Raw genomic sequence first — 72,089 nt, forward strand, 5'->3', positions numbered from 1 at the left:
GTTCTCCAGAAAAGGCATGTCACACAGCTCCTTCATTGGGTACAACAATCTCCAAGCATGACTCATGCAGGAATGTTTTGCATGATAAAACTCTTTTCTGAGAACTACAGTCATGTGAAAAAAGTAAGTACGCCCCATGGAAAGTTTTGCCTATTTCAACAAATTAGGACATGCAGCCATTTAATCTTCATTTAATCACTGCCTATATATAAAGGTGATATACTTGAACAAATGATACATCAAACTCACACTATGTAGTCCTTTTTATAATTTAAAGAAACAAAAATACAGATTTGTTACATGGAAAAAGTAAGTACACTGCTACATTTATCACAACTTCAAATGCACAAAGTTAGAATGAGGTGTACCAGATGAGAAGCCAGTGTCTAGAGCAGAACCTTTATCTACAGAAACTGTTTAAATGAAGACAAAAGTCTGTATGACCCAAGTTGCTGAAAAAGGCAAAATTTTCCATGGGGTATATTTACTTTGTCATGACTCTTTATGTATATATACTCTTTTTTTAAAAAAAAAAATATTAGTTCACAATAATAATAGTTTTGAAATGTTCGAAGGTAATCAGTTGTCAGAAAGTTTTGTTAAATCAAAAGAATCACTCCAGTTTTGTGACAACGTACTTTTTTAAAAAAAATCTTGGTAAATCAGTCTATGCAGATAACATAGATTAGATTCTTCAAACCTGTGCTTTTTTTATGATAAATTTAAACTTATTTGACACACCAATGTATTCCAGAGAAAACAACAAAAAAATAACTCTTTTAAAATGGACTTTATTGCTTTGTTTTTATATACCCTAACATGCCTTACATATTCATACCACCTTTACTATGTATACATTTCCAGTCCCACCTGCTGCTGCATGACACATCCAGTGCACACCCATTTAACCTGACTGATGAGCTGAAATGTCACTTCACTTCTTTTTTGCTTCATACCAGTTAGATACGTTTTCCTTTTGCAAACCATCAGGTAAGCATTTCTGTGCCATATGATGCTAGGAATAGATATTTGCAAGAGTCAAATGCATTATCGAGAAATCTTGTAACAACCTATTCTTGCTGATATTTTGTTCCAAACCAGGAGCTGAAGGATTACTAGGAGGTATGTGAAGTTCCATCAGAATCAAAGAGTTATTTTTACAAAGGAACAAAGACACACACACTTTCGGAACCGCTTGCCATACAGGGTCGTGGGGAACCAGAGCCTACCCGGCAACACAGGGAGTAAGGCCAGAGGGAGAGGGGACACACCCAGGACGGGACGCCAGTCCGTCACAAGGCACCCCAAGGGGGACTTGAACCCCAGACCTGCCGGAGAGCAGGACCCGGTCCAACCCACTGCGCCACCGCACCCCCCGTGGAACAAAGACACATAAATACAATTTTACATTTTATGGTTGAGTGTGGATATGTGCGCATAGTGAAACGGGTATGCATACACTCAAAGATTTATTATCATTATTGTCTTTTTCATTATTTGTAGAAAATAATATTAATTGAATTGCATATGGGGTGCGGTGGCGCAGTGGGTTGGACCGCAGTCCTACTCTCCGGTGGGTCTGGGGTTCGAGTCCCGCTTGGGGTGCCTTGTGACGGACTGGCGTCCCGTCCTGGGTGCGTCCCCTTCCCCCTCTGGCCTTACGCCCTGTGTTGCCGGGTAGGCTCCGGTTCCCCGTGACCCCGTAAGGGACGAGCGGTTCTGAAAATGTGTGTGTGTGTGTGTGTGAATTGCATATAATTTTGTAAATTGTGCACATTCCTAAAAAGTTTTTAGGGGGGTGTGTTTATTATACTGTAAAGATTAAATTTTGATTAAACTACAAATTTTCTTATTGTGCCTATTGATGAAACTAATGATTAAAAAAATATGGCAAATATATCAATTAAGTAATTTCCATGTATCTCGATTAGTTACACTTGTCAAAGCATGTGCGAAGAGCTTTAGAAAAAGTTAAAATTTAAATATTTATGCATGATCAAAAATGGGTTCTTCAATAATTCATATTGTTGAAAAGGCTATTTGGATTTCTAAAAGCTCTGATCAGAAAGATACTTTTATCATTGAAGCCTCAAGGTGCAATATAGCATGTGTGACAAACGTAAACAGACAGAATTTGTAAAAGAAATGAGCAAATCAAAAAAATGCAATGCATAAATTTCAATTTAACTCTGACTTTAACGCCACATAGGCAAGACTCTGAAGACACTGAAAACTGGCTGTCAAATGCAGACTTAAAAGTACAATTTGTTAATTTTTGTGTGCAAATGTTTGTATGAAGGGGGGGGAACGGTGGTGCAGTGGAGCAGTGGGTTGGACCGGGTCCTGCTCTGAGTCCCGCTTGGGGTGTCTTGCAAAGGACTGGCATCCCATCCTGGGTATGGCCCCTCCCCCTCCGGCCTTACGCCCTGAGTTGTTGGGTTAGGCTCCGGTTCCCCGCGACCCCGTATGGGACAAGCGGTTCAGAAAGTGTGTGTGTGTGTGTGTGTGTGTTTGTATGAATGTGTCGCCACCTAAAGGTTACTTTTATTGTGCCTCCTAAAACACAACAAGAGGGAGGCGTGGTTGCATAGCGGGTTTGGTTGCGTCCCACTGTGTGGCGGGTCAGGGATTCAAATCCTGCTTGGGGTGCCTTCCAGCAGACTGGCGTCCTGTCCAGGGTGTAGCCCCTCCTCCTCCTCCAGCCTTGCATCCTGTGTGGCCAGGTTATACTCCAGTTCGTCGTGACCCCAATTAGAAGAACTGGTTTCAGACAATGTGTGTGTGTGTGTAAAACACAACAAAAAAATGGAAAGTTTTTTTCTCTGAAGTAAACCTGCTCTCTAACCATTTAACAACTAATTAATTTAGAACTAAAATGTATAAAAAAAACCTCCAAAAATATTATAACATAATTAAATAGGTAGTTGTATTTGTAGCTGTATTTGTACACAAATATATAACAATACAATTTTAGCTTGCAAACACAACTGATATGAAAGCCTGTTTGTAAACACACACACACACACACACACACACACATTTTTAGAACCGCTCGTCCCATACGGGGTTGCGGGGAACCAGAACCTACCCTGCAGCACAGGGCGGAAGGCCAGAGGGGGATAGGGATACACCCAGAACGGGATGCCAGTCCATTGCAGGGCACCCCAAGTGGGACTCTAACCCCAGACCCACCGGAAAGCAGGACCCGGTCCAACCCACTGCGCCACCACACCCCCTCTGTAAACAAACAGATTGTTCATAAATCCAGTCACTTTTTTCCATTTACATTGAATAAATGTTTAATAATACAGGTGTCCCTTGAATTATGTTCAAGTTAGCTTCTGTTAAATTCTTACAAGTAACTGTAAGAAATTTTTAAAAACTATTTAAATATTTAAAATTATAATTAAGATGCTTTAAAGATGATATATTGACAAGATACATTAAAGAAAAAAGATACATTAAAAACTAAAGCCAATTTGAGATACTTATTTTTATTATCCATCCTCTCCACAAACAGCTATTGAATCTTGATTATTGACTGAATGGTTATATAACAGAGGGTGCGGTGGCGCAGTGGCGCAGTGGGTTGGACTGCAGTCCTGCTCTCCGGTGGGTCTGGGGTTTGAGTCCTGCTTGGGGTGCCTTGTGATGGACTGGTGTCCTGTCCTGGGTGTGTCCCCTCCCCCTCCAGCCTTGCGCCCTGAGTTATTGGGTTAAGTTCCAGTTCCCCATGACCCTGTATGGGACAAGAGGTTCAGAAAGTGTGTGTGATAACATAACAAGTCCATCATCTTATAATCAAGAGAACTTAGAAACACCTGGGACAAGCGGTACATGTTGCAGAAGCGAACTGATCTGATGTTTTATTTATTATCTTCTGGCTGGCCGCATAAGCATGGGTCACACTATTACTGAAAAATGCAAAACCAAAAATCCTTTCTTCTAAATTATGTATTTATTTTTTTGCACCTTGTTGTTCCACATGAGATGCTTCCCAACTTGAGGATGGGCAGCTGCTCTAACATCATGTGTTTCCTGGCACTGATGGTCATTGGAATTGGTGAGTTAAAACACAATGATCACGATAAGCTTAAAGCCTTTGATGTTTGTTGTTTTAATGATATGCTTACATTTTTTTTCTATTATTTGCACTAGGCTGTCTAACTTCTTCAGCCTTTGGACAGGTGTTTTTCATTTCTAGTCTCATTAGATTTCATAAACTTCCGTTATTGCTGTACTGAGTGTTTCCAATTTTCAAACCAAGAAATAAGTCCATTAACAACCCTTTTAACTTGTATTTTTACTAATCATAAATGTTTTTATTGCAGTTTACCACAACAAATGTAAATGGTAAGGTGGCAAACACAATTCTCTGCTTTTTATTTCAGTTTTACACATAATCAATGTAAGGATAAATTTGCACATAAATATATACTGTATACATTTATCAACCTTTATTTTTTTATTTCAGGAACAAACCAAGATGTTCTCAGAAAGGGGTGTGTATAACTTAATATTAAAACACTGATGCGCAGCTAGAGCATTTATTTCACCTGCTCTGTGTGTCAACAATATTTACTTAAATTCTACATGTATACCGTGATAATGTAATATTAAGTTAAACTTTTACTGCAGGGTTTTTCATCAAAACGTGACAGAAAGCAACACCTCTGTCACAACCTGTAATGCAGACATTGCAGATTATGCAAGTTCATGGGTAGGTCATGTGGCAGGCATTTGTTCATAGCAGGAAGAATCATTACTTATCACATAAATACACACACACACACACACATTTTCAGAACCGCTTGTCCCTTACGGGGTCACGGGGAACCGGAGCCTACCCGGCAACACAGGGCGTAAGGCCGGAGGGGGAAGGGGACGCACCCAGGACGGGACGCCAGTCCGTCACAAGGCACCCCAAGCGGGACTCGAACCCCAGACCCACCGGAGAGTAGGACTGCGGTCCAACCCACTGCGCCACCGCACCCCCCCATCACATAAATACACAGTAAAAATATTAATTCGTACTTTCATGCAGGATTCAGGAAAATTTCAATGATTTTGACAATTGGTCCACAGTATCCTGCCTTAGGCTGTACGATTGTCAAATAGGACCTTCTAATATCCAAACTGTTATGAATGAGCGAATGTATGGATGAATGAACAAACGAACAAACAAACAAATAATTATACTAACATGCATATCCTTGCTACAATTATAAAAAGTCAGAATTAACATGACCCACAATCACTTGAAACTAAAATATGTGATATGTTTTTTGCTGCTTCTGATAAACACTAACATTTAAAGTGCAATGAATCTACAGAGCAGCTTTTTATTCTTTTGCATGTAAATGTTTATTTAGGACAATATTTCTTTTTTCAGATTTTGAATGGTCTTGACAGCATTACCAGCTACATGATTTGTACAGCCTACATGAATGAAGGCTTCACAGGGGAAAAATTGTTGGTGCTGGAAAACTACTTAAGAGAAATTATGCAATCAACTCTGAACATCTATGAAAATCTGGTAGGATATATTTGTGCTAGAGTATATAATTAAAACAATCAGAAAATGGAAAATAAATAAAATACAGCTACAAATGTTGCAAGTTTAAAGGAAACAAGAGTATATATAATACGGTGACTGAAGTGAGGCAGTAAATGAAGCTGGTACCTCAAAGCTCTTGAAGTGCCTGCTGGGCCTGGGTTTTGAGTCCAAGAAAGGATGTGTTGAGTTTGCTTGTTTTTTCCTGTATTTGAAAGCCCCAGACATGCATGGAAAAAGGAACTGACAAATCACTTTTTTAATTTTTTTCAGAAACTCAACATAACCAACTCTGATATCATGAAATTATTTGGGACTTTAAACACCAGTCATGAAAACCTACAGAATGCTGCCTACATGAATTTATGGTTCCAAACAAGACTCAAGCCTCTCTTACAGTATATAAGTGAAGAGTACATACAATTCCTCAGTGCAAAAAACTTCAGCTGTCAGTCCTACCAAGTCATGTGAGGATATTATTATACCCAAAGACTTTCTGTTGAAACATTTTTCTAATAAAAACTACAAAATCAACCTTCAATAATGAGTACTTTTTTTCAAAATTACAGAGTGAAAGGCCTAAATGATCAGTTTGACACACTAAAGACAACAACACAAGACCTGATCTATGCTGACTTCATATATACCTTCTTATCAAGGAAAGACATGTCAGGTATTCTAAATATTACAAAAACGTGCAATTACTTGTGCTCTTGACAAAGACTATATCTAAAAACTATCTATAGTTTGATAAACAAATTTCACTGATTTAATCCACAGGATGTCTCTCAGAATCAAAGAACACTACAAATTGGTTGGAAAGAAATTTTGGAAAATTTTTAAAATATGGAACCATACAACACCTCCTGACAATAAATACAAATATGTCTCTGGTATGCATGTAGAGCAATTTTTCTTAATATATCGAAAAAAAAATTTTGAAAAAATAAAAGAAAAATATTTTCATATAGGGGATGCGGTGGCGCAGTGGGTTGGACCGCAGTCCTGCTCTTTGGTGGGTCTGGGGTTTGAGTCCCGCTTGGGGTGCCTTGCGACGGACTGGCGTCCCGTCCTGGGTGTGTCCCCTTCCCCCTCCGGCCTTACGCCCTGTGTTGCCGGGTAGGCTCCGGTTTCCCGTGACCCCGTGAGGGACAAGCGGTTCTGGAAATGTGTGTGTGTGTGTGTGTGTATTTTCATATATGGCTAATATTCTGATTTTTTTCAATAATTTTTCAGCTGGAAATTCTGAGCTCCCTCTCCCCAGGCCAAAAAGCACAACTATTACTGGATCCCAGCACCGGCGCCCTCGACAACGAGACCATCGTAACTGATGTTTTCCGCAGCTTCTCGACATCATCAGATGTGGGGCAACTCGACGAGTTCTTCTCAGCGTTTGTGCAGGCCGCACACAAGGTAGGTGCCCTCACCTGAGGGTTTCACGCCAGTTTCGCTTTAAGTTTGCACATTGTCCGCAGCTGTGCACGCACGGCTCTACAGGCAAATGTGAGCCATCGCCTACATGTAAACCCAGTCTTTTTCAGGCAAACCTGACACTCATCTCCAACTCAGCTGTGAGGGACACCATGCTAAACTTAACTCTGACAGCACTGGCACCTGCATTCAACCGCTTCACGCCAGAAAACTATGCGGTCTGGTTCCAAGTCAACCTAGTTGTCCTGATGGCCAGCATTAATCCCACCAGTCTGGATGCAATCCCCAGGAACATCAGCTGTGACTCGTACCGTGCCATGTACGTGACTTCGAGACTGCTTCTCAACGGGGCGCTAAATCGCTGAAAACAGCTCTTTCGTTTTGCATGTTATCGACAAGGAAATGTTGAATCCTTCTCATTCTGTCTTTTCCCAGTTTCATCGGGCTCGATCAAAGTCTGGCATCCCTTCCCACTGAACTCAGCCAAGGCGTTCGGTCAAGTAAGGCCCTGCTGATCCAGAGAGCTCCACAAAGTCGGTTACCCACAAGTAACTTTTGTCATTTCCAATTGCGCTTTTACCTCCTCCTTTCATTAACGGAGCACTGTTTTGTGAGGAATTCTCCCTACCACCCCCACGCCTTTTCTTCACTCACTTCATGTCGCTCAGAAAGACAGTGAAAACCTAATGACTCCGTGACTTGTCACTGATGTCGTCTTCCGCTGTTTTTTTCTCTTTCCTTTCCAAGGTTGTGCTACGCTTCCAGTCCTTGGCCGGGTTAGTTCTAATGAGGCTCTCAGAGACACAATTCTGAACGGGGCCTTGTGCACCACTATGACGTCAATGTACCCTTTTACTTATTCTTGTAACTAATTTATTTCTTCTTCACTTCCGCCAGTGCAACGTTGCGCCAGTCGATGGTGAGTCTGTGACAGGAAAACATACTCTCCGATTTCGTAATACACATATAATTATAGGACGTAATTTCTTCACGTTTTAAAACACAACCTCGTGTTCTCATTGTCTTGGCAGAGGTGAGCATCTGTTCCACACTGCAACGGTGGGTCTTTTTTCAGTCAGAACGAGACTTGCAGACCAACTTAGCAGCCGCCGAAGCATCTTGCAGTGAACTTTGGAAGTATCCCATTCACTGTTTTCTTTCCTTGCTTCACTTCACGTATTTCTCATCCGCAGAATTCCTTATGACCTGTTTGGGGCCCCTGAGAACACCTCCGGAGCACCCTGCAATTTCAGCATTGCGCACTACGCCTGTTCATCCGTACGTACCTCGTCCTCGCATCACGCAGCCGAATGCAGTGGATCGAATTGCATCGAGTTCATTTCCGTTTCTAAATTTTCAAGGACTGGACAAAGTTGCGCAAGTCTTTCCAGGGCCAGCCGATTTCCTAACGCTCCTTGTTCATGTGCCCTCTTCCTGCAGCAGCAGCAGCAATTTACCAAGGAAAATTTGGTCACTCTGTTCACGTGCGAAATGGCCAGCAACTTGAGTAACTCGGTTGCCACCTGGAAGCTTACGCTCACCAAAGCCTCCGCAGTCGTGGACGAAGCCCTGGACTCGTATTCGGCTCTGGTACCTTTCCCACTGAGCCTACTCCAGGCAGCGATATGTGACTTTCGCAATTTTGCTTGCAGTCGTAGCAGGGGTTTGATTTTTCTTCTCTTTTTCCTTCTTTCTTTCTTTTTCCTTTTCATTTTACCCTTTGTAGTCCCACCCCGTCGGCAGTTCCTTCATGAAGAAACCCTGGATCCTTGATGCCATTCAAGAGCTCAGAATTAATAACTTCACTGATGCACAGCTTCAAGATGTCGCCTTTATCAACCTGTGGTTCCAGAGGAGGCTCCAACCTTTCTTGCCATCTCTCTCTCAAGAGTTTCTGTCATGTCTCAGCACAAAGAACTTCAGCTGCGACACCTACCAGGCTGTGTACGTATGCGCACGGCTTTCTCTGCCACGCAAACTTTCAAAGCTGCCGCATTTCTCATTAACGACGATTCGGTCGGTCGCTGACTGGAAACGCTTTCTTTACCCGTTCACAGAATAAAAGCCATGAGTGAACAAATGCCATCGATGGGAGAGGCGCAGCAAAAGTCTGTTTACACTTATTTCATCCACCCGTTCCTGTCAAGGAAGAACTCCACAGGTATATAAACTGTCTCACTCAGCCTCACGTGGGTTTTGAGCCACGTCATTGCTCCACACAAACGCTCTTACCGACGTTTGACGCTCTCACACGTGCGGCCTTCTTTCCCCGCACTAAGTCCTCCGCTTGCGGATGCGCGAGGGAGACGGAGGAATTCACCTTCCTTTCTGTCCATTTCAGATGCAGGCTGTGTCTCCAACACCGGTGGGAGCTTAGACTGGCTTCAAAAGAACTTTGGAAACTTCTCTGCCTTTGCGCCACTGGAAGATTTAATGACGCTCAACGAAAATTTCTCCGCGGTAAGTCCCAGGAGAACCTGAATTGTGCCCGAGCCGAGCGCATCGCTTTCCATAACAACGATTCCAATGCGATGGCCACCGAATTCTTCTTCAACCTTCCTTTCTTTCTTTTGCAGTTCGACTCCTTGTCGCTGCAGACCCCAAGCCAAATAGCACAACTGACGCTGATCTCCGGAGCCCTGAACAACACAGACCAGATCACTGCCGTCTTCCAGCAACTGGAGAAAGGGGACTCTTTCCGGAATGTTGATGAATTTCTCACTCAATTGCTCGCACCATCAAAGGTAACTCGCACAAAAAGCAAATCCGCAAGACGCTCGCTCAGCTGATGATGCCCGCCATTTCTTACCTGCAAACCTGTGACCTGGATAAATGCAGCCAAGTGACGCTGTCAACGTAGAAAGAAGTCAGGTTCACGGGGCACTTATTTTGTGTTTTTTTTTTTTTTTTTTCTTTTCACTTCTTTCCCCTACAGTCTCCGGATGTCAGTCCTGCTGTAAGAGACATCATGATGAATCACACATTCAGCATCATCAGGAGCCATTTCCCCGTATTTAAGGCCCAGGACTGGGCCGCGTGGTTCGGTGTGAAGCTAAAGTATCTGCTTCCCAGTTTAAGTGCGGAGATGCTTACCATCGCAATCAACGGCACCAATTGCACCAATTACCAAATCGTGTAAGTTAGGAACTGCCTTTCTTGTAAAACACCCTTCAACGTGGCTAGAAAGGACAAGCACAAGGGTTTTCTTACAGACAATATCAATGTGACTGAACGATGGAAGTGAGTGGTGGACCGCAGTTTGCCAAATGTCCGGGCATCGAAGCTTTTCTGCTCCTCTTTTATTCGTATTTAAGATTTATCGATTGATTTACGTCTTTATTTTTTGCAGTCTTTCCGGAATTAATAGCGTGTTCGGGCAACTGACCTCACAGAGAGCACAGGAGCTCGGCGCGATTTTAGTGGCCCACCTCAAGCAGTCCATTGCACAAATCAATGACCCTGGTATGATTCAAACAGCTTCCGCCGCTGCACGCACAACACGGTTTTGCAACAAACGTGGTTTTCTCGTCTTTTCTTTTCCGCAGCGCAAATAGCACGGTGTTGTGGGATTTTCTTATTTTTTTCCCCTCTTGTAATACGCGTTCATATCATTGTGTTGTTACATTGCGTTTCGCACGTTGCTCAACTGACCCTGCTTTAATTCCACTTCTGTCTCTTTTTCTTTTTTAGGCTGTCGAAACAATATTCACAACAACTCCGAATGGCTCAGCATCAATTTAGGACATTTCTCTCAATATGCAAGTTACTCGGACCTGAAGGACTTCAACATTACAGGGGTACAGCTATCGTTTTTCTCCCATTTCTTCTTTCCGTTATGTTTGAAATGCACAAGCGTGCTTCTGTGCATTTCAGTTTAGTGGCCGCTGAACGTCTGGAATGTTATGCTGCAGTCACGGCAAACATCGCAACGCGCAAAACGTTCTCATTTCTCTGTCTGCCCTTCAGCTGGACCTTCTGAGCTCCCTCGCCCCAAGCCAAAAAGCACAACTATTACTGGATCCCAGCACCGGCGCCCTCGACAACGAGACCATCGTAACTGATGTTTTCCGCAGCTTCTCGACATCATCAGATGTGGGGCAACTCGACGAGTTCTTCTCAGCGTTTGTGCAGGCCGCACACAAGGTAGGTGCCCTCACCTGAGGGTTTCACGCCAGTTTCGCTTTAAGTTTGCACATTGTCCGCAGCTGTGCACGCACGGCTCTACAGGCAAATGTGAGCCATCGCCTACATGTAAACCCAGTCTTTTTCAGGCAAACCTGACACTCATCTCCAACTCAGCTGTGAGGGACACCATGCTAAACTTAACTCTGACAGCACTGGCACCTGCATTCAACCGCTTCACGCCAGAAAACTACGCGGTCTGGTTCCAATCGTATTTGCCCATTCTTTTACCAAGTATTAGTTCTGGCACCTTGGGTGTTATTCCAGGAAATATCAGCTGTGAGTCTTATCATTCAATGTAAGTGGCATATCAGCTTCTTTAAGATTTGCCTTAATTATTTTTCTCGGTTTTCATTGATTTCGTTAATTCATTATTTTTTGTTTTAATTGTCTATTTGCAGATTGCAAGGCTTTAACAAGATTTCTTCATTACTTTCTTTGGACCACTCTGTTATATTTTATCAATTTGCAATCCATTTTCTGATGGGTCAGTCAGAAGATGGTAAGCATATTATTATGTTTTTTTGTTTGTTTACGAGCTGTTTAACATCTTTTGTTTGTTTTTGCCACTATTTTAGTTTGAACTACTGAATCTCTCTGTACATATAATAAGTGTCTTATAACTGGCTTCTTACACAATGATCTTCTATGTGCTCAATAAAGTCTTGCGTTTAAACAATTTGTTTACTAACTGAAAAGCCTATATGCAGCTACTTGTGTAACGTATACCCGATTCTGTATACTGTATAATGTATACTGTGTAGTGGCAACAGTTTGACTGTTCAAGAATCCCATGTCTTATTTCTACTTTTTGTATTGTTCTCTGACATCTACATTGCTTTGGAGAAAAATGTTCACTAAATGAACAAATGTAAATGTAATCGTTTAATATTTGATCTATTTGTTGCAGGGTTCTCTTGCACCCTTGCTAATGAAAGTAGCAGAGATTGGCTTGTTAAAAATTTTGGACAATTTGGAACCTATGCATCATATCAAGATTTCATAAAACTGAATAAGAACTTCAATGGAGTAAGTCTTGTTGTGTCGATGGTGTTTACATGATTACATACTCAGTGTTTGCATATTGTATACCTGGGTAAATCATACAAATATTGCTTTCTAGTTTTTGTCCAGTCTTGGTCCAGGTTCTGTCTAACTGTTTTTTCCCCCCATCATCATGTTTTTGTACGTGTATGCTTCTGTAATATTATGTAAATTCCCCCTGGGATTAATGAAGTTTCATTCATTTGTTCCATTTTAACTGAACGATACAAACTGCGTTGGACAAAAATGTCAGCTTTTAACACTTATTTCTGTTATAAAACAATAACTTTGATATTTTTCCTCTAGGTGGATGTTGCTGGCCTTCTCAGTCAAACACAGATTATTCAGCTCTCAGCTACCCCTGGTCAACTGAAAAGACAAGAGGATGTGACAAAAATCATGACAGTCATGACTTCTTCCTCCCTAGCATCATTTTTTGACATAGTTTCTCCTGTTATTCAGGTATACAGATGTAAAAAAAAAAAAATCTAACCTGAAGTTAAGTGCACTTGGCTAGGTTTTGAAAAACTTCTTCTTATTTCAGAAAAATGAAGACAGTTACAATTATGAAGTAAAATCCACATTGCTCCAAGAAGTCCTTGATAAGGGAAATCTATCTGCTCCATCAATCCCTGAATCAGAAATTCTTTTATGGCTTAGAAATAGGCTAAGTCCCTTGTTGTCAAGTCTGACAGCACGTCAAGTGCCAGCTTTCTTTAACATTGTGATCAACAGAAACTGTAGCACAGTCCAAAAACTGTAAGTTTATGGTTTCATAAAGAATACATTTCTTAGGTAGTTTGGTATTTCTTTTTCCCTGTTTTGAAGCTCTATTGTTTTTCAGCATTGATGAACTGAGCAATATTCACTCCTTACTGGATAATGAAATCCAAAATGAAATCTACAACAACATAGTACATTCACTCAAAGGTACTGTCTGAAACTAGGGTAATAAAAACATGGATATGAATATCTATATTTTATTTTTACTTTTCATTCACTGTTGTGTTCATGATTTGTATCATTTCCACACAGAACCAACTGCAGTACGTTGCTATACAAATGGGAGTTTCTTTGTATTCCTGAGAAAATCCTTCCGTGACTTTGGGTTTCCTAATTTAACCACATTCCTTTCATTAATGCCAAATAATCGCCAACCTGAGGTAACTGATAAAAATAAAATTTATTTCTGTTCTGCTATTAGAAACATTCCTGTAGTTCAACATTTTAAGGCACTTATTTATGTGAAGAAGCTAGTGACTTCGACCTACTCACAACCATGTAATTTCTGCATTGCAGCTCATCAACTCAGTTCTTGTGCCCGAGCTTGGTGATTACTTTAGCCAAGCCAATGTCATTGACAACATCACAGATCTCTGTATTCTTCTCAGCCAGTACAGCATGGTGAATAGTTTTCTGGAAACTGTAAGTACAACTTAAGTTGCACTAGAAAGAAATGTTGTAGTGTACTTTTAATCCTCAGTTCACTTACAAATCTAAAAGTTACAAATCAAATAAAAAATTGTAATTTTCCAATGGAAAAATAAACTGAATACCTATCTGGTAAAATGCAAGTTTTCCATAAATATTTTAGCATAGGAAAATCATGGCTAAACAATTTAAATACACAACAATATACAGTATAACAAAAACACTTATTAGTGACATTAAACATGGTCCTTCAAAGAAAATACAACGAGTTCTTAATTTGTATGTAGTGAACTGTTTTTTCAGACAAAGACATGTACCTTCAATTAGTGCTTCCAGTTCTACTTCATAATAATTATTTTTATAATTATATTTTTTTCAGGTGAATGTTCCAGAATCCTTAGGAAAATCAGTCTTGCATTGTGTCTGGCCATTAGCCCTCAGCAATGAGAACCAAACAGATGTCAATGCATGGTTTCAGAAAAGTCTGAGGAAGTACATAAAATTCCTCACCAAGGATCTCATCAGTTTCTCAGAAATCCATGGTGCTAGCTGTCTAGCATTTAGGAGCCTGTAAGATATCAATTTGTTTGCTGTTATTTAAAGTTATACTAGTCAATAGACCATAAACAGTGGATTTCTATTGTCTTTAGGAATACATAGTCTTACCTAGAGATGTCATTCTGCATAACCAGGTAAAATACTTGCAATGCTCTGTATTTACAATTTGTATTCTTTCAGTGTGTCTGTTCTTGGAGAGAACGTCATCTATAACAACACAGATTTCACTCGGAAAGACGTGTACAATACCATTAGGTCTTACCTGAACACAGGTAAATTATCTTTTAATCATGTTTAATCATTTTAAAAACTAGATTTTTAAAAAATCTAGTAATTAAGATACACAAATTTCTGCAACTACCAGAATTTTCAAAGCAAACTATACATGATTGGTAAATACGGGGACAATGTTAGTATTATGCAAAACTTGCATTTGGTTATACAAAATTTCGTCCCCAACCTGTTTGTTTCACATCACTGTGTAAAACCTGCTGTAGGCAAAGTAGTACAGGTGAAAACAGCAGCCTATGAAGGAACACATGACATTCAGTTCTCACCTCTGATGGTGATGTTTACCTCAGTGCCAAAAAAAAGAGCAAGCAGATTAAATAAAACATTCTGGTAACTGATAATGCTTTTGTTACAAATTTATTTAGCTTTGGTGTGGTTTGCCCCAACAATATTTCTTACATTAGCCCAGTAATTTTTATGCAATTTTTAGTAACGTAATGTTTTACAAGAACACATCTGTTGCGTTACAGTAAAAACAACTGTAATTTTCATTGTGCATTTACATAGTTTACAGTTTAGGCAGTATTTTACATTAAGCATTAAAACTAACTGTAGTTACCTAGCTGCACTGTAGCAACTACTCATTTATAAAAATTTAAGTCCAAATATTAAAGACTGTAGGCCTGTAAGATGATTTTTGTTTTCTTTCAGGGACACCTCCGAAATGTTATAATGCCACTGATAGGCAACTGAATTCTACTGCTTGGTTTGTCAATTACATTGGTGTGTTCATCACCTTCATCACGCTGGATGACCTGAAGTCATTTGTCCCAAGTGATCAAGTATGCTCCATAAATATTTTTACTTACTAAAACAATAGAATTATTTCAGTAATTAAAAGAAATTGTCAGTTCTGAAGTATTTGAAAGCAGTAGCAAATACATGTTGGTCTTTATATATATAAACTTCTGGTATTTGGTAGTTGCGTATATATAGATACATGTTTTGTCTTGTGTTTTTTCACAATTCCCCAAATTATAAAGCATATATATTTTATGTATTTGTTTGTTCTAACAGATACAGTTATTCTTGGAGAATTATGAAAATATCCAACTCTTCAACAACACAGCCATACCTCAGGATGTCATTTCATATTACACCTTACAATTATACCCGTACAACCCCAACTTCAATCCTTTGCGGTAAATTGAGTTTCACATTTTTGTCATGTGCAAGATAGTATGCTGGGATTTAAAAAGAAAACATTGTAGGATTATTTGTAAGTGTTTTTACTCTGAACTTTGAAGGAGAGTGTTAGCCAAATTAATAAATGTACAAATAAATGTATTATTATTATCCAAATCTAAATTCTGTTTCTTCTGTTTTAGACTTCCAGGTCTCTTTCTTTGTTCAGTCCCATCCTATGCATATACTGGCTTGAGCCAGATGCAGAGTATAAGTATTCTAACAGAACTGAAGAATTTCTGCAATGGTACAAATAATTCAGTGGTGAGTGGTAAAAAGTAATGCATTTTAATCTTTTTTTATTTAAAGAATATTACAATTTGTTACAGCCACAGTTCCAAACCAATAACTAATTATTTCATTTATTTTTTCTCAGGTATTAGCAAATTTGGTTGAAAACATCTAAGTCTTAGATGCAAACACAATCCAAAGTTTGGGGCAGAATGCTGCAAAATTCACAATAGGACAGATTGCCTCAGCTTCATTTAATGTCCTTGTGTCATCTTTACCAACCATGAGTTCTGTAACTGGCTGGAACCTGGGTCAAGCCCTTGCAGTAGTACGATCCATAACTGCTGGGGACTTTCAGGTAAAGTCACTTCCATCATCTGGTCTAAATGACATATGTTGCTTGCCATTTTTCTCCTGTTTTAAAAAGTATAGCATTAGAGTTTTTAGCAGCCATGGCACATTAATGGCCTCTACCTGATAATTCATTCCTTCATGGATCTAAAGACATATATTTCATCAACAGATCAACAATTCTTCTGCCCTGATGTCACTGGGAACTCTAATAACTGGTGTTCCCTCAGCAGCAATCAACAGCATTTCTTCTTCTGAACTTCTTGCTGCCTCTAAAAGTCAGCAGTTTATCACCAATATAATACAAGCCCCAGAAATTGTGCAGCAGACTTTTGTCTCTAAGGTATATTCATTCTCAGCATCCTACAAACTGATTATGAGAAAAAACTGAACGCATATTCAATTTGCCTTTAAAATCCTAAAATCCCAGGAATTATTATTTCACAAAGCCATGAGACCTTAATTTGTTAGTGCTTGGCCTAACTTGCTTTTTGGCTTCTTTTCAAGATCATCTCACTCAACCAAGACCCTAATACAGTCATAGACAATGTGCCTGCTCAGTTGGCTGTTGAAATCCCACGGGTTCTGTTGAGTTTCTCTAAAGAATCTGTGCAAGTGGACACAATTAATAACAAAACATGGAGTCAAGAGCAGGTATTTTGGGGCTCAATTGCCATCAGCGGCCCATATCCACATAGTTATAGTGCTAAAGTGTATATTTAATTCTATATAATATTCTTTTACAGGCAGTTGTGTTCTTTGAGAATGTTGCAAGGGTTGCTGAAGATCCTGAAATGTAAGTTGGTTAAACTATAACAGTCTATATTTATTAATGCATAGCATGACATAATATGTGGTTAATGTTGTTAATGCATGTTAAGAGATGTGAAAATGTATGAAAAGTCATTGAAAAATGTGTGTGCATACAGATTATCACCATCTGTGCTCCAAGGATTTACTTGTAGCGGAGTGAGAAATTTCAATGTTTCAAAAGTCAAAAACATCATCAGAGCTTTCAGGCCAAGGCAAGGTCGCCCTACAGTGCCACTAACAGAGATGCAAGTAAGTGTGAAAACAAACCAAATTCAGTAGGATTAAGATTTTTTTTAAAACTATTTCAATTCAGTTCAATCCAATTTTATAGAGCGCTCTCACGCAGTGACACAGACCGCTTTAATTGTATTGTATTGATTATTTCTGCATAATCAGTACAACAGAGCTATGTAATAAACTGTCAGTACATGGTTGTAAGACTCAGAAAAGTCAGCAGAAGTACAGTGGACAGACAAATTGACAATATCAGCATTACATTTATTCATTTAACTGATGCTTTTCTCCAAAGCAGCTTACAACATTAATGTATTGCAATTACTTACCCATTTATACAGCTGGGTAATTTTTATTGGAGCAATTTAGAGTAAGTGCCTTGCTCAAGGGTACTATAGCTGGAGGTGAAACTCAAACCTTTGGGTCCAAAAGAAGTAACCACTTACAGTAAATATACAGTATGTTACCTGAAGTATATTTAAATATAGCAAGATAGCAAATGTCACAAAATCAGACCTGTTAATGATTATTACACAATAAATTTGATAATTGAATGAAAAAAGTGTATCATGACGTATATCTGGTTCACAGTCAACCTGCATGTACAATTACATCCGAGATGAAAATCTTCAGGACTTTACAAACTATCCGTCAGATATGTTGCTGTATTACAAGTAAGTTAGCCTGAGAGCACTGTTACATTAATAAATATATCTCTAAACTAAATATGAACAAAGCAATGTGGTATAATCATTACCTAAATATTTTACTTTTGACTTTGATATTTGAGTAATTAATTTATTCATAAACAAATATATGCATTCTTGTTTAATGAATAATTATTTGTTTCTTGATTGGAAAAAGTACAAAGTTAGGAGTATGTAGTTACGATTTTTTCACTTCTGTTTTTGTTTTTAATATTGTTGTGTTGTCTTACAGCTATGAAAATATTGAGAAAATCAATTGCAAGTCCTACTTTAATGCTACAGGAGCAGCAAACTTTGGCATCCTTTCCAAAATATTGAATAAAGAGGCCAGTTTGCTTTACAATGCTATCAGTTGTCTTGTAAGTACAAATTTTAAGTTCAATACAACAACAAAGCATCACAACAATTCTTACACACAAGCCAGTATTTTTTTTTTTGAACACTAGATCTGGCACATTATATAAAGTAATTCTTAACAATTAAACCTTGATGAATTCCAGGGTATCTCAGGGACAAACCTAACAAGGGATCAAGTGGAAATTCTGGGCAACATGGTCTGCACACTAAATGCATCCTTCATTGAAAATTCGGATCCAGTAATTCTGGAGAATCTGAAACATTGTAGTGGATTCTCTGAAGGACAAGTCACGGCTATGGAGAATCTTCTGTTTACTGGCACCACATTGTATGGGTATGCAAGCATGTATTCTTATAATGAATAAAATATTCTTCATCATTACTTTAGACACCGTAAAAATTAATTTATTTGTTAAATTTTGTTTGTGCTCCATTTGTCTTAACCATGTCAGGATTTAAATTTTACCATAACCATTACCTTTATATTCACTTCTTGAAAACAACAGAAAGCAATATTCAGTAACAAACTATATGCTATAGTTATAGTTTGTTAATACTTTTGCCTCCTTCAATTGCATAAAGCAGTGCACATCCTCATAAATATGGCAGCAATGACCTTAATCACTAAAACATTCTTTGGTTAACTGCTACATCGTCTTAGTTTCTGTGACTGGTCTCTCCACCTGGTAGCGCCACTTTCAGGTATTTATTATGCTACCAATAGATAATCAGTCTGAACCAACTGATTAATCAGTTGGTGATTGATTATGTGATTTTTTAAAGGAAAATTATGAATAACTTGTTAAATGTGCTGACAAACTATTAAAATTTTTATGGGGGTACTGTTGCACAACTTGTTTGTAATGTTTTGCCAATTTCTTCTGAGATTTTTAAAATTCCCTTGCATTTCATTTTAGAAATGTTTCAACATGGAGTCTACAAACATTAAAAAATCTTGAAATACTTCCATTATACTTAACAGCTAGATTCTGGGAACAGTTCTCTGCTGTAAGTAATCCATATCCTTATTTTCTATTACATTCAGTGTATTATAAACCATCAAGTACAAAACAACTTAGACATTCTGTCTGTCTTGGCAGCTGGTGAAAAAACAGTTCCTGAGCTTCTTCCTGCCACAGCTCAGAGAAAAGGGAACAGAATTACAAAAATTGAGAAGTTTATTTCAGCAGTACAATTCCATTAGAAGTAAACGTGCAGGAGGTATAATTTTTACTCAGTTTTTCAGGGGCCTATGAGATATCTATATGTTCTCTAAAACATGTTTTTATTATACATGTCTGTTCTGGCCACAGGGGAGTGCGATGGCGCAGTGGGTTGGACCACAGTCCTGCTCTCCGGTGGGTCTGGGGTTCGAGTCCCGCTTGGGGTGCCTTGTGACGGACTGGCGTCCCGTCCTGGGTGTGTCCCCTCCCCTTCTGGCCTTACGCCCTGTGTTACCGGGTAGGCTCCGGTTCCCCGTGACCCCGTATGGGACAAGCGGTTCTGAAAGTGTGTGTGTGTGTTCTGGCCACTTCTATTTTAGGATGCACCACCGGGAACATTACCTGTTCTACAATCGTTGATCAAGCCTTCCCCTTTGGATATAGTCTGTCACAGTTTGACCTCTGTCTGGATGCTAACATTGTGAAAAACAATCAAGAAGTCCTGATTTCAAAAGTTGTTGATGTTAGCTTTCAGGGAGTTATTTTAAACAAATTAAAGGAGGTAATTTTGATTTTAATTACATATCGTACACTGTGTTATTTAGATTGCCTGGAGTTTCTTGAAAACAATTTTCAACCAGTAAGATAAAGAAATGGTGATGCTAAAAATTAGTAAAGTAAAGAAATGATAGGTAGCAAAAACTGAAAATGCAAAAAATGCTTGTACAAGCCTTAACTTCTATAATGTTGGTGATTCATGCAGGCATACCCCTCAGGATTGGCAGATGAACAAGTTCAGCAGCTACGATCAGTTTCTCGTGTGGCCTCATTGGATGATATCAACAAGTGGAACATCACAAAGATTGACACTCTGTTTTCATTGATGATCTCCACTGATGGGGAATGGGAATCAGCAAAGGTAAAACTTCTTAAGATTTATTTTTACCTTTTTAAGCTCTTTAACAGTTGATTAAATAATTTTTTGGATCTTTTCGAATTTTTTTTTTGTTTTTTTAGAGTAAAGTCATCATAATGAAGTACTTAGGTACTGCAGGAAACAGTCTGGGAACACCTGAACTGAACTGTATTGGAGGAGTGAACTTGTGCTCTCTTGACGTCAGTGTCATTAGGACCATCAGCTCAAGTAGTCTTAGGTAAGAGATGCATATGCGAACTAGACATGTTTGACAAAATACATTTTCTCACATATTCCAGAAATATTAACTGCTTTTGTTTTCTTTCTTTCAACAGTAATGCCAAGCCTTTGGATATATCAAACTGCTCCACTGAACAGAAAAAAGAACTTTACCAAAAAGCAAATGAATCCTTTAGTCAAGCCAGAACTGATGTTGGTGTTTACTACCAGTTCATCAGTCCTTACCTTGGTGAAGCATCACAGCTGCATTCTTGTCATTATGTAGACTTGTGCTGAGATTCATTTACTAAAACTTCACTTTACTTTGACATCTTCTAGTAATGTAATTGTTTCTATAAACTGTATTTTCAATCAGAGTTCCAAATGATAAATATGATAAAAGTACACTATGTTCTCAAAATATGGAGCTTTATTTGACAAATTGGATTCTTCTTTAACAAAAATTTTATACAATTTAATGTATTTTAATGAGGTTTTTTATTAATGAATTATTTATTCCTTTAGGTGGTGCATCACTCTCTGACATAAGGATAATCTCTGCCATGAACATATCCATGTACATAGCCACTTTTAGTATTCCTCAAAAGGATGCAATCATGGTTAGTTCAATATTTAATATTTCTGTTGCATCAAGGAGCGAGGAAGTCACGTTACAGCACCCTTAATCATTGCATACATTTTATCTCAGTACATTTAAATAACTGACTTTTTATTTATTGTGTAATATGGCTGAAAATTTTGAATAATGTGATAATATAACTGCTGACAGCATGCTATACTAGTACAATATTATAGCTTGTTATTATGCTTATTTATAATAATTAAATATATAGCTGTTTTGTTATCAGCAATAAAAATGGTTTGCATTTAATCTGCTTAAACTGTATTCAGCATTCTAATACACATTCCAAAAACAGCAGGGTTTTAAAAATTGTGGTTAATGCTCTTCCACTCTACTTTGCAGAACCTCACAGTGAATGAAGTAAAAGGGCTTCTGGGTGCCAATTTACCTGACCTGAAAACATTTGAAAATGAGTCAACAATACACGAATGGATCTCTAAGCAGCCTCAGGCAAGCCTTGACACCTTACGTATAGGTCTTACTGGAGGAAGAGGAGACTTATCTCCAACTCTGGGAAGTGCAGTGGACATCACGAGCACCTTCACAACGACGACCTCAAGTACATCCACAAGCATCTCCTGTAGTCCTTCACAAAGTACCACCGCAAGTACAACAATGACTACCACCCCAAGCACCTCATCCACCGGTATGTTAAAGTGCATTTTAAATTAACTCATGCATACTCATATTTTATTACATTTATGGCATATAGTGTATGATGCAATAATGTGTGTTTACAAACCCAAAAGAAAATTGACAAACTTTAATTCTGTGATCAATCTGTCTTCAGGCAATGGAACAAGTAGTCTCAGTAATGGAGGAACACACATTGAATCACCACTGGAATTTAAAACAGTTTTCACCTGTCTAATGATTATTTTCCTGCAAATACTATGCTGATTTTACCTTAGACTTTAAAGAAAGGTAATGGGTTCTTTTTTTTTTAAAGAAATGTTTCTTCTGTACATTTTTTGCCAAAAATTTATACCTGCAATTGTTAAATGTGAATATAAATAATACAAACTAAAATGTTTTCATCAGTAATCAAATTAAATACAATGTTAATCTTTACACTTGATTATTCTTTAGTGATTTCACGCACTGTTAATACTTTACATGATTGGATAAGTACTCTGTTGCACTGAATGATTGTGTTGTGTTTATTATGTTAACACTACTTAGTGAAAATGAAATTTTCTATAAAAATTTATGACAAAGGACAGCAGACCACAACAAAGCGGTATAATACGGGGTAATATTTTGTTAAAACAAAACATATATGCATATATTATATATTTTAATTTGTGTTACCAAAAATAAAGATGCATTACGAAACAGATCTGTTGATTGATTCTTTTTATATACCTAGACAAGGTACAGTTTCTTATCAGGACACAATTGTATGATAATAAATAGGCTTCAGTCAAGTGTGTGTGTGTGTGTGTATGTGTGTGTGTGTGTGTGTGTGTGTGTATTATTGTGTAAAATATATTTTATGGAAGGATCCAATATTTTTCTCAACAAATTCTCAGAAAGGCAAACGAAGCAAAGCAGAGACCACTGAGAAAAAATGGACTCAGACCATGCAACCAAAGAACATTGTCATGCATGCATTTACTGTAGACCATTTTGATGAAGAAATGTTATCCTACCAAGTAGTCTGGCGGGGCTCCCGTTCATCTCCTCAGCTTCTTTCAACTGGTGTCCTGCAGGGCTCAGTACTGGGCCCTCTACTCAATCTAGACCTCTTCCCTCGGCCCTGTCATCGCCTGCCACGGATTCAACTACCACTGCTATGCCAATGATACTCAGCTCTTCCTCTTATTTCCACTGGGGGCATCAGACATTTTCATGTGCATTGCTGTCTGTTTGTCGGATATCTCTGCCTGGATGTCGGATCACTACATACAACTCAACCTTTCCAAAACAGATCCTTCACCTCCCAGCTAGCCTGTCTTCTTGTCATGAACTCTGTCAAACTGGACAACTCACTTTTCTTGCCTACCTCCTCCGCTAAGAGTATGAGACTAAAGATTGACTCAAGTCTGTCTTTCTCTCAGCACATCGAAGCCACAACCCAGACCTACAAATACATCCTGCATAACATCCGCAGGATCCGTCCTTATCGAACAACAGACTCTGTGCAATTACTTGTCCAGACCATGATGATATCCCTCCTGGACTACTGCAACTCTCTCGTCTGGCCATCCAGCTACTGCCATCAAACCTCTACAGTTGATACAGAGTGCTGCTGCCTGAGTTGTGTTTGACATGCCGAAGCATTCCTACGTATGTCCTCTACACATTTCTCTGCATTGGCTTCCTATAGCTGCTTGGATCAAGTTTAAGACCCTGGTTATGACCTACAAATGCATCAATAGAACTGCTCTCAGATATCTGAAAGACTTGATCAACCGCTACAACGCAGCCAGAGTGCTATGCTCCTCCACCTTTGCCCGCTTGGTGGTCCCACACACAAAAGGTCCATAAGCAAAAGCACAAAGGTTTTCAGTTCTGGCTCCGATGTGGTGGAACGACCTCCTCATCTCACTCAGAACTGCTGAATCTCTGTCCACATTTAAAAAGAGTCTTAAAACTCACCTCTTCCAAACTCACTTCACCCATGATTTCTTAAGGTCATGTCAACTTTGAGATCAGAGCTATAACTTTGAGATATATACAATGTGTATATATATATATGTGTGTGTGTGTGTGTGTGTGTGTGTGTATATATATATATATGCAAATATAATGCACACATTGTATCTTGTGTAACATGTAAGTCGCTTTGGAGAAGAGTGTTTGTTAAATGAATAACTGTAAATGTAAAAATGAGATTGGGGCTCACATAATTTCCTAAAGCATTAAGCTTGTTGTGTCACAATTACTTCAGAATAACACTAGACTTCATCTTATCACATAAGGTTAGCTTTTTACTTATTAGTTCACCAAATGTTAAGGCCACTTCTTGTTAATACACACACACACATTTTCAGAACCGCTTGTTCCTTACGGGGTCACAGGGAACCGGAGCCTACCCGGCAACACAGGGCATAAGGCCGGAGGGGGAAGGGGACACACCCAGGACGGGACGCCAGTCCGTCGCAAGGCACCCTAAGCGGGACTCGAACCCCAGACCCACCGGAGAGCAGGACTGCGGTCCAACCCACTGCGCCACCACATCCCCCTTCTTGTTAATAGGTCTGTATTTAAATTTTTCCAATGTGTAACATCCAGTTCTTGCCACAACATTTACATTTACATTTACTCATTTAGCAGATGCTTTTGTCCAAAGTGACATACATCTCAGCAAAAGTATAACATTACGCTTGGCATAATAAATTATCATGGTAAGTCTTTTTTTATGAAATTGTTATTTTCTGAAATGTACATAATGCTATATTAATTGTTATTCATTCTGCTTTAATGTCTTGTAAATGATACAAGACATATACTTATACTTGTATAATTTACAGTGGTTTTGGAGTAAACTTGGGATGGACGTGGAATGGATATTTTCTCATAATAAAAATTCAGTAATTTTCATATTTAGTCATTTTTACATTCATGTATTTAGCAGATGCTTTTCTCCAAAGCAACTTCCAATAAACTCAATGTAGTGTTATCAGCTCACACGCCTTATTCACCAAGGTGACTTACACTGCTAGATACACTACTTACAATGGGTCACTCATCTATACATCAGTGGAACACACTCTGTGAGTCACTCACGCACTGTGGGTGAACCTGAACAGCATGTCTTTGGAGTGTGGGAGAAAACCAGAGCACCCAGAAGAAACCCACACAGAGAGAACATGCAAACTCCACACAGACTGAGCAGGGATTGAACCCACATCCTCTCGCACCACCCAGTTGCTGTAAGACAGCAGCAGTGCTCCCTGTGCCACTGTGCTGTATGTGAAGTCTGTTTTTTTGAACAAATTATGACCAGATAATGTGGGTTAAGATTTTTAAAGCACATATTTTGTTCAGTCTTTCACTTCATATGTATAGGGCTTATCATTGATATTTATTTCTGTATTCTTTTGATACATTTTTACACACTTAGAAAAATAATTTTGCCATGATATTTTTATTCCCCCGTCCTGGGTGTGTCCCCTCCCCCTCCGGCCTTACGCCCTGTGTTACCGGGTTGGCTCCGGTTCCCCGTGACCCCGTATGGGACAAGGGGTTCTGAAAATGTATGTGTGTGTATGTATTTTTATTCCACTGAAGTCAGTACATGAGCATTCATCATTTCTCACTGAGTAACGTTTTTGACTAACTTTTCACTTTTAAATCATCGTGTGCCAAACATGATCCATTTTATGAGCTGCAACTTTGGTTGAGCACTCATGAGGAACTTGCCTAAAATCAATGAATGTGACTTTTGCCAGGACATTCTTTGATTTTGTGACTTCTATACATTATTTTTGCAGACAAATATGTGTCCCCTCCCCCTCCGGCCTTACGCCCTGTGTTGCCGGGTTAGGCTCCGGTTCCCCGCGACCCCGTATGGGACAAGCGGTTCTGAAAATGTGTGTGTGTGTGTTTTTCTTGACTGCTAAAGGGAAAGAAGTTGAAAAGGTTACATATGCAGGACAGAGACACTTACTCATAGTTTAGCCACATCGGAAAAAGTCCAATTTTGTTCTCTCAACAGGTAATAAACTCAGTGGGACTGTGCAGATCTGGTAAAACCAGACAAGCAGGTAGAGGGCCAACAGCATTTGTCTGAGAGGATTACATCTATGAAAAAAGCAGAGGCTGATATTGAAACCTTTTAAAGGTCATCACGTGGGACTAGTATCTTATTCACTGTTGTTTTTTTTTCTCCCCTTCGTGGGTGTGAAAGCTATGCATTCTAGCTCCTTCTTCCTGATTAGAGTAAAAAAATAAAATGTCCATGCACATGTACTCCCCACCTGAGTCTGACACACCCTCAGGTTAACATGATTGGTACGCAAGACTAAAACATGTTCTTGAAACAGAGAGGTTGGACTGACTGAGCTCTTCAGTAAACACAGAGGAAGAAGGAGATTAGGTAAATGTATCGGAAATTTTCTATACATTTCATAAATACATGCATGTATTCTTATTTTACTTGTTCAGTTCGTTTAACCACAGACAAGCTTCAATAATAATACTTTTAAAGTGGTTTTATGTGCTTAGCAGGCATATTTAGATTAAATGTTACATATTTACATGTTATGTGCATTTGTTTCTTTATTTGTATTTTTCATAGCACAACTTCTATGCGATCAGTAAAGGTCCCAGTAACATCATGGAGCATAATTTCCATTTATATCCCATTTACTTGATGCTCTTGGTACTTGGTGAGTATGTCTGCACTGTGGAAATAAATACAGACAAATACGTATGACAGTACATGTTTAATGTAGTTTTAACACAGTTAAAATTTATACCAGATGAAAATTTAAACTATACAGTCACAGCTAAAAAAAAGAAAAACATAAAAAAATAAAATGCGTATATTTTACATTGTCATATTTCTTAATTGTCATCAAAGGTTGGCTCAAGACACCCATCTCTGCTCAGGTACTTTACAGTCTCCTTATGCAATACTGTAGCAAAAAATCTATTATAGTGAATCATTAAGGATCTAAAAATTTCACTTAGTGTTTTTTCATTACTGACTAAATAGGATAGACACTTACTTGTGACCTGTCATTAGTGTCAGTTGGAATCTGTGAAAATTTGTAACAAAGAATGGTTCTTCTAATTCATTTTTTTCTCATTTTCCTCTGCATGCAAACTTCAGACAGTGGTAAGAAACACATTTTATATATACATTATATATACACACATTTTCTGAACTGCTTGTCCCATACGGGGTCGCGGGGAACCGGAGCCTAACGCGGTAACACAGGGCGTAAGGCTGGAGGGGGAGGGGACACACCCAGGACGGGACGCCAGTCCATCACAGAGCACCCCAAGCGGGACTCGAACCCCAGACCCACCAGAGAGCAGGACCCGGTCCAACCCACTGCACCCCCCTCTATATAATATATATATATATATATATATATATATATATACACACACACACACACACACACACACACACACACACACACACACACACACACACACACACACACACACACACACACACATTTTCAGAACCGCTTGTCCCATACAGGGTCACGGGGAACCGGAGCCTACCCGGTAACACAGGACGTAAGGCCGGAGGGGGAGGGGACACACCCAGGACAGGACGCCAGTCTGTCACAAGGCACCCCAAGCGGGACTCGAACCCCAGACCCACCGGAGAGCAGGACTGCGGTCCAACCCGCTGCGCCACCGCACCCCTCACCATATATATATATATATATATATATATATATATATATATATATACACACACACACACACACACACACACACACACACACACACACACACACACACACACACACACACACACATATATATATATATATACACAATTACAGATTAAACTGAATCTATACATCTATATATATATATATGTATATGTCTTTGAATCAGACACCTAGAGTTCTTTTAAGGCACCAGATTATCATAAATGTGGTGTGGGCTCTATCTTTTGTCTCATCAATGGAATACCCTGTTGTGTGCACTAACAAAATGCCAAAATGAGTACTGTATACCCAGCTATTATGAATGATCATTTTAACTTGTGGTTGTATCACTGAAGAGAATTAGTCTGCATTAAAAGTGGACATCGAAACATAGAAAACTGAAATTATACAATAAAAAAAATGTAATCAAACAATTACAGATGAAACTGAATGCAAAATAAATAAGATCATTTTCTAAAAATACGAACGCAATTATTAGTGATGCAAGGCTGATATCTTCAATTTGTCCACAAAATATTTAAGAGCTGCTTCTTGAGTGATGTGTACTGCATGTTGTGCCATTAAAGTTCCAGTAGGGAAAATTGTCCCCAGCCCCTACAATTATATATTGACTAGTATTTCATTGCCTTCAATATTCAAGGACAAACTGCCAACCAAACTGGTCTATTTGCTACACACCATTTTGCTTGAAGTGCTAGTTCTGGCTGAAATACCACACAAATGTACTTTTCAGTGGAGTTCTGTCAGTATTTAGACATTTTTGAGTGCTTTATCATTAAAACATATCCAACAGTAATTTCTATTAAGAAAACAGGGATCCAGTTATGAGCCTGTTATGAAAGGTTGAACAAATTAATAGACAGTAGATTTGTTTCTAGTGAAGCCCTAGTTACGACTAGGATATGAAAATAGTATTATATACTTGTACCAGCTACTACTGTGGGGACTAAATTATGGCTCATTAAATGAAATCCAATTCTAAGAATTTCAGTTGTAGTATTTCCTTTCCTTTGTCTGAAGGTTATGCAGGCAGCTTTACGCAGGTTTCAATTGATTTTCCAAAGACGCTGCTATAATTCTGCATGACTAAACACCAATGAATTAACACAACATCGGTAAATTAATACTTTTTACACCAGCATACTGCATCCCCCAAAAACATCCATAACGCGCTGCTCGTCTTTTTTGAATAATTTAGACATCAGGATTCAAACTTCTTTGAACCTATGATGCAATAACTTGCATCAATAATTGTGTAAGCTTATCTTTAAAAAAAATTTTTTTGCTGTACAGTACACGTGGAATCCCTGGCACTCATAGAATTAAGGTGGCACTACCAAAATGTCAGATCAGATTTTTTCTTGAAAATACTGGCTGCTACTTGCAGTTTGTTATGTCACGTTAGTACAAGCAAAAAATCAATAAAGTTAACTAGCTTTGACAGCTCTACCAAATTATCTCACTATTAGGTCGTTCATTATTAGGTTGGGAAAGATAATTGTTTTCACGGTGGCTCAATTTTCAGACATTGCATTTGGATAAGTTTATTAGTAACTGAGGTTCTAAAGCAAAGTAGTACGACACAATATTGTTCCCAGGAGACTCTGTTTATTCGATTACACAAGGGACCACAAAAGAGTACCTGTTAAATTAGTACGCAATAAAGAAATAACAGACATGGTCCATACAGAGCCTGAGTGCTAGACCAGAACTAACTGGGCCACAGCATCATGGCAGCTCAGCGATATTTTACACTGAGGGATTACAAATTTGGTTAATCTTAAAAAGTGGTCTGAAGTCAGTGGAGAACATCACAGCAACACCTAAAGCTATATTTACATAGTAAAACTCATAGTTTGGTGTCAACTGATTGGGAGTTTTGTAATTCTGGATTAAATCGCGTCGTGTGGGACATTGGTTCCAATGTTTCGCTTCTCTTGTTGGAAGCATCGTCAGGGAGCTGCGACATCTTGTAAAGGTTGGATGAGAAATGGAGTGTTTGATGAGGGTGTATTTATGGGCGGGAACTATATTTACATTTTTTCATTTAGCAGACCCTTTTCTCCAAAGCAACTTGTAACAGATTCTATATAGGCCTATATGCAAACTGGAGTGCTGCCTGGTGCTTTGGCAGTGATCATCTCTCGTCCCCAGGCAGTGTGCAATCTTCAAAGCAAATTAAAGAACATGTATCTGTTAACTGGAGCAAAAGTAAATGTAAATGTAAAGTAAAAGTGAAGTATATGTTCCTTTAAAATTCACTATTTCGCATTAATGTTTTTATCTTTCTATTTCACAGGGAATCGCAACACCTGTTGTAATAAAGTAAGTAACGACACACTTTATTTTTAAGATGTTGTTTCTAATCTGTAAAGTGCAACACAGAGGAATTTTAGTTTTCTCTGAATCTTTTCAGGTACCTTTCACTTTAAAAACAAAAGAACTATGACTCAGTATGAAATTTTCTATTAATCTTTCCCAGGCCTGAGGATGGAAACGTCACTGTCGAAACTTGGAACAGCACTATTCCACCATATGCTGACTTCCCAGTGAGTTTCCAATTTTCCAAACCTAAGGATGTTTATCTAAATGATAAACAAATGGTTTTTAAGAACAAGTATTTATCAATTTGACCATTTTCAAATACATAATGTCATTTTCGCACCACCATAATGTACACACTGCTTTGTTCAGTCCTCCCAGAAATGTGAAAAAATTTTAGAGAACCTTTACTAAACAGCAGGCATTATTTTATTCTAGAAATATAACATTATATGAAAAAAATGTGTTGTTCATTAATGCTGTTTGAGTGAGGATTCAAAACCTAAGTAGAAGGGTGTCTATTAAATATGTCTAAGTAATGTTCTCCTTTTCTAAGTAACGCTTTTCTTTTTTCCAAGGTGACAAATTACACACTGAAGAATTTTTTACAATGTGCTGGACTACCTACAAACATGTCTCATAGCAGCCCTGAACATATATGGAATCTCAAAGGAATTATAGAAGCAGCTTTAGATGTCTACTCCTTCATGGTAGAGTGCACTAAAAGAAAATCTCTTTTTTAGTCTTTGTTTTATTGCTGGATGTTGCCAAATATCAAATGCATCAGAGCACATTTTCTGTGCATTTTTGAATTTTGTAATAGTTTTCATTTCTTTTTTCATCTGAAGGGAAGGATAAAGATATGTACAAATTTAATTTTTGTTATTTAATATTGTTGTGCATATGTTTTCCCCTCAGAGGTCCACCTTTAGTCAGGAGCCTATTGTGGAAATGCTAGGCACCCTCATTATGAACCCTGATGCCTACATTTTTCATAATGTTGACTTGGTCAAAATTTGGTTCCAACTGAAGATCAGGCCACTGCTTTCAACACTGACCCCACAGTTTTTGTCTTGTCTCAGCACCAAGAACTTCACTTGTGAGACGTATCAGATCGTGTATGTATTATAGCCGCACATCTGTATTTCTGCAGCTGCTGAAATTTAAATAAATTGTGATTTCAACATGAATTCCTGATTGTTTGCAGGGTACAAGAGTTGAACTACCACTTTTCAACCATGGACCCAGTCAGACAGAAGTGGATCTATTTATCTTTTATGTACCCCTTCCTTGCTGGAAACAATTCAGCAGGTATTATTTCATTTATTAAATACTTTAATACATTATGTTTGCTTTATAATGGTGGCACTGTGGTGCAGAGGCTAACACTGGTGCCTCACAGCTGCTGGGTCATTACTTTGGACCTCAGCTGGAATCACACTGCCTGTGTGGAGTCTGTATTTTCTCCTTGTGTTTGTGTCAATTTCCTCACACAGTCCAAAAGCAAGTGAATTATAAGTGAATTACAAGTGTATTTTTTTCTTCTTTGTATATACATAAAGGCTGTGTATCCCAAGGAGACTCCAGTGAAGACTGGCTTATGAAGAACTTTGGGGCATTTTCTGCTATGGCCCGATTTAAAGACTTCACAACTCTAAACATTGTCTTCAATGGAGTATGTACTGTATTGAAGGGTATCTATTTTCATCTGTTTCTTTTAATATCATTTTTTAAGAAGCATGATTTTCTTTACCAAATTTCCCTCTGCAGCTGGAAGTTCTCCATCTACTTACTGCAGAGCAGAAAGCAGAGATTCTTCTACACCCTGAAATTGCAAATCTGGATAACAGTAGCCTCAGCATGATCTTTGAGAGCCTGTTAAACCCTTTCTTAGGAAATCAGCTTCAGAATGGCTCAATATCTATGCATAATATGACCACACCGGCATCCATGTACCATATGACTACACTGGGACCCATGACAACTCAACAAAACAGTTTGAAACAGGTATGGCTTGTATACTGCTAGACTACAAAATGCAAACCAGTTATCAAATCTTTGTCAGTCTTAATATTTCGACAGGTGGTCCCCAATTTACGATGAGGTTATGTTCCACAAAACCCATCATAAGTACAAAATATCGTAAGTCAAAAATGCATTTAATGCATTAATACACACTTCTGCGTGACAGACTGGGAGATGCGGATCGCTGCCACTGCCCAGCATTGCAAGAGGGTATCGTACTGCATATCGCTTGCCAGGGAAAAAAAATCAAAATTCAAAATTTAAAATACAGTTTCTACTGAATGTTTATCGCCAGCTCACCATCATGAAGTCAAAAAAAAAATCGTAAGTCAAACCATCGCAAATCAGGGACCACTTCTATGTGAAAATGACACTCGTATTATAATTACCCATGGTCCCTTTATAGAATGTCTGATAACATTAAAACTGTAATTGCTTACAGGAGAAAGTAAATCAGTAAAATTGATTTAATAGAATTAAGGTTACAAATATTACAGTTACAAGCGTAACATTGTAAGTCACGTTGGAGAAAAGCATCAGGTAAATTAATAAATGTAAATGTAAAATTAAAATACTATTAAATATTACATATTTAAATAAATTACTGAAGGAAGAGCACAGACTTTTCATCTTCTGATTATAGTGGCAGTGTTTTTCCATCAGGGAAATTGAGGGTGATTTAAAATGCCATGGCTGGCTATTACTTAACCAGTTTTCCAGAAGTGTAACTGCAGGGTAGCCTGAGTACCAGTAAAGAAAAATGCACTTCAGTGGGATCATAGAGGGTAGACCAAGGTACTGAGGTGCATATATCAAATTATGTTATAAGTTCAACACAATTTCAGAAAATCACAAAAAAGGAAAATGTAAAAAAAAAAAAAGTTATTGTGGCAGCAAAAGATTGAGCAATTCTAATTTTACATATATATGTATGTATATATATTATATATATATAAAACACTTCCACCATAATCAGAAGAAAACTCTGTGCTAGGTCTTCAGTGGGGTATTAAAAAACAATATAGTAAAATCAGTGATGTATTGAAAGAATTGTGTAGTAAGAATAATATTTTAATCATATTGACCTTAAGACTAATATACAAGGTAGTCTACTTCCCGCTGTATATGTTTATATATATATATATATATATATATATATATAGATGTGTGTGTATGTGTATATGTATAAACATATAAACATTAAAACATTGTAAACATAGAACATACAACATACAACAATGTAAAATCAAAACAGATGTACTCATTGCTGATGGACATAACTTTTTCAGTCAAGCTCTAATTCCAGTAAAAAAAATATATATATACTTCAGAGTATTATTTTTTGCAGACCTTTAATGGGTTCCTGAAATTCCTGAAACCACTGGGAAGTTTTGTCAAGGAATTTGTGTCTCTTACTAAGGTACTGTGTATTGTTTTTATCATTATCATTATCATTATTATTATTATTATTATTATTAGCAGGTATCTTATGATCAGCATAAACATACCAGATTGATTTTTCCCCTCCTCAGGGAAATTTGACAGCCATGAAGAGCACCACACTAACCCAAGCTCTCCTGAACTGGACCTTATCGGAACTTGCTGGGCACTTCGCTGAAAACGTGTCAGCTGGGAATGACATTTTGCCCACCTCAGCTGTATTAATAGACAACTTTGACATAACAAACATTAATGACTGGTTCCAACATGTAGTGGTACCTGTGCTAAAACGATTCCTACCTGTAAATCAAACAGAAATCCCTAACAATCTGACTGCCGTTTTCCACCACCTCTTGTGAGTATAATACATTTATTTAGTACACATAAGTATATTGATTAAACACATATACATATTGATTTATACATTTATTTATATTTGCATTGTTAAGCACAATAATGAGTAAATAATTCACAGAATTTCAGAAGTTACAGAAGGAAGAGAATAAATATCTGACCAAATAAAAGTATACACTGTATAAAAAAGTATAAACATATACTCTGTTCCATAAAGTATTTCTTAAAGTTATGCTCACCTTGTTTCTGCAGCTCTTTAAATAATGACATTGATCCCCAAGTCTCTGGTCCCCCAGATGTTTGTACTATTACGCTGAAAGATTCACAGGAAACCATCTGCTCAGTAAGTCTGTTTTTTTCGACATTATTACGTGTCTATTTCTAATTAACACATTTTCTGTTAATGTTATATGAGCTACTCACCCTGTCACCACTTCAATGGGTCAAAAAATGTTGGACAGTTTCCAGTGTTCCTCCACCTCCACCTTTTATACATTTTCAAAAAAGGTTTTGTTATTCTTAGCCTGAGGGGGGCACGGCGGCGCAGTGGGTTGAACCGGGTCCTGCTCTCTGGTGGGTCTGGGGTTCAAGTCCCGCTTGGGGTGCCTTGCGGCGGACTGGCGTCCCGTCCTGGGTGTGTCCCCTCCCCATCCAGCCTTATGCCCTGTGTTGCCAGGTTAGACTCTGGCTCCCCACGACTCCATATGGGCCAAGCAGTTCGGACAGAGTGTGTGTGTGTGTGTATTCTTAGCCTTAAATATGACACTTTGGAAACTTCAGTATTACATGAACATTATCACAAGACACATATTTAGGTGTAAACTCCCTTTAAAATTATTTAACTACAGTTGAATTTTTTAACTGGTATATGTGACTTCAAGGTGTTGCAGTACAACAACGTTCTATACGGTAGCTGCTCAATTAATTTTTCTGTCATAACAGACAGAGGCAGAGTATTTCAGTTAGTGACCTGTTACATCACAGCAATAACAAATATCACAGGTTTCTAGTCATTGCACAATCTTGACATTTAGATTATTTCGCCATTATAAATGTCCCACAACACATGCCATGTCTCCAGGACACCATGAGGCCCTGCATTTTTCCATTTCATCAGCAAACCTGTTTCATACACTCATCTGCCCAACCCACAAGTAACCACCCTGCTAATACATTCTTACCTAAATAGCTAAGCAAGGTCAGGCAGCAAGTCTTGAGGGGGGTTGCATTGTCAAGGATGATGTCATTTTTTTCATAATAAATCATGATATACACAGCAAAGTTTTGAGGAACATCACATTTAATTAAAGGGTATCTAAATGTTACTTATACTTTAATTTCTGTTATTTATATCTTGTTTTCTTCTTCATTTTAGATGCCCAATGCTCTTGCAAATTTGACTCGCATGTTAAGATGTATCACTCATGCTGATCTGAGCCTCACAGAAGAAAATATAATTGCGTTACTTACTGAACTCTCGGCGGTCCTTAACTCAATGATACAAGACTATTCCTCACTGGTATGTTCTACTATTTTCTCTTTTGAACAGTGTAAAACCTGAGAAGTATAAATGCACTGAGTAAGCAGCACAAGACACATAAATTATATGTATGGGGAATATGTTAATGAAGGTGTCATAAAACATCCACACATCTTAAGTGTCATTTTCAAATTCCATTACAGAATTTCAACAGTGCCGAGCCCCACATTGTAGATGTCTTTGGATGGCTCCAGACAGACAGCTTCACTGAAGAAAACCTTCAAGACGTCTCCTTCATTAGACTCTGGTTCCAGATCAAGCTCAAGCCGCTTTTACCATCAGTATCTAACGAGTTCCTTCTCTGTCTCAGCACCAAGAACTTCACCTGTGAAACTTTTCAAGCCCTGTATGTATGCACAGATATACACTGTCTTGCACAGCTTGGGACTAATTGAAAGTCACCCGGCTACCTGCACTACCCATATGGGTTTCTATGCTGTGCAGGACAGCAGCTGTGTATATTCATAGCATGTTTATTTTGTCATTTGTAGTTGTAGTTGTAGTTCTTTATACACTGTGAAGAAATGCATATTAAAGTTCAACTAAAATATAATCCACTCTACAAAGCTATAACTGCCAATATTTGTGAAGATAAGCAATAACTGTGACGTATAATAAGACTTACCACTGTATCCGAAATCCAACACCCATGTATCTACAAACTGAGATCTTTTCCATTCTTTCTCTCAGTGTACTGGACCTGAGTGATAATATATCACTGATGAATGGAAGACGACAGCTATCAGTCTATACCTACTTCATTCATCCGTTTTTGTCACATTACAACACTTCAGGTACTTAAAAATCCATCTTTAGTCATGTATGTTGGGAGTATATGTGTAATTTTCAAAATTTTAGACTCAGTTTTCCTTTGGAACTTATGATTTCCCCGTTTAATACAAAAGTTTTTTGTTCTTAATTTTAGATCCAAGCTGCATTTCCCAAACAAACAACAGCCTGGACTGGTTGATAAAAAATTTTGGGAAATTTTCAGTCTTTGTGCCTGTACATGACTTTTTTGACATGTACACAAATTTCTCAGCGGTATGTATTTGAAAATACATAAATAAAATAAATAGTTGCGTGGGTAATCCCAGTAAGAGAAAAACAGCATTTCTGACAGTAAAGCATGGATAAGTCAGGTTGGTACAGATACCAGACAACATTCAAAGGCTGACACATTCTTCATAGCATTAGCAATGTTAGCATTCATTTAGCCCTGGTACATTTTTAATTGTACATACATTTACATTTATTCGTTTAGCAGACACTTTTCTCCAAAGCGATGTACAGTACATCTCACAGAAAATACAATGTGTGCATTACATTAGCAAGAAGAGAGACATTGTTGCAGACACGTGATTCTTAAGTACAGTTAGTTTCTTTCCACCATATGAACCAATGTACATCATACAAGTAGCTCCATAAAACTTTATCCGAATATCAAGGATTCCTGATCACCTTCCTAGTTTTTTTGTTAAAGATACATATAAACATTTATGTTACATTACAGGAGTAGCTGCGTAAAGATTACCTAATTGTTACAGGTTGTACATAATTGTTACTTCAGTGCTGAGTGGTCTATAAAAGTCTATAAAACGTCCTTCATACTGGAAATACAAAGGAACAACACCCAGGGTACAGTGATATTTGATTCCCTATTATAAAATTAACTATAACAATTTTGCTTTCATTAATACAATCTTTCATTCATTTTACATTCAGTTGGAAGCCCTGGAAATTCTCACACCAAAGCAGATGGCAGAAATGATTCTATTGCCCTTGACTGGACCAGCAGACAAAAACGTCATCAACGCAGTTTTCAACTACTTGCTGGAATCTCCCCGGGAAAGAAATCTTAATGAAGTTTTGAATTTCCTTGCTATGTTGTCCACAGAGGTAAAAACCTCAGTAAGATTTAACACATTTAAATAGTTGCACAGCACCTATTAGGGATTTAAAAAAGTGCAGTAGTGCTCATTGCAGTTTAAAAAAAAGGAAAGAAAAAAACATCTGTACCTTGATTTGAGAACGTTTAGATTTTCATTTATGCAAACCCATTGTATTTATACATTTAAATGTGATTTATCATCAATATTTTCCCTGGCACATATACTTCTGTTGGCATTTCAGGCAAATTTTAGCAACCTCTTCAGTCAGTTCCCTGTTTTGAATTGGTAAAAGTAAAATACCCATAGTGTGAATGGGTGTGTAACTGTGTGTGAGACAGCCCCATCCTATCCAGGGTATATCTTTCCTAATTTATTGTCCAGTGATTCTAGGATAGACTCAAGGTCTCTGCAACCCTAACCAGGATAGGCAATTAATGAGAGTGAGTGATCAATTATTAGAAAATATGAATAATATGTTAATATTTCTTCTTCCTTTAATATTTAACTTTTTTGTTTAATACACTTTGTCTTCACTATACATAAATGCATGCGTGCATGCATAGATATATGTTCAATCAAAACAGATTTCTAGGAATTCATTAAGTTCATAAACCAAGGAATGGGTGCGCAAATATTGGCGCACCCAAATAAATTTGCTCTACTCCCACCCCCTCTTGTAATGTCTATACATGTAACAAATATATTCCATTATACGTAACTAAAATATTTTATAATATTGAATTTAAAACTCCTTGGGGCAGCTGCTAGTGTAGTGGTTGAGCTGCTGCCTTTAGACCCCAAAGTCACAGGTTCAAGTCTCACCTTCAAATGTTATACCTCTGAATAAGGTACTTACCCTAAATTTCTCCAGTAAAAATTACCCAGCTGTACAGATGACTACATAACTGTAAACAGCTGAACAGTGAATGTTGCTGTGGAGAAAAGCATCAGTACAATGAAGTAATGTAAATAATTTTCCATTTCTAGATGACTATCAGCTGTGACACCAATCAACTCATGTAAGTTACATTACATATGAGTATATTTAAGTTAATTAAATGTATTGAAGCTATGTACAAATAAACTACTTAATGTTTATTTAAATGGGCAGTGGGTAATGCAATAGAGTCACTGATTTGTAATCTGTAGTTCCACATCCTACTGTAATACCTTTGATCAAAGTACTTAAAATCATCCATAAAAAAAATACATTAAGACAAAGGAACCAGCTAAATCATAATAAAATATAGACTGATTGTGAGCTCAGTGGAGGGTGGTGCGGTGGGTTGGACCACAGTCCTGCTGTCCGGTGGGTCTGGGGTTCGAGTCCTGCTTAGGGTGCCTTGTGACGGACTGGTGTCCCGTCCTGGGTGTGTCCCCTCCCCCTCCGGCCTTATGCCCTGTGTTGCCGGGTAGGCTCCGTGACCCCGTATGGGACAAGTGGTTCTGAAAATGTGGGTGTGTGAACTCAGTGACCAAGGGGGAATAATATTCATCATTATATTATCATTTTCATCATCATCTGTAAAGGGTTAGAAGTCACAGAAAATTTGTTTTCTTTCTCAGCTTCAACAATCTTAACCAGGCATTGTCAAGTGTGCCAAGGGACATTGAGCCAGTAATTTGGTCCACCTTAACTGAGCTAATGTGGAGAGCTCCCACAGGTACGACTCTACATATATTTTTGTATCGTAGATGTTTTCCTTAAATGTTAACAAAAGGAAATTGTTCTCTGCAGAGATTTCATACGTACTGTATGACGATACAACTTTGTAATACGTGACATTTAAATTATGCACTTATTGTGCTGTATATACTTGACATACTTTTTAAAAGAAGCCTACTATCATACTACTATATTCTGAAAGGCAACATCATTTGATAGACAAGTTGGCTGCACTTTCTGATATGACAGCAAACATGTCAGCAGTGCTGGCAACAGATTGTTCTGGGTGTGGTAATGGTGGAAAATTTCTAGTAGGCTGTGCATGAAACCGGACAGAAAGAAATGAGAAAGGCTGAGTTTCACCCTTTAAAGTCATGTTATGGTTAGATGACTATGTTTGACTGTGCTCAAAGTGCATCACAAAGGGTAAGAACAGGGAGATACAAAATGGAATGTAGCGCAATATCCAAAACATCCAAGGTTAGCATAATGGGTTTATAGATTGTATCTCCAAAATAAGTGAACCAAGAATAAGTTTCTCTGTTTTTCCCCCATTTGGTTCTTTTTCAAAAATAAATTAGGACTAGTCAATTGGATATAAGTGTACAAGATTTTAAGTACAGTATCTGGTCACCTTTTTGGTATATCAGTCTTTTGACTATGCCCATGTTTCATAATATGCATTAAAAAAAAAACAAATTTTAAATTTTGCACATAAACAATTATCACCTGATAAAATAATGAATAATATGCATTTGCTAATCAGATAACTGCTAAACCTTGGTCACTCAAGAAAAAGCTGTAAACTAAATTCAGCTTCACAGACTGGGAATCAAAGTTGAGAACAATCAGCCTTGTTTCTGAGAATATGCTCATGCAAAATGAGAACTAATATAACAATTTGTAAATTAATTATTCTACAGTTCCATACTTATATTTACCCCATTTTGGCTGTGTTTTCTACAGGTTGCATTCCTGCGGTAAGCCTCAAACTCCTTCTTATTAAAACATATTGTATTTACTGTTTTAGACAGTTTTGCCTACTGCTCCTCAGCTTATGAAATCAATTTGAATCTGAAAATGTCTGTAAATCAAAAAATGTCTGTTTTACCAATAAGTCACAATGAGTGCAAAAAAAACTAAAAATTAATGTGATATTAAACTTCTTAAATAAGTTCCCATAACTAAAACGCAGTGACATAGTTCTAGAGAGTAACTAGCATTTTCTTTCTTTTATTCAGTGTCTTACCATACCAGTTAATGGTAAGTAAATATCTGTAATGGGTTTTTCCAATTTATTTACTATGAAAACCATTACACTCAGTCAGTTAATACACAGTAATGCTTATATTCTGCTTGACTCTTTTTTCAGAGACAAGAGTTTGTACTGGAGTTAACAGGTGGGTAGAATAGTTCATAATAAAAAAATTGCTAAACTGGAAAATTTGTTTTGCCATTCAGAAAACTTTGATTTTAACATTTCTTTCACATTATAATACAGCACTAAACTGCAACTATTCCTGAACACTGGGGGCAGCACAAATACGCTCTGTAATTTCAGCATTGAACAGTACGCATGTGCGTCGGTAAGATATACTATACTGTTTAAAACATTTTTGTCTCTCTTTCATGAAGTAATATATTCAATGACGTATACATTTTGCTTACAATGAATATTATCATTATGACTTCATTATTATTTACTATGGTGAGGTGGTATTTCAGAGAGCTATTTAATTCAGTTACTTGGTGAAAACTAAAAACGTTATTCACTGGTTAAGACATCTAAAAAGTGATAAAACCCAAACACGCCACTCCTCCCCGATTACATTACCCTTAGCGTGTGACTATGTGAGCGAACGTGCACTCAGCTGCATCTCATACAAAAGATTAGAGTTCCAACCTTCATGTACCCTACCTGGCCTAACAATCCATAATTCTGGAATGAGATCCGAATCATTAGGATACACACTAGGACAAGCTGTTAGTTAGTTCTGCAAATCTGAACAAGAATCAAGAGTCAGAGGCCTTACTGCCATTTCAACCATATACAACAGTACACAGTGAAACAAAACAACGTTCTGCTCGTGCTACATAAAACAACACATATTACTGTATGTAAAGTGCACATGTGCAAGACTTGTGCAAACAGTGCTAGATATTACAGCAATTACTAAGACAGGACAATAGTGCCAGTGTCAGTCCAGTCCCTGAGTACTAAGGAGTCTGATGGCTTGGGGGAAGAAACTGTTACACAGTCTGACCATGAGGGCCAGAATGCTTTGGTACCTCTTGCCAGGTGGCAGGAAGGTGAAGAGTTTGTCTGAACGGTGTGTGGTGTCATCTGCACTGCTGGTGGTTTTGCAGATGCAGCGTGTGGTGTAAATGTCCATGATGGAGGGAACAGATACCGTGATGACCTTCTCAGCTGTCCTCGCTAACCGCTGTAGGGTCTTGTGATCCAAAACAGTACAATTACTAAACCAGGCAGTGATGCAGCTGCTCAGAATGCTCTCAATAGTATCTCTGTAACATGTGGTGAGGATGGGTGGTGGGAGACGTGCCTTTCTCAACTTACGCAGAAAGTAGAGATGCTGCTGGGCTTTCTTGGCTACGGAGCTGATGTTGAGGGACCAAGTGAGGTTCTCCGCCAGGTGAACAACAATGGAATTTGGTGCTCTTGACGATCTCCACGGATGGAGCCGTTGATGTTCAGTGGAGAGTGGTCGCTCCGTGCTCTCCTGAAGTCAACAATCATATTTCTTTTTTCTTGTCCACGTTCAGGGACATGCTGTTGGCTCTGCACCAGTCCGTAAGCCGCTGCACCTCTTCTCTGTAAGCCGACTTGTCGATCTTGCTGATGAGACACCACGGTCGTGTCATCGGCAAACTTGATGTGGTTCAAGCTGTGCATTGCTACACAGTCGTGAGTCAGCAGAGTGAACAGCAGTGGACTGAGCACAGTCCTGGGGAGCCCCAGTGCTCAGTGTGGTGGCGTTGGAGATGTTGTTCCTGATCCAGACTGACTGAGGTCTCCCGGTCAGGAAGTCTGGGATCCAGTTGCAGAGAGTGGTGTTCAGGCCTAGCAGGGTCAGCTTTCCAATCAGGTGCTGAGGAACGATCGCACTGAATGCTGAACTGAAGTCTATGAACATTATTCGAACATACGTGTCATTTTTGTCCAGATGTGTGAGGGCCAGATGGAGGATAATCGCAATGGTGTCATCTGTTGAGCACTTGGAACGATACATAAACTGCAGGGGGTCCAGCGAGGGGGGCAGCAGGGTCTTGACGTGCCTCATTACAAGCCTCCTGAAGCACTTGTGAGTGCGACGGCACGGTAGTCATTGAGGCAGGACACTGAAGATTTCTTCAGCACAGAGACGATGGTGGTGGTCTTGAAGCACGTTGGAATGACGGCACTGCTCAGGAAAATGTTGAATATGTCGGTGAGAACATCTGCAAGCTGGTCTGCACGTCCTCTATGCACTCTGCCAGGAATGATGTTTGGTCCAGCAGCCTTTCATGGGTTTACTCTATGTACAGTTTTCCTTACATCAGCCATGGTAAGGCACAGCACCTGGTCATAGGAAGGAAGGGTGGTCTTCCTTGCCGCCACGTTATTCTGTGCCTCAAACCGAGCGGAGAAGTTGTTCAGCGCATCTGGAAGGGAGGCCTCACTGTCGCAGGCAGGGGATGTTGCCCTGTAGTTTTTGATGGCCTGGATGCACTTCCACATGGGCCGTGTGTAACCGCTGTTCAGGAAATGGTTGTGGATTCTCTGGCCGCGTGCACACTTTGCCTCTCTGATGGTCCGGGACAGTCTGGCCCTCGCTGTTTTTAAGGCTGCCTTGCCACCTGCCCTGACGGCGGAATCTAGGGTCTTCAGCAGCACATGCACCTGCACGGTCATCCACGGTTTCTGTCTGGGGCGTGTAATGATGGACTTTGTGACATCATCGATGCACATGCTGATATAGCTGGTCACTGATGACATGTATTCCTCCAAGTTGGTGGAGTCGCCCTCGGTTGCAGCCTCCCTGAACACGTGCCAGTTAGTGTGTTCAAAACAGTCTTGAAGTGCAGAGATGGCTCCTGCTGGCCAGTTTTCACCTGCTTCAGAACCAGTTTGGCATGTCTGATGAGGGTCTGTATGCTGGGAGTAGCATAACAGACATGTGGTTTGAGTAGCCAAGGTGAGGGCAGGGCTCTGCCCGGTATGCGCCAGGGATGTTTGTGTAAACAAGATCCAGCGCATTCGACCTTCTCTTTGCAAAGTCCACATGCTTATGGAATTTAGGGAGCATCAACTTGAGATCTGCATGGTTGAGATTTCCAGCGACAATAAACAGTCCAACAGGATGTATGTTCTGCAGTTCAGCTGGGGGGAACGTACACTCCAATTACAAGAAAAGCGGTGAATTTGCGTGGTAAATAGAATAGTCCGTATCTAACATTCAGAAACTCCACCAGCGATGAGCAGTAACTAGAAATTAGCACTGAGTTCTTGCACCATTCCGCGTTAATGTAAACACACAAGCCATGTCCAACAAAAAGAAAAATTATAAAACCCAAGGAGGGAAAAAATATACCCACTGCTACGATCATTCATTTTTTGTGTTAATGGCACCATATTTATGGTAACTTTCAGCACTAGTAAGACTGCTAGGCAGTGGTTGAAATTAAACTGCACAGTGATTTGCTTAAAAATTGTCTGCCTACATAAGTCAAAATACTATTCAGAACTCAAATAAGCAGATATGAAGCAGATAAGTTGAGCGTGATTTATTGCTTTAACGGCAGAACCTTCGAGAAAACGTTTTCTGAGGCTATTACATAATCTTGCTAATTGAATACCCCCTTGAAATTGTTGAACTTTATTATTATTTTTATTGTTGTGTTTTGCAATAATGGAACATTTTATGTTTGCAAAGATTTCAGAAATCACACCAGAAAACCTGGCCAGCCTGCTGAAATGCAAACTAACTGACAATAGCACCTCCTTCAAAGAGACTTGGAAACTATTCTTCACAAAAGTCAGTGGAGTCCTGGACAAAGCCCTCAGTATCTTCTCAAACATGGTAAATCACTTTTTTATTTTTATTACTCAGAGCCCGCTGGTAAAGCAAAAACCAGCCTAAGAAATACATTTTACAGGTGTTTCCTTTTCAGTAAATTAATGTATTAAAAATAACATGTTATCTGCATGTTTATAGAAAATTATGTCTATGTAAAAATTAATTATTTAAATTTGTGAAAATAAGCCGTTTTCTGAGGTTTATCATTTAATGTTTTTATGCTTTCATAGTCTATGAACATCAGCAAGCCAGTCATGTCTGACATCCTTGACGTAATTGGAGACATCAGAATAAACATTTTCAGCGGAGAACAACTGATGGATGTAAATTTTACAAACTACTGGTTTCATGGAAATTTAAGACCATTTTTGTCATCTGCATCTGGAGAATTTTTGAGCTGTCTCAGCAACAAAAACATCACCTGTGAGATATATCAGAATGTGTACGTATGGAGAGGTTTTGTCAACCTTATATTCGTCATTATGGGTCATACAGTGGGACTTCAGTGGACATCTGAAATCATAGATTTAGAGTTGGAAACATTATTTCAAACCTATCATCTTTCTTACTTGAATAATCTTTTTTTTTTTTTTTAGGTTAAAGGAGTTCAACAATGAGTTTCTTAACATGGACCCGTGGACAAAAACTTCGGTCTATACATATTTAATATATCCATTCCTGTCCAAGAACACAACAGGTAGAAACTAGTCTGTTTAATCAAAAATAAAATTAATGATTTTAATATTTTTATGTAAATAATAAATATACTTGTTTTGATAACCTAACTGGTAGTGTTTTGACTCAGTAGTCTGTATTTCTGTTTACCCATCAGATCTTGCCTGCCTCTCAAATACAAACGATAGTATGGATTGGCTGCTCAAAAACTTCGGAAACTTTTCCGTCATCGCCCCCCTCACTGACCTTTTGGCTCTGAACGAACACTTCTCACCAGTAAGTCCTTAATGAGTACCTGAATAGCAACTTTTCTGCGGTAAACTTTGAAAACTTTTTTTCTGAATAATACAAAGAAATGTTTTTTTCAGTCTGAAACATTTAAACAATGTGCAAAATTTTCTTTCCAAATTATTGAATAGAAAAAATAATTATGTATTTGGCAGCGAGTCGTATAGTGGTTAGAGTTATCACCTTGTAAACAAAAGAGTTGGATCCAAATCCATGCTGCTGCTGTAATACCTTTGAATAAAGCACTTAACCTGAATTGCTACAGAAAAAAAATGTGAAAATAGCTAAGCACATCTTAGCATAAAAGCACAGGGCAGCTGGTAGCATAGTGATTAGAGCTACTGCTTTTGGATCTAAAGATTGCAGGTTCGATTCTCAGCTCTAGCTATAGTAACCTAGAGCAAGGTACTTATCCTGAATTGCTCCACTAAAATTAGCTGTCTACATGGGAAAATATCTAAATACTTTATCATAAGCCGTTTTGGAGCATAAGCTAAATGTACTGTACATATAAATATTGTAACATGCTTCAGACAAAAGCATCACCTAAATTTATTAATCTTAATGTAATCAACCTATCAAATATCTCTTTGTAATCCTTAGATGGATGCTCTGCCTCTTCTGTCAGTGAGCCAGTTGGCAGAAGTTGCCTATACTCCTGGACAGCTGACCAGTTCCGAAGATGCCAATAATCTAATGGGTCATATAAGTAATGCTGAACTACACATTTTTTTTGATCAATTCTCCAGCGCTATTCAGGTGAGATATAAACATGACATTATAAAACATACTATCGTAATTGCTAGGACTAACTGAGAAAATGTAAACTCCATTTCCTGGCTGCATAACCTCACCAAATGCAGGTGAATGCTAGCTATTTAGAAATGTAACAGCAACATAGAAAAAAATATGAAAAAGCAATAAAGCAAAAGCTTCAATTTGTATACCATTCTAATATGAATTATTGAATGTATGGGGTTTAGAATTAAACTATCTTGATGGTAGCCTATTCATTGTCATGTAATTTAAAAGTTTATTTGCCAGACTTCTACAATAAGAAAATTCCTTATCAGAAACTGTTCACCATTTGTGAAATTTCCTTGACTCTTTTTCAGGGTGAAGAAAATAGAATTCCACCTTCTGTGCGGTCTGCAATGCTCCAGCAAGCGTTTATGAGAGCAAACCTTTCAGAACCATCTGTCAGTGACACCGAGGTTCTGCTGTGGCTGCAGCTGAGACTCAGACCATTGTTAATAAACATGTCAGTGGATTACATAGAACCCTACTTTACCACAGTGCAGAATAGGAGCTGTACAACCGTACAACAAGCGTAAGATCAGCTTTTCATCTCTTTCCCCTTAATATGTCAAATTACCAAAACTACTTGGCCATATGTCATTTGTGTCATTTTTCCCAGCCTTCTAGAGATATTTACTGTTAAGGAATAAAACAATGCCCTTTTTTGTTTGTAAAGTTATTTTAATATTGAATATGTATTAAAAAATCTAAATGTATTTTTCCATATACAGTCCTATATTATGCTGATTGCCTTCTACTCCAATTTTCAGAGTTGAGCTGCTGTACTCCATCCAGTCCACGCTGTCAGATGACACACAAAAGAAAATCTACAGTAATATAGTGACGTTACTGAAAGGTACCAAAAAGGCTTTGGATTTCTGACACCGGATAAATATACTATAAATTTAGTAAATGTACAAAATATTTGTATTTACTGTGTTACAAAATATATTATGGTCCATGACAGTCAGTAGCTTAAAACAATAAGGTCCAAGAAACCACGCTAAATAATGAATATAGCCACAGAAACTGTCACTGTCAGTCTCAGAAAGCAGAAATTTACCATTAGCTTCAATATTAACTTGTATGTGTTCCTGAGCCCCAAAAATTACATCCATTTATGCTAATATTACCAAATTCCATAATAGACAATCATTTTAATAGCTATTATTTACTGTCACAGTATAAAGAGGTTTACCTTCATTAATTAATACTGTCATTACCTGTACTTTCTCAACTCTATTACATACTGTATATTTAAACATAAAATATACACACATATTCTCAATATTTATGTAGTAATTCAACCTTTTATTAAAAAAGTTAACACACAAAAAAAAACATATGAAAACAACAGTAATGAATTCACTCATCGAACAAGTTGACATGGTTTTTATAGTCTAAATGGGGCCAGGATTACCAAGATGATTAACAGATGAAACTAGACAACTAGAGGGAATGGAGGTTTATAACGCAGCATGAGCCAGACTGCAACTGCAAACATGATGACATGGCAGCTCCAGTCTCACACCGCACAGCTGTCAAGAGGTCGACACATTGTAAATTTGGTCATTGTAAATCCCATGAAATGCCTCTTAGGCCAAAGTTGTGGTATTAAACTCCTCATAAAGTTAATTGTCACAACCTGAATGGACGTATCTTGGATATGACTATATTTGTTTAGAAAAAATAAAATAGAAATAGCATAAAACATTTAATTTTTTGATAATGTATCTGATAAATTTTCCGTTGTACATTTTGCTGTGAAATTTTAGGACCACTTGACAGTCAACTAAATTATTTGAATAAGAAAACTTGAGAAGCCTGCAGATTCCAGGCTTGGCAAAATATCAGTCATTTATTGTGTATCTGAAGGCTTTTCAATAATTTCCATAGCAGGCTCTTACAAAATGGGTTACATTATTGCCTACTGATCCGACCATTAACCAGCACTAACTGCAAGTGTGCCCTTTTTTTTTTTTTTTTTTAAATTGAATTTAATTTTATTCCTCTCAGAACCAAGTCCAATTCGCTGCTATCAAAACAACAGTTTCTATTCGTTCATGGAGAGCTCCTTCCTTGGATTCCAGTTCCCAAACTTATCTACATTCCTCTCATTGGTGCCAGACACTGAAAAATCAATGGTAAGTTAACACTGATGAGGAAGTTTGTTTTTAGATGTTAGACTGATATTACTTAAAATGATAGAATTAGGTTGTTCTTGCATCTTCATCTTGCATGTGTTATTTTTTCCTTGCAGCTGATCAACTCCATGTCACCATCTGACCTTGGCAGCCTCCTCAGTCGGCCGAACATTGTTGACAACAGCTCACAGCTCTGCACCATTTTTAATTATTACTTCAGTACTCCTGATTTCTTGGAGAAGGTGCACGCTTTATTCCGAATAACGGATGCATTACTGATGTGTCTTTATAAACTGAACACAGTCACATATAGTTTACTTTTTTCCTCAACAGGAAAATGTCTCTGATAGCCTGAGGCAACAAATCTTGCCTTGTGTCTGGCCAATGGCCCTAAGCAGTAAAACCAAGACTGACGTGGAAGTATGGTTTAACAGCTTGAGCCAGTACATGAAATTTCTCAACAAGGACCTCATCGGCTCTCCCAAACTTCTCAGTGCCAGCTGCCTGTCATTTCAGAAATTGTAAGTATTGCGGTCAAATATTTACCTAAACAAAGCACTGCGAGCTGTTTTTATGTTCTTGCTGGGGGGGGAGGAACGGAAAGAAAGAAAAAAAAATTCTACTGTTTTTTCTTTTGTAGCGTTTTTGTTCTTGGAAATGGTTACAACTACAGCAACATGAACTTCAATAAGGGCAATGTTTACACTACCATTAAGGACTACCTCAGCACTGGTGAGTCTTCATGTACAGCACATTTGAAAAGTGCCATTGGAAACCTCAGCTAATGTATATATTGTCGAATTTCGTAGCATTATTCATGGTGTCAGATTTAAAATGAATGTGTCATGATACTTTGTCCTTATACTTTAATTGTACAATTCATAGATTTTGTTTATATTGATAACTAGAACACTTGAGACACACAGAAGACAATATATAGACAATCTAAATATGCATATGTTCAGGGTGCAACTGAGAGCAAGAGGGACTAAAAGAGGACACGAATATAAATCAAAAATATACCCTGCAAAAGAAATGCACAAGCAGCACATCACAAGGTGGAGCAGTAACAAAACTACTGCAGTTAAAAAATAGAAAGCATTTCAAAAATAGAAAGCACTCAAAGGTTTAGAATGTCCAGCTTCACTGTAATTGGTGAACTGGATTACTTCCTTAAGACCACATTTCAAATTTTAATCAGCTATGCTGGCTTTACCTGATATTCGTAACAACAATGTGTTCTTCGAATTAGAGGTATGCTCTCGTGTAATATCGGATATATATAATTTCTGTAAGATTTCTTAAAAAAAATTCTCATACAGTGCTGCTGTTTTTATACAAAAGAACTGTAGATTAAATGCATAAACCCTTGCTGCTAATAATAAATCGTTCACCTAGACATTTTTGGCAACTTTTCCTGCTTTACAAACTCCTATCTGTTCAATTTCTTGTTGATTCTAAATGTTTTCTCTGAAGTATCTTTACCTTGAAGTTTATTGGTTCTTCAAGGAACAAAACCCAAATGCTACAACGCTACAAATCCTGACCTGAACTCCACTGCTTGGTTTGTTGACTACATCGGCGAGTTCATCAACTTCACCACTCTGGATGACCTCAACTCATTCGGTTCTACACAGGTATATTAACATTCTTGTTCAAAATCAAGGTTTTAGGGTAAATTTCATTAATTGTACATGCTCAAGTGACATTTATAGACCCTGATTTTATTCACATCCCAACCCTAGACTAAAGTTATTACACCAGAGGCGCATATATGTGCTAAATAATAAATTTAAAAAAAAATTGGCAAGTCACGAACAAAATAAAAGCCAGCAAAAACATACATGTCTTTCAGAGCTGGACACTGCTGAAATTATTATTTTGATTATATAACAGATAGAAAAATTTAAATTAGTTCTGATGTAAACATGTGAAACTAATTTTTTTTTTTTTTTTTTTTTGGAACAGCTTCAGGTCTTTGCCCCAAACCTTGCAAACATCCATCTCTTCAATCAAACTGGTTTTCAACAGAACATCTCATCATTTTACACAGAACTCATTTACTTACAGGACCCTAATTTTGACCCTTTGCTGTAAGTGTTCCAAGCACTGGTACATTCTGAAGCCCAAAGAATATTTTCCTATATTCCTGTATGCCGTATATTCTAGGATTTTTACACCTTTGATGAACGCAGACAACACAAAGGCCAAAACCTGTTAATAAGGCAAATAAATTATACAATACAATAGACCACAGTAAATTCTTACTATGATGAAAATGCTCCTATTAGTTAAGGTAATCTATTGTGCAATCCTTTGATTACAGTCAAAAATTACTCTTAAGTTTCATCCAAAAACATGTACATTTTATGTTTCACCACTCCAGACTTCCAATGGAGTTCCGCTGTAGTGCCCCAGGCTCATCATACACACAACTGAACAATGAAGAGGCTATGACTGTTCTCAGAAACATAAGCCACGTATGTACTGAAGTCGACCCTCAGGTAAGCAAATGGCAAAATATTTACAATCCAGTTTAGGTGGTATTGTTTTTCATTTTTTTTGTTCTGATGTATAGTTCCAAAACAGTTGCATGGCATGTATCTTACTATAGTTAAATCAGGAATATTGCTTTTCAGATTACTGCAGCCTTGGCTGGAGACCTTGAAATAAGTGTAGCTGCAATCACATCACTGGGCCAAGAATGTTCAGGACTGACCACTGACCAGATTATAACAGCTCCTCCATCTGTGATCATTTCATCCCTTCCAATACTACGTACAGTGAATGGCTGGGACCTGGGGCAACTGATAGCCATCATACAAGTTCTGGCTTCAGGGGGTCTTCAAGTATGTTTCCATATTTGTATTGAATTTTTTACTTTAAAGCCATAATTCTAAGAGCACATATAATCTGACAGATAGTTTGTAAGTTCCGCAATGGTAGTAATGACTTTACTTGAATTCATTTTGTAAAACATTAAGCTCTATAAGTATATATACAGTATGCACTGTAAAATAGAAGTTGCTGCTTATAAATAATGTAGTAGAGTACATTACAAAATTTAGCATAATATATTCAGTATGAAAAGAGTTGTAGCTGAATTAATTTCTTATATAAATGTAGAAACTAGAAAAAATCATTAACATTTAAAATAGCTGCATATTACTTCATAATAGCTGTAGTTCTGTTTGCTGTCTCACAATTGATTCAAAAATTATTTTACATTAGCTGAACAACAGTGTGGAACTTCTGGAGCTAGGAACGCTTGTTGTGGGAGTGCCCTCAACAGTTTTTACTCACACTGATCCTTCTCAGCTTCTGCAAATATCCAAAAATGCATCGTTCATTATCAACATTTTGAATGCCCCCCCAAACACAAAGTACACTTTTATTAACCAGGTATGTGTGTGTGAAACAAAAAGATTATAGTTTACAATTCATGTTTCATTAAAAATCATTTCAGCAGTTTCTCACTTTTAGACTGTGACTTAATGTTTGCTTTTTTTTTTTTTTGGAAGATTATCACTGTCAACAGTGCCCCACAGGCTCTGTTAATCAATGTCCCAGATGCCATGGCAGATGAAATTTCAAGATCTTTATTAACAAATTTCACTTCAGACACTGTTACAATACAGAGAATAAATACGAAGAAATGGAAGCCTGAACAGGTAATTGAAGAATTCTGTAATTTCAAATTTTGGTTTTACAAAGTGAGTACACAATGAAATTTCTTGAATGATTGTTTCATTTACAATAATTTATTAAAAAAAATTGTAATTTGAAGCTATCATAATGATAGTCAATGCAGGCAGCCAGTCAACGCAGTAGCGGAGATATTCTAAAATGGTTTAGAAGTGGTTAATCAAAAGAAAATAAAGCATTTACAATGATGTTCAGCACGCTGCTTAACAAATTGACGGAAAACTAAACTTGTCTCCTTTTTGTAATTTACAGGCAGTTCTGTTCTTTCACACAGTAGCAGATGCAATGAGTGACCCTAATAAGTAAGTTTTATGTTCCTTTATAAAGAATGTGTACCAATTATGATTAACAATCATGTTTAAACTGTTTTTTAAAAACAATATTTACTGATATCTTCTAGCATTTCAGCAGATGTGCTACAAGGATTTACATGCAGTCGAGTGCAGGCTTTCACAAAAAATAAAGTAATAAATCTTATCAAGGCGTGTCGCAATAATGGTGAGAAGAAAATAGTTCTTCAGGAAACCCAGGTGAGTATGCTGGGACTGCATTGTTTTTAATTTAAAGAGTAATAGAAAGTAAGAAGCATTTAGTTTGTTGTTTTTTTTTTTTTTTAGTTGACCTGCATGTATAACTGTATCAAAGATGGCAATGCAAGTGCCTTCACACAATATCCATCTGACATACTGCTGTATTACAAGTGAGTTCCATATAATAGATATTTAAAGAATGAACAATATGAGCTTTAACACCACAATTTTTCCCAGTAGCTCTGTAGAAAAAATTAAGAAAATACTTATTTCCTTCCCCAGCTATGAACTAGTGCAAGCCAACTGCAGCTCATATTTTGTTGAGGTGGGAGCAGCAAACTTTGATGTCATATCAGATGCACTATCTTATAAGAAAGATGCATTACTACAGAATGCAAAAAGCTGCCTGGTGAGTAGTATGGTCTTACACATAACTGTACTATGCAATTATAATCACTAATATTACATATAACAGAAAAAAATAAGATACACATAAGATGTTTTACAAAATTTATAAAAGTATACATTGTAACAATGGAATGTATTCTAGGGTATCACTGGGACAAAAATAAACAGTACAAACATGGAGATTTTAGGAAACATGGTTTGCATACTTGATGGGTCCTACATTGCAAATTCTGATCCACTGATCCTGGAGAATCTGAAAAACTGCAAAAGCTTCACTAGTCAACAGGTCACAGCAATGGAGACACTCCTGTTTAATGGAGCCACCAAATACGGGTATGTAAACATGTTGTTTTCACAATTCCTGTATTAAAAAGACCTAAAGTAGCATTTCGCACCTTTCGACTTTTCCCAAGAGACGCATACAATTTACAGAACCGTGAAAATTTTTCGTTTGATTCTGCACAAACAAACCTCAGCCAGATTCCACCGGTAACAGCCAAACAGCACACTGCAAATAAATATTACTTCAGAATATTTTTTTTTAGAACTGTTGAACACTCTTCCAAACTTACGGTACTTGCACTTACGTCACACTGTTGTCCTCTGCTACTAATATCATTATCATATATTCTGAGTACAGTGACTCACCCATTACAGACAGACACCACTGGCCAGGAATACTTTGTACCTCCAAAGTCACTTTTCAGATACAACAAATAAAAATGAAATACATACTTCCTTCAATTTATTCATTAGATTCTGTAAAAAAATATTGGATGTAATCGCAATAAGTAAAAGCTACTCTAACACTTGCACATTTTAATTGACTTTGAGTTACATTAAAATGAAAAATTTTAAAGAAAATATTAGTAATATTAAATTAATTTAATTTTTAATAATTTATTATGTAATTACCAATGCATTGTAAACACTGTTGAAGAGCTGAACCAAGGCAGTCCCACACTCCTGTTTGGGTCCACTTCGTGGTCCCCTATCAGCTCAGTAGTTAAACACTTACTGCTTTCACTGTACTAAAAACAGAAATTTTAGAAAAGTAAATAGTTACACTAGACTGGGGTTCTAAGTCTTCTGGCTGAGACCGTGTCCAGAAGACTTAGAACCCCAGTCAGTTGACACCGGTCACAGAAGCCTATGTGTTTTGAATAGTTACAATAATTGAAAACTGTTGATATCGTTAATAAATTCCATGAGGAAGGACTATACTTGTATCATGTGTTCTGTAATTTCTTTGAGAAATTTATCTTCTGGAAAATGTGTTAATGAGAACATACCAGTTTAAAGTGTATTTCCTACTATGAACAGTGTGTTCATTATTCACTAAGTGAAACTGATGTCTTTTTCTTAGGGATCCTTCGACGTGGAACATAAAGACCCTGCAAGACCTTGGCATTCTTCCGCTGTACTTAACAAGCAACTTCTGGGGCTATTTCAAAACTGTACATTGCAGTTAATTATTTCATTTTTTTGTTTACCTCGTTACTTCTTAGAATGTCATAATTTCTTCACTTTTTGTTTTTCTATACAGTCAGATAAAAGAACGTTCCTGAAATCTTTCATGAAAAATTTGCGACAGAGAAACACCAATAAGACGCAACTAAAACAACTTTTCACTGCATGTAACAAGGCCTCCCGAGTAAAACGTGCAACAGGTCTGTACAGGGGTATTTCACAGAAAATGTATTCACTTAACTGACTTTTTGCCAAGGCAACTTAGTCGTAAGCTACCTGCAATCATTTGCCCATTTATACAGGCAGGTAATTTTCCTAGAACAATTTAGGGTAAGTATCTCGTTAAAGCGTACTACAGCAGCAGGATTTGAACCTGTAACCCTCAGATCCAAGGCCACTACATTGTCAGCTGCCCCAGAAAAGCAGAAAACTATTTTACAGCACACAATTTGGACCCTATCAGTGGCACTACAACATTAACATCTATCTAAAATTTTTTCAAATGTATTTTAATAATGATGAAAAGGTTTTAGATTTTTGACGATACTGCACTCTAGGTGAGCCAGTAAAGGCATATATTGAGTACAGGCTTTGAAAACAATGCAACAACCAAGACAGACTGAAAAATGTGGAGGAAAAAAAAAAAAAAAAAAAAAACTGAAGCAGATTCACTTATTTAAAATGACTTGAAATTAAAAATATCTAAAAAAGTATGGAAACACAAAGTGATATTGTCATAAGTAGAACTCACATTGGTGTAAAATAACCTCTTATTGCTGCCTTTGTTTCAGGCTGCACCACTGGCAATATTACGGCAGTGACTATAAGCGACGAAGCGTTTCCCTTCGGATATGACGCTATCCAGTTCAACGCCTGTCTTACTGCTGATGTTGTAAAGGCAAACCTAGCAGCCTTTGCTGATAAAGTTGTTGATGATGGGTTTCTGACAATTATTTTGAACAAATTAAATCAGGTATAGTTGCAAACAAAAAAAAATTTAATTTCATGTAACATGTTTAGATTTCCAAAAACACGGAGTAATATAGCTAAAGCTATATTATAGCTAATTTCTCCCCCCTCAGGCATACAATTCAAGTATTGCAGATGAACAGGTTCAGCAGCTGGGGTCAATTTCTCGTGTGGCATCTCTGGCTGACATAAACAAGTGGAACATCACCAAGATTGACACTCTGGCTGCATTGATGTCCTCTTCTGATGGAAAATGGACACCAGATCAGGTTAAAATAAAATCTTTTTTTTTTTTTTTAAACCCCCTTACCTCATTTTCTTCAACCACATGTCCAATATTCAAACACAATGCTTTGAAACCTATCCTGGAAGCATTGGGTATAAGGCAGGGTACACCCTGGACAGAAGGCCAGTCCATCACTGGGTGATCATGATACAATCACAGTATAATACAAAACAATATGACTGAACTTTGTCTGATTTCTGTGTTCATTTAGCAAACACTTCTTCCTACAGATGCAGTAACATATTGCACATAAAGTGGAAACACAAAGACATAAGGAGGGAAAAAAACATTTATAATGAACATACAATGTCGAACTCATATATAACGCAAAATGTCACTATAACATATTACACTTGCTAGAATATTGCACAACTATTACACCTGTTGCCTCATCACACACAAGGGTTACTAGACATATTTAGCCCACTGAATTCCTTAATTGTCTCTCTAAAACTGGAAAAAAGTTATGAACAATAAACTGGAAAAAACTACTAAAACATTGATACACTAACAAAGTGACTTGTTGGTGCTGCATGTTTTAGCAGTATTTTTATGTGTCCATTTCTTCTCCTAGAGTAACCTCATCATTACAAAATACTTGAGCACAAAAGGAAACACTCTGGGGACGGCTGAGCTGAACTCAATCGGAGGGGTGAACCTGTGTGCTCTCAACGCCAGCGTTCTCAATACTATCAGCTCTAGCAGCCTTCGGTAAGAACTGTCAGACAGTAACACAGCTGCCATACTGTTAGAAGCCTTACTTTGGATAATGTTACAAAACATAATCAACTTAGAAAAGAAGATAAGTAAGTTGCATATTAAAGTAATCTTTAATGCACTACAATACCCAAGAAAGTTGGGAAACCACTAGCAGTTGGACACGCAAAGGTTTATTTTTCTCAGAGTTCCTCAGCCTGGGAGTTTTTTTTTGTTTTCCTTTCCTCAGTTTCCAGATGATACATCAGATCAGTAAATTAGCAAACTGCACAATATGCTTTCATCTTATTGTGTCTAGTGTTAATGACTAAGTACATTTTTTTTTGCAACTGAAAGAGAATAAGAAAAATGTATGATTTAAAGATAAGCGTAACAAGACATATCAACATAAAAAATAAGGAGAATTTAAAAAAAAAAAACATTGAGACTTAAGGTTTCCACAGCATGTCACTTTCTACTACGCAGTTGAGTTTTGTTACATAATTTTAGTGTGTACTAACAGAAAGTCATTGGTCATTTTGTGTGTTATGACTTATCCAGATGATTTTTTGTTCCATGTCATACAGCACTTTGTTGAGAAGAGTGCTTTATAGAAATCAGTTTTATAGAAAATTGAATGATCAAGCTTTAATAAGATCTTGACAACATTTTTACTTACCTTTACACTGCCAGATATGCAGATGTTTTGGATGTATCAAACTGCTCTACTAGCAACAAGGTAATACTTTTCACTATAGCCAATAGTTTTTTCTCAAGTCCAACCAACATCTCACTGACAAGTTACCAGCTCATACAGCCATACATAGGTGAGTATGGCCTCGACATATAGCACTGTGCCTCATAAAGTTCTTCTTTGTGAAAATGAAAGACTGATGGACTTAATTTAGAGTACTACCAACAGATCATTGACTCATGACTCTGTCAAACTCCGAGATCATAATTTTTCTCATCGTCTGATACTGTTGGAACTTTGCAGGTGGTGCACCTTTATCCTATGTAAAGCTTTTATCTACATCAAATGTTAGCATGGACATCCCAACTTTTGCAAGTTTGGATCCAAATGTTATAATGGTAAGTGCAAAAATCAGAATGCCCCGTCTGTGTCTGAGGAAGTGAAATACACTCTAACTTAATGTGTTTTACAAATTTGCAGGCTCTTACAGTGAGTGATGTAAAAGGCCTTCTGGGTAACAACTTAGCTGATCTGAAGACCTACGAGAACGTGACTGTGATACAAAACTGGACTGCAACTCAATACAAGTCCGTGCTCGATACTCTCGGTTTGAATCTCATTGGGGGAAGAGCGGATCTCACAACAACCGTACCAGGACTACAAAACAGCACTGGAACGACAGTGGCAACAATAGTGTCAACAGTGATGACAGCGACACCCACCACAAAGACACCCACCACATCTGGTAATGTGGTTTATTGCAGCTATCAACTGGGTTCAGTTATAGGGCAGAGGTGCCACATGAATATATGACATACGTACTATATTATCATAGATGTCACATAAATATTCACAGAATATGAAGTTTGGACATGTTCCCACTAAACAGGTCACACTAATATTGTGATCTGGGCTTTAGAACTCAGTCTCCTGAAAGGGAAAATCTCTTAAATTAATACATGAATTTCAAAATCAATTCTCACAGCTCTCACTGCTGAAATGCTATGCAGAAATTTCAAAGCTACGACACATTTCATTCAATTTCTCAGTGATATTTGAAACAAAACATCAAAATGAAGTTTGATTACATTCACATTTATACAGGCAGGTAATTTGAATAGAGCAAACGCTTTTCTTTCTACAGATGCACTTGATTATAAAAGTACAATCAGTTTGTGTAATGGCACTTTTTTAGCCAACATACATTATATATGGGTAGCTGCATACAGAACTGGTAGAGTACAAAACATTTACATTTATTCATTACATTATGAAATTACAATATTACGTATGATGGTGGTGATTATCTCATCATGTTTTATTCTATGCACATTATAAATGGAAACTGATAATGCATTACAGTTAGATAGTGTTTGGATAAACAGACTGAAAAATTGTGAAAATTGCGAAATTTATAGTGCAAGATATTTTATAAAAAAATTCCATCAATCTCCCCATTCCAACCCTGAATTTCTTGTGAAACATGTAAAATTACACATATACATACTTGTATACGAAGCTGTGAGGATTAGTAATATATTAACATATCCAGAGAAAGGTGAAATAATTCACATTTTCAAACTGTTTTCCAGGTGCTGGACAAACAACCAATGGCCAACAACCAACAACAGGAAATCCTGTTCTACCATTTACTTTGCTTGTCTTTCTTACTGCACTCCAGGGTACTACCATGATTTAACAAACAGGATATATAGTATTTAAATGATTACAAAAATATAATTATCTGTCTCTGTTGAAAAGTTTAACTCTTTCTTGCTTTACTTTCATGGTGATTTCTTATGTAGTTTTTTTAGCTTATGTATTTATGATCATACAGATTTCTCCATAAATACAGGAAAAACTCTTCACTGATTTTAGTGAGTAGCAAAATCATAAAATGTAGTTTGTGAGAAATCATAGTAGTTCTTGAAGAGATCTGTTACCTAAGATCACCATTTTGTTTTAAAAAAAAAAAATGGTTTTGATTGCTTATAACAAAACTAGAAAAAAAAGTTTGTCATAATTCTGCAATGGTTACACTGAATAATCGTAATAGCAGTATATGCAAGTATTATAAATTATAATTACTACTTAAAATTACTGTTGTCATCTCATTTCACTTCATTACTTACCTATTACTATAGAACACATAGATCCAAATTTCCTTGGAATTCTAACAAATTCTCTTCATTACAGTAACTTGCTTCCTATAGTGATAATATCAATTATTCGAAGACACTGGAACCCATTTATGTGAGAGACACATGGCACTCATGGAAATATTCTATTCTTCTAAACTGAAATTGTCAAAGCTTTTTTCCTACACTTACAGTATCATTATGCACTGATTCCTGACATTACCACTGATATTTTGAAAAAGGCACAGACAAGAACAGACATGAGAATAACTGGTAAACTTCTTTAGATATACTATATTGCAGTAATACAGAGTGTCGCAACACAATGAGTATACACTTTAAAATCTGCCATTGCCATTTTATTTTAGTCTTAAAACTCCATAAAGTAAAACTGGTGTTCACTTGATTAGCTCTGTCTTCCGGGTTAATGTCATACTACATAGAGTAATCACCTTTTCATCCCGTAATGAAAATGTCTATATCTTTTCCATCTACTAAGATGTGCACAATTTTTCAGGCCCTCCAGACACCAAATGAAAAAAAATGATTATGAATTTGTCATTCACGTTGAACAATCTGTACAAATTCTACCACTGTGTGACTGAGTAAATAAAGCAAATGTTCAAACCTAAAGTGTTAAGTATTTTCCCTTTCACCAATGTGGACTATAGATATCAGGCATTTTTCCTGAGTACTATAAAGTCACTGATCTGATTTCAGATTTGTTCAATAAAAAATAAAAGCAAAAGTGGGTTTCCCATATAAACATCATCACCGGCAGTATAACCCTGGCATCTGGATTTTTTATAAAATTATTCACAGCTTATAGAAATAAGCCAAATCATCCCTTTCCAACAGTATACAGTTAGCATGTGGGTTTTAATTCAATCAATAGTATCAAAAAATTCTTATTGAAAAAGAACCAGTTATTTCCCTTTTGATTTTATTCTCAGCTTGATTTTTTTTTTAAAAAAAACCCCAGGCATGTGGACAAGTACAGTGCTGGAGCTTTGCCTTACAAATGGTGTTTGGCGCCCTCTTGAGGTGAAGGTCAGCAAGTTCATCATAAGAACACACACACATCCTGCTGTCCAAAACCTCTGGCCATGATTAAAGATACAAGACTGGCAGTTATACTGGAAACAGCTTATTAATCAGACAATGAGTACCAGGTGCGGCCAGTTATGTGATAAAGCACATGGTGTGGACTCTGAGTGCCAGAAATGGGCAGTTTTGGAGGCTTTGGGGGACTGCATGGTTGGTCACTGCCTCGACCTGAAACGCGTCAGTGTTCCACACACCACTTTTTCTCAGCGCATATTACTCATATAGCTGCCTACAAACCTGAGTCCAATAAGACATTCAAAAATTGTGACAAACGGTGTCATGAAAAATTAACAAACTGTTAGATCAGGAGAGAAGGGGGCCTGAAAGATGTTTCAGACCTTTCTGACTGCTGAGAGGGATTCAGCAGTTCTGAGGGGAAGAGCGAACATAGGCAGAACTGAAAACCCTCAAACTTTCAGCTGTGGACCTCAAGCGACTGTAAGCACCAAGACGTGGAGGAGGTGGGGTATAGCATTCTTTCTGTGATGTAGGGTGTGATCAGGGTTAAGTGTTCTGTGGAAAAACTTGTTGGAAAACAATGATTTTTTTTTTTTTTTTTTTTTTAATGGCTCTTTTCTGTTTATCTTGTAATCACAAAATTCATTTACTGTATGAATGATCCAGGCCTCCGTTTTCAGTAATAATGATCCTATGATGGTAGCACTGATCAAGTGTCTATTAATAAATATTTCACAAAGTTAAAAAAAAAATTATTACAGATATTTCTAGACTGACATCTACTTTACAAACATACTATGTAAAACACATTAAACGGTATATTTGTTTGTGTCATTTTAATTTTTACAGCTTACTCCAAAATCCACTAATTTCACTGATCCTCTTTATTTTTTCATTTTAGTATTTAATTAGTCAGTCAAAAAGAGACTGAAGCCCATGCTTACAGAATATGCCATTTTGGATTCTGGAGTTTTATTGTGAAATGGAAATATTGGCGATCACAATAACATCATTCCATGGACACAGAGTCTAACCAGATGCAAAATCTTATTAAGGCTAACGGCAGAATTATACAACGTCCCATTCTGTTGTTAGGACTTCCCTGAAGTAAAGTGGGTCTCAGCCAAGGGGCTGTAGTCTGCTAGTGGTGAGAAGAGGGCAAGCACTGCCAGCACTGCGGGTTATTAATGCAGCTCATTTATATGGGCATATGCACTGCTGCGGCTGCAGCCGGAACACAATACATCAAGGCAAAGACGAAGAAAACGAGCCAACTCTGGGACCTGAAGTGTTCGAACATCCTGAAAAATATCCAACAAACGAGAATCTAAAACGCTGACCTTAGTGGGCTATTTAGGATTTTCATGGATGAGCAGTCAAAAAGTCAGTTTAAAATAAAAAGTATTGAAGTGTGGTAAAACTTTCTAGAACTGCAATCGTGATTTTTTTTTATGTTCAATCTGAGTTATTTGCAGCTTTGCAAAAATACAATTTTAGCATTTAAACTACACAACAGAACAAGCACTCAAATTTCACAAGTAGAACCAGACAAGAAATGTATTACAGGGCTTTTATACTGAATGTTTCTTTTTTTCTCCTCCAGTTTAATATTATTATCTGCTTTCTTGGCAGCAGTGCTCTTGTTTCATACTCTAATGTTGAAACAGTATTAATTTTAACTACTGACAGAGCAATAGAAAGTCTGGGTTCCCTTTTAACCCAAGAATGGTGGTTCACAAAGTCAGTTTAATCATAACTTATAACTAAATAGTGTGAATTTTTTTTTAAGTAATTAATTTTTTAAGTGTCAGATATGAAAATAAAATGTAATTTAATTATATAATGACATTTAACATAATACTATATATAATATTTATAATTCAACAAAAGTCCAGAGTGCTTGAAGCAACTCTACTAAAAAAAAAAAAATATGTAGAGCCTCCTTTCTAATTAAAAATAAAGACATTTAACCTAGGCATACCAGTTGGCAAAAAAGAAGACCTTCCATTTCTAAACAGGACAGTATTATCTCCTGAATAGTTTCCTTGCTTAACTGCCTTCTCAAATCAATGCAATACTTGGAGTATTACAGAAAGTAAATTTTACATTATACTGAAACTATAAGTTACATCTCTTGGCCTCATGGACAGATATATAGTAAATGTAGAAAATTTTTGTAAAAAATTTTGTAGAAATTTGTAATGTCGCTTAAGACAAAAACGCATCCGATCATATCCTCTAATACAGGCCCCCAGTTCTAAGTGTCTTTTGTATCATTCATGAATTAAATGGAGCAAAAGCCATTTTGATGAATAAGTGGCTCTAATTTTAGCACAAAGCACTGGCAAAATATGGTAAAAGCATCTCACAGTACATCACTGAATTTACAGCGCAGTTACACAGTATTTCCCTCTGTTAAGAGCAATGAAAGTACTGTCTTTGAAAGATGGCAATTAAGATGAGGCCGCTATTCCATAAGATTGTGCTAAAAAGGTGATTCACAGCACTTCCCATTAATCCATACTATACTGTACTTGAGAAAACTACTTTTAAAGGGTTTTTTTTTTGTTTTTTTTTTTAAATTCAGAGCTGAACTGGGCAAAGATCATATTGCCAATACGAACTGAAATTATGCCCAGATGGCTCTTTCTCCCTGTTATATTGTGGTAACTTTTCTTAATGCAAGAACTGTCTGATGAGTGCAAGACAAAATTGTACAATTCCATTATTAGCATTTTGTAGCTTAGCTGAGGATTTTATCCAAGTCAAATTTTATACTTGATCCATATACACAGCCAAGTATTTCAAGGTTCATTTTTATTACAATTTTCAAGGTTTTTACTACAATAGCAGAACTAAGAGAAGTACATTTTCAGGTTACATGTCCCAGCTCTTCATCACTATGATACCCAGTTTCTTTAAAAAAATAAAAAACAGCTGCAAATATTCCTTACTTTCAGTCAAAAATTACATTATCCCTTTGAGTCAAACTCTGTCCTTACACACACGCATACGCACACAGATGCTGAAGCCGCTTGTCCCAAGGGGTATCGCAGCGAACCGGAGCCTAACCCGGCAATACAGGGTGCAGGGCTGGAAGGGGAGGGGACACACCCAGGACAGGACACCAGTCCATCACAAGGCATCCCAAGCGAGACTCGAACCTCAGACCGCCCAGAAAGCAGGATCCGGCCAAATCTGCTGTGCCACCGCTCCCCCTCCTTACATATATGCAATGGCTAATGCAGATAGCTGGTAAATTGTGTACTAGATAATCTATGTCACATTTTTTGGTTTCAAAACTAAAGTATATACATATCAATAAAAGACTGAGAATTTGTTCTTCACAGTATAGAATTCAGGTAAAATATTAACCTTAATCTCTGATAATGGTGCAGCAAGGTTGTAACTCCCCACCTACCGTGTCAGTAGAGAAAGGATGTTGAAATGCTGATAATGCAAATACTCTGCAATAAGACTAATTTCTATGTATTATTTAACCATCTGTGCATTAAAGAAAAAAATTAAAATACAAAGACTCCTGCTGTGTGATTCCTTTTATTCATTGTAGACCTCTGCTGTTTGTCTCAGAATGCATTCTGTAGAAGAACAACCTTTACTAGAATAACACAAACAGAACAAAACCATGAATAAATTGCAATCCTAATTATGTGCACATTATTGTCAATCAGCCAAATAATAGCTGTTTATCCTTATAAACATGGCTCTGCTTTTTGCTGTGTTGCCTTATTAAGCTTTTGCTGGTCAGCGTGCTCTGCTTTACTTAAAACACTGACAAAAAAAACTGCATTTGCTGTAGTCATCTCCAAAATTTGCAGTCTTTTCCCATTACAATCAATAAAACACTTATTTAGCCTTGCTTCTGTGCCTTTAATGCTGGGGGGGTTATTTCATTTTCTGCAAAATGATGGCACAACAGAAAAGCAAAGCCATGCCATGAGTATGGCTCAGTGACTCTGCATTTGCAGGAAGATGCACGGTTGGCTGGTCCTGATCTTCAGGAACCCTGACTGCTTGAGATGATGTTGAATGGCTCTGGGGGTGGGGGTGGATCAAGAAACACACCCTAGGATCTGGGCTGCTCTGGAGGATATTCATGAAGCCGCTAGAGAATGCACTCTGCCCTGAGGGTGTCTCAGCAGCTGCACCGACTGCACATGGAAGCAAAGTGCGTGCACTGAACAGGGATGCTCAAATTAGTAAATTCAGATTACCACTTTATTTCAGCTTTTTGCTGAAATAATTATACGGACTGCAAGCCAGTTCACTATATATAATCTAATTTTATAAAGACCTATTGTGTACAACCTCAAAGCACACACTTAGTCTCTGCGATGCAGTATGTCAACTCTAGCAACTTCAACGCTATATAACTACAGCAGAGTCACAAATTACAAAAAAAAACTATGTAATTTATATTTCAAAGGGAAAATATCATGAAGTCAGTTTCTGGTATAATTATTGAATTTCAAAAGCTATTGAGTTTATTTTTTTTGTAAATATCAGGCCCCAAGTATGTGTTTATAAATGCAATGATACTGGACAGAGATTGATGGTGTACTGGGGGCATTAGAATAAATATTGCAGCACAAAGACAGTGTTTTAAACTGGAAAACACAACCATTTGTTTAATGTTTGTGTATACTGCATACATGAAAGTATTACCAAAATTGAAACACCAAAAACTGACAATCAAGAAGAAACATAAGTGGCCGGATGACAGAAGTGTGTGCTTTCATATTGTAAATTATACAAATGAGCAATTTAATCAATTTTAGGGTTAATGAAGTTTCCAAAATGCATGAAACTGGCAATGCTTCCATCAGCGAATGGGTTTGTTTACATAATGTAAAGTGAATTTCTAACAATGTTAACAACTATTGAAAGGGTTTAAAATTAACTAGTTATTAACAATACAATAACAAACACATATTTTGAAGATTTGTTATCGTTACATTTGGTAACTTTGGAAATTGCATTAGCATTTCAATCTATACATGCATGATCACCCCAACAGGTGCAAAGCTGAACTAGTCCATTGAAATGTATACACATTCACACTGGGGTTATTTATGTACTAACTCAATATTAAAAGACAACTATTATTAAATAAGACATAATACTATATATAGTGTCATGGCGTGAAAAGGCATTGCCCCTTTCCTGATTTCGTCAGTTACTTTAAATTTGACATTATGATTGCATATCTTCAGCCAAAATGAAATATTAGATAATAAATAAGGGCACCTCAGTGAACAAATAAGTTTTTTTTTTTTTTTTTTTTTTTTTACTTATAGCAATTTTTAGTGAACAAACAAAATTATTATCCAACTCCGAATGACACTGTGTGGAAAAAAATTACTGTCCTACTTAACAGGATGTGGCACCTTTAGCAGCAACAACTGCAACTAAACGCATCCCATAAGCTCAAAATTAGACCTTGTTTGTCACACTTTGCAGAACTGTGTGTGGGTGTGTCTCTTTTGAACGCCAGTGACGTGAGCCAGTGTTTCCACAAAGTCCTGCAATCATTTAGAGAATTTTTTTTATTATTTAAAAAAAAAAAAAAACATTTTCCCGCCATTTTATTTTCCGGTGACGTAGCAAACAGGTACAGCAAAGACCAAAAACACACACGGCACATCTCTAAGGTCCAGGCGGTTTTTCGTTTCCGTTTTCTTACCTTTTGAGGCACCAACTTCGTCATTTCCGTAGTGCTCGCGCTGCCCGTGAGCGGATTCTTCGTATTCCATACTTTCCACACACGCAGCCACTTCAGTTGTTAACATTAAAAAACCTGAAGTGGAATGCGAAGTGATTTTTTTTTTCCCTCTTTGAAACGCTGTATTGCATCTACTTAGAAAATACTACTCGTCGACCTCGCGTAAGTTATGGTCACCTTTAGTAAGATAGGTGGTGTAATTTTACCGTACAGCCAGTGTTCTATTCAAGTCAAGTAGCTTAAGTTAAGAAGGTTTCTATAGTGGGATTCGAACCAAGAACCACATGGCATCACCTGCACTCGTACTGACTGTGCTAAAATGGAACGCCTCTAGAATCAATAAGTTGACTCAATCGGTAAACAACACAGCTAAGATGTGCGGTCTTTTGACAGTGTCTATCTACTATCTGAAACGACACTCGTTTCAATGGCCGAACTTATCAGTTCGTCTCTGCTGAAGCGCGGGATGCTGTTCAGAGTGGGCGGGGCTATGCGGGGCGGGGCGCAGCAGATCGGGGTGGGGCGAAGCGGGGCGGGGCGGGGCGGCGCGAGCCTCTTCCTGCGCTTTGGCATTATGGATGGAGACCGAAGGGATTGGGAGTCGGGGGCGCTTCCTCAAGGGTATAACCCGTACGATGGTGAAATTAGGATGTCGTGAAGAACTGGATATACATTTTTATTTTTTTGTTTGATGGAAAAAATATTCACAAACGGAAACCGAAGGGATAGTATAATCGAGAGGTAGGAGTTTACCTGTCTTTCTATGAAAAAAGGACCAGTTTGTTTAGGCGAAACACGTTAGGAAACAAAATTCGTGTATCATGTACGGTAATACTAATTAATTTTGCTTACAGATAACATGATCATGATTCACGATTAAGAGGAAACCAGTTGCTCATAGTAAATACTGTTACTCCCTCCTTTAAAATTAAAAGAAACCCGGTTGGTACAAACCCGTTTGCATTTTTTCCATAAAAACTCTCAAAATCGCTTTTTTAATAAATTATATTCGTGATGGATTACTTTTTCTATCCTTTTTTTTCTAAATGGCTTGGATATTCCGAAATACCGTATTGTATTTAAAATAAAGTGTGAGCGCCCCCTTCCGTTGAGAGCAAAAACATTTAAAAACAACCACATTAGCAAATGCTCTATTCTGAAATGCTACGGTATTTAAAAAGTGTTAAGGATTACATATTCTTACATTGTAATTGCTGTATTTGTAGATATGCATATGCTGAGATTAATGTATTCACAGTAGTGTTAATGCATGGCGTCTCTTTTGCCCCTTTAGAATATATGTGGAAAGACACACTGGAAATGCAGCCAGTTATAAACACAAGAAATTAAATATAATTTAAATTTATGTTATACGTGACATTAAGAACTGGCTGGAAAAAGTTAAAGCTAAAATATGACTGAACGCTGTACTGCAATGAATCACCCACCGCACACATTTAGAATAATGTATAGATTTGTGGGAGTTAAAAAGTGAGATGGTTTCAAGTGTCTTTAAATTCACATTTTTCCCCTGGTTTGTTAATGATGGCAGATGTTTTTTCATTATTCTGTTATGAACAAATGCAGCATTCGTTTCCTGTAGTGCTGGAGAGCCCTGCACTGCCGCAGGCTGTTGCTGTTCCAGCACTTCTCTGCTTTCTCCTTAATTAAACTGCACAAGGGCCTGAAAGGAGGAGCCTGATGGACCTGTGCATAAATCTGATGGGTATACTGTGATTTCACAAAAGTGCCATATATTTTGAATATGGAAGTATTTACGACCTTTTTTCATTAACTTGATTTACCTTAATTCATTGCACCTTAGAATATCTTGTCACGACATCGTTTCTTTTTCATCCCAAGCCATTCTTCATAAAATATTATTGCACTGTAACTGGCCACAGATCTTACATAGAGAGTGCATTTGAATAGGGCTGTGAACAAGAAATTTTAGTGACAATGTTAATAGGAGGCCATGATGATGGTCTGTTCACCTCTGTCTAAACTAGGAATGCTGAAAACAGCAAAATTTTTGAATAAAGATAAGATTTGATGACACTTCTGAATGAAAGGCAAAAATCTTAACAATTGGGTAGCATGATGTAGACTCCATACCCACCCTTGAATAATCCAGTATAGCCTGGAACCAGTTAGTCATATCTTGAATTTTTGCCACCCATTACTAAAATGTTACATTTGGTAGTGAAACCCCATCTTGTTTTTTTGGGTGAGTTTTTTGGGCAGTTTAATTATGGACCTTGTATTGTTCCATAGAAATCTATCTGTCCCAGAAGCACTGGGTGCAAACTTGAGGGGGGTACACCCAGTCCATGGGTAGACAGACAGCTAATTTATCTTCACAAATTCTCAAGGAGTCCACACACACACACACACACACACTTTCTGACCTGCTTGTCCCATACAGGGTCGCGGGGAACCAGAGCCTAACCCAGCAACACAGGGCATAAGGCTGGAGGGGGAGGGGATGCACCCAGGACAGGACGCCCCAAGCAGGACTTGAACCCCAGACCCACTGGAGAGCAGGACCTGGTCCAACCCACTGCGCCCCCCCTTCAAGGGGTGTAATTTAAAAAAATAATCTCACAAGTAGCAGGGTATTTTTTACCCTGTATAGATATAGCAGAGGAGAAACATTTACCTGGACAAGATTAACTTTGCCAAATACTGAAATAGTAGAGGTCTACAAAACCAGATATTCTTTAGTTGTAATAGCTGTCTAGGAGTGACAAAAATTCCTAGGTATCTAAAACCAGAATTTACTAGTTTAAAGGAGAATCACCAACTGGAATTACATTTACATTTATTCATTTAGCAGATGCTTGTCTCCAAAGCAACGTACATCTCAGAGAATATGCAATTTGTGCATTACATTAGGAGAAAGAGACAGACATGTGATTCTTAAGTAACTTTATGCACCAGTGTTCATTGGATGAGTAGGTGTACAAAACTCAGGATAGACTAACCCTGATAACCTTCCTACAAATTTTGTCTTATTATTATTTTTAAAAAGGTACACAAACATTTACATACAATACAGGAGTAGCGGCTGTGTAAAGGCTTATCTGGGCATGGTCATAAAGTCACGGTGCATAAACATTTACACCATAGATGAGCTTGAGCAGGGGGATGCAGTGGTGCAGCACGTTTGGCCAGGGCCTGCCCTTTGGGCAGTCTGGGTTCCAAGACCCACTTGGGGTGGCTTGCAATGGACCGTTGTCCCGTCCTGGGTGTGTCCCCTCCCCCTCCAGCCTTATGCCCTATGTTGCCAGGTTAGGCTCCAGCTCACTGTGACCCTGCTTGTGGCGAGCAGTTTCATTTTAGTGTCTGTGTGTGTGTAATGAGCTTGAGAGATCTTGGGCAAAGTGAGTCTGGAAAAGATGAGTTTTCAGACCCTTCTTGAATGTAGACAGAGTTTCAGAAGTTCTGAGTGAGAGGGAGGTCATTCCACTGCAACGGAGCCAGAACTGAGAACCTCCGTGCATAGGACCATCAAGCAAGCAGAAGTAGAATTAAGAGAAGTATTCAGTTTCATAACCAGAAATTTAGAGATTGATTTTATAACCTAGGAATTTACTGCTAGGTAACTATGCACTAGTTAGTACTATAATAGTAACCACCTTTAAATCTGCTGGCACAGATGTTTTAGGTTTACTCAAGTATAACAGTACATCATCCAGAGACATGCCCATTCTTCTACTTTTATTCCAGATATGTGCTGATTGCTATTAAAGCTTCTGCCGAAAAGGCAAAATTATAAGTATGACTGCTTAGGGGAGAGAGCTTCGCCGGCACCCTCTTGCAAGATATGATCTGTCTGAAGACAGCTGTTTCTGTCAATTTGTGCTGAAGGGTTTGCAGACCTTGAATAGCTTAATAAATGTTTATTATTATTTTTCTTACTATTATTAGTGACTCACCCATTTATACTGCTGGAAATTTTTAGCAGGCCAACTCAAGTTAACTGGGGTTAAGTATACAGTCGTGTATACTAAAAGGTTCACAAACTTTCAAGCACCACTGTATATGTCTGATATATGTACATGGGTACCTACAGTAGCAGTCACTTTGCTGATGTCGATGCTTGTTCCAGAAGCCTCTAGTCACCTCTCTCAGACACCGCTTGACCTGGGAACAAACTTCTGTCAAGTTTTGACCCCAGGATGGGTTCCTTGGGGGCTGAAAGTTGTAGCCATCCCACCTCTGCCTTGACCCCTGAGGACAATGTGGTGATGAGCTTCAGTTTTGAGAGCTACCAGCTGGAAGAAGATGAGGTGCAGACCAAGGACATCTCCAACAAAGGGGTCCTGACTTTCATGGAACCAGGTGAAAAGCATGCAATTTAGCTTAAGAGTTCCTCAGAATGATTATTTGGTTCCACTGGGTATGTCTGAAAGGCAGTACTGCAACTTTTTTTGCACTGTACTGTATATGTGTACATTTAAGGTATCAATCCAGGTAAGGCACTAAATGTTTTGTCTTGTCACGGTGAAGTAACCACTGAGGATTCACTAAAGCAGCCCATTAGAGCTGAAATGTGCTTGTAATGGAGTGATTTCTCACTAAGAAGCAAACACACAGTTATTAAAATTAACTGTTAAAAATAAAAGTTGCTGGGGTATCTTAAATTAATAATGCCTATTAAACACAATATCTGACTTTAATGACCTTTGAATTCCTCATGCTGCTTAAAAGTCAAGACGCTGGTTTGCCAATCAAGGTGCTAGCATAAAATAAAAGAAAAAAATTGCTGAACATCAGTTTCAGTTAAGGCACAGTCTCAATAGCCTTTTCTTTATTAATGAGACCTGCACAGCCAGCACGATAATGCAAAAGGTTGACCTCCCTGTCCCCTAAAAGTTACATTGACAGCCTGTAAATTGAATTATTCTCTAAACAGAGCTGAAGGGATACTGAGTGTATAATCTAACTTCCCCTTATTCCTCTTTCCTTAGCATTTGATGAGCCTGCTCCAGAAGACCGTTATCGTGGGATATATTTTGCCATGCTGCTCGCCGGGGTCGGCTTTCTGCTGCCATATAATAGCTTTATTACTGATGTGGACTATCTGCATCATAAGTTTCAAGGTACTGTTGCATAAGGTACTTCTGCTTCAGTTATTTTAGAGCAGGGGTGGTCTCGCTTGGTCTTGGGTGGCCTTAGTCTGTCAGATTTTAAGAAATGCATCTTAATTTTATTCCCCAAATTGTGCCTGAAACAGCAGTTGTATCGACTCGCTACGAAGAATTTAAGACCTGACGTAAAGCAGAAAATGACCGACACCACAGCCCTTGAAGAACAGAGCTGGTCACCCCTGTCTTAAGGCAAACTACATACAATAGTACCTGCACTGGATTTTTATTTTCTAAATGTAGTCAAATTGATTATTACAGATTGATTAACCTTTAATTACCCATTAATTTTAGTTTCTGTGTGAATTCATATTAATTTTACAAAAATTTATCTGATTCATGTTATTTAACATGTAACATGAATGTATGTGTGATTTGAAGTCAAATGTATATGTGAACATATGTTTGAAAAACAGTGGCGACACAATGAAGGATTTTTCTATGAGTTGAAAGAGGCCAAGTATGACAGGTCAGCATCCCTAATGTGTCGTTGTCTTCCCATATTGCAGGAACATCAATTGTTTTTGATATGAGCCTAACATACATCCTGGTGGCTCTGGTGGCAGTGATACTGAACAATGCCCTGGTGGAGATGCTCAGTCTTCATACCAGGATCACAGTAGGTGTGTGAGAAATGTAGAGATGTGGTCTGCAGGATGTGAGATCCACACACTGTATGTCCTGCACAGATGCCACTGGATGAGGTGATACACACTGGAAATGCTCTATAAGCATTGTTACTGATAATATGAAATTAAGGTATAGTGTATTAAAAGTGCTATCATGAAGCGCTACCAGGAAGTGAGTCTTTGTCTTTTTTCTGTGGGATGTACAGGAGATAGGATTGTAGTGTCTGGTTATAAAGTGCCACCTAAAATTTCATGAGGTAGTTTGTCTTATTCATGTCCTATTCCTATTACAGCAGAATACAAGCCCTTCAGCACTGCAGAATAAACTTTAAGGTCCATTGAACACTTGCATTTAGCTTTATTAAGATTAATTTACCTAAAAAGCCTGGTAAGAGACCAAATAGGAGTTTAATTTTAATGTTGTTACTTCAACATGGAATATTAAATTATGGCTTAGATAAAAAGAGATGGGCCTGTCTTAGGTTTAGTAGCTGCTCGCATCAGATGAGGGTTTTTTTAATCGAGTGTGTGGTATTTATTGCAGTAAACACTGTAATATGACATCATGCTTCACAAACCATTGTAGCTGTTCCGTAAATAGCAGGTTTGTGCATGACCGTGTGCCAAACTGAACATGGAGGCGTAAACTGATTGTAACTGAATTGATGTGTGATTTTATGAGTCAGGTTCATGTGAGAAGTACTTGTAT

At 37.7% G+C, this 72,089-nt stretch overlaps 2 protein-coding genes across 5 annotated transcripts in view; both read left to right on the top strand.

Moving 5' to 3' along the window:
* Positions 1-26,251: 26,251 nt before the first annotated feature.
* On the top strand, positions 26,252-58,393 carry mslna (mesothelin a). 2 transcript variants are annotated; one of them, XM_018738620.2, is made up of 56 exons: positions 26,252-26,354; positions 26,556-26,646; positions 26,841-26,869; positions 27,093-27,098; positions 29,975-30,000; positions 30,158-30,224; positions 30,576-30,707; positions 30,916-31,115; positions 31,205-31,308; positions 31,560-31,672; positions 31,768-32,004; positions 33,371-33,442; positions 33,555-33,817; positions 34,069-34,159; positions 35,192-35,335; positions 35,500-35,702; positions 36,047-36,150; positions 36,282-36,400; positions 37,082-37,255; positions 38,236-38,267; positions 38,815-38,912; positions 39,881-39,894; positions 40,156-40,177; positions 40,287-40,314; positions 40,416-40,500; positions 43,849-43,995; positions 44,223-44,434; positions 44,589-44,689; positions 44,825-44,943; positions 45,559-45,714; positions 46,071-46,285; positions 46,524-46,609; positions 47,770-47,897; positions 48,014-48,139; positions 48,231-48,418; positions 48,538-48,629; positions 49,407-49,534; positions 49,866-49,990; positions 50,284-50,401; positions 50,537-50,746; positions 51,129-51,299; positions 51,419-51,568; positions 51,855-51,904; positions 52,003-52,132; positions 52,220-52,302; positions 52,415-52,541; positions 52,683-52,873; positions 53,907-53,997; positions 54,087-54,210; positions 54,802-54,983; positions 55,093-55,248; positions 55,840-55,976; positions 56,655-56,788; positions 56,959-57,053; positions 57,136-57,400; positions 58,248-58,393. In XM_018738620.2, the coding sequence occupies exons 2-56, from the start codon at positions 26,595-26,597 to the stop codon at positions 58,352-58,354; spliced, it is 6,759 nt and encodes a 2,252-aa protein (XP_018594136.2). In that variant the 5' UTR covers positions 26,252-26,354; positions 26,556-26,594; the 3' UTR covers positions 58,355-58,393. The 2 variants fall into 2 exon arrangements, with proteins under 2 accessions (XP_018594136.2, XP_018594146.2); XM_018738630.2 differs by lacking the exons at positions 54,802-54,983; positions 55,093-55,248; positions 55,840-55,976; ... (2 more) ...; positions 57,136-57,400; positions 58,248-58,393 and having other exon boundaries at positions 53,907-53,960; positions 54,087-54,184.
* Positions 58,394-65,593: 7,200 nt separating this feature from the next.
* Positions 65,594-72,089, top strand: part of LOC108926673 (equilibrative nucleoside transporter 4) — a 15,777-nt gene continuing 9,281 nt past the window's right edge. For 2 of the 3 annotated variants that reach the window (XM_018739525.1, XM_018739544.1), the window contains exons 1-4: positions 65,594-65,763; positions 69,713-69,945; positions 70,575-70,706; positions 71,261-71,374. In XM_018739525.1, the coding sequence (XP_018595041.1) occupies positions 69,783-69,945; positions 70,575-70,706; positions 71,261-71,374 (409 nt within the window). In that variant the 5' untranslated portion in view covers positions 65,594-65,763; positions 69,713-69,782. Of the gene's footprint in view, positions 65,764-66,175; positions 66,343-69,712; positions 69,946-70,574; positions 70,707-71,260; positions 71,375-72,089 lie in introns of those variants that run through there. The other variant, XM_018739534.1, reaches the window with a different exon arrangement.

The sequence above is a fragment of the Scleropages formosus genome, chromosome 20, assembly GCF_900964775.1.
Source record: "Scleropages formosus chromosome 20, fSclFor1.1, whole genome shotgun sequence".
Classification (NCBI taxonomy): Eukaryota; Metazoa; Chordata; class Actinopteri; order Osteoglossiformes; family Osteoglossidae; genus Scleropages; species Scleropages formosus.

What these genes read in the sequence shown, in the direction of transcription:
- mslna (XM_018738620.2), top strand. Translation starts at nt 26,595, where the DNA reads ATGGAGCATAATTTCCATTTATATCCCATTTACTTGATGCTCTTGGTA. An exon ending in GACATACTGCTGTATTACAA is followed by an intron (nt 52,303 to 52,414) that starts GTGAGTTCCATA and finishes TTCCTTCCCCAG; the next exon opens with CTATGAACTAGTGCAAGCCA. An exon ending in AGAATGCAAAAAGCTGCCTG is followed by an intron (nt 52,542 to 52,682) that starts GTGAGTAGTATG and finishes AATGTATTCTAG; the next exon opens with GGTATCACTGGGACAAAAAT.